At 41.6% G+C, this 72,089-nt stretch overlaps 1 protein-coding gene across 8 annotated transcripts; it reads right to left on the bottom strand.

Moving 5' to 3' along the window:
* Positions 1–13,082: 13,082 nt before the first annotated feature.
* Positions 13,083–70,576, bottom strand: PXYLP1 (2-phosphoxylose phosphatase 1). Of its 8 annotated transcripts, XM_027808919.2 has the most exons (8): positions 69,329–69,373; positions 68,812–68,974; positions 56,096–56,235; positions 53,152–53,283; positions 29,244–29,405; positions 28,230–28,356; positions 17,775–17,914; positions 13,083–15,423 (listed from the first exon to the last, which is right to left on the bottom strand). In XM_027808919.2, exons 4-8 carry the CDS (start codon positions 53,228–53,230, stop codon positions 14,492–14,494), a joined length of 1,440 nt encoding a protein of 479 aa, XP_027664720.1. In that variant the 5' UTR covers positions 53,231–53,283; positions 56,096–56,235; positions 68,812–68,974; positions 69,329–69,373; the 3' UTR covers positions 13,083–14,491. The 8 variants fall into 8 exon arrangements, with proteins under 8 accessions (XP_027664720.1, XP_055579740.1, XP_055579741.1 ...); XM_055723765.1 differs by lacking the exons at positions 56,096–56,235; positions 69,329–69,373 and adding an exon at positions 70,442–70,576; XM_055723766.1 differs by lacking the exons at positions 56,096–56,235; positions 69,329–69,373 and adding an exon at positions 70,442–70,576 and having other exon boundaries at positions 68,824–68,974.
* Between the last annotated feature and the right edge of the window lie 1,513 nt (positions 70,577–72,089).

The raw sequence follows: 72,089 nt of genomic DNA, 5'->3' as shown, positions 1-72,089 counted from the left end.
CAGCACGGATTCTCTATTCAAACAATAAGATCTTTTTGCTGATGCTTTTACAAGAAGAGTTAACCTAAGCTCCAGGATACTGGATGTGTTCATATATTGATCATATGTATAGTGTATTTATGTTTTAAGTTTTAGCAAAACACACAAGAAAGCATAAAAATATAGGCTCCAAAAAAAGTTAACTCATCAACCAGGTTGACAAAAAGTCTCTTTTCAAATAGCATCTCATTTCTGCTCTGTATTTTATCCTGAGGAATCCTGAAGGGGCTTTGAAAAATGCAACAAAGCACTGTATAAATTACATAGATTATATTATCATTTACCTCTCAGATGAACTCTAGCACCAGTCTGACAGTGAGCAGCAAAGCTGCACAGCAGGCTACAGCTTGAAGCAGAACAGCTTTCTATACTAAAACTGCAGGTGGAGTTCAGAGCCGATGTAATTACAGAGTCTGGAATTTCATCAGAATGCTAAGGTTAAAATTCCTTTCACTACTTCTTGTAAAACTCTGTAGGACTTGAATTAATAAAAAGGTTTCCCTCTAGCCACTTGGACTTTGAATTTACATTTCTTCACTCAACTGGCAGTTTCAGTGGTCAGTAAAATCACAGAGGAATCTTATTCTCAGATAGAGCTTCCTGACAGACACTGCGTGTTGGAAGGAGTTCAGGATTTTTCAGTTGGGGTGCAGGTGAGCTTTTCAAAGTTTGGTTCACAGCTCTGAAGGGGCCACGCTCATTTGCCTGGACTGTTAGCATCCATCAGGAGAATGGCATGTATCAATTTTTTAATGCAAATGCCATGCTAACACTTTCAGCAAGATTCATTTGAAATGGCTTCTTCTCTTGACACCAAGAAAGCAGACTTCCATGTCAAAAACATAATTTGGAACTTAGGCACCTGCTCTCCCTACATGCACTCTTCAGAGCAGATCAGCTGTCTGAGACTACAGGCACAGATCTGGAAATGCTCAGTTGCAGTACCTTTACAGACAAATGCCTATTGATAGAGAACAACAAAGAAAAAAAAAGAAGGTTCAGGATTTAAGAAGCCTGGTGTCTGGGCATTTTTATCCCATCTCTGATCAACTTCAGGGCCTTCAGAACATGCTTTAACTTCCCCTACAGACGGAGCAATTGGAGGATCTCTTTCCTCTGCCTGGTCATATACTGTCACAAAATCTGAACTTGGTGACTTCTGCATTCCTGTCAAAAGTTGTTGAAATCAGCCCGGGTTCAAAAGTTACCAAGGGGAGACCTCTCCCCAGACCAGTGCTGGGTGTGATTATAGAAAAGCCCTCCCTTCTGTGTTAAAATGCTAGCAGTAGGCCAGATACAGTCAAGTGCCAGATTAAAGCACCAAAGCTTTATGCTTTTCTCTCTTCCATACATCCAACAAATAGGCGATTTATAGAGCTGGCCTACCAGGCTAACAGCAGCACATTGACATTCCGACAGACCGAGGAAAACTCTTCAACAGAAAAGGCAGCTGCTAAAAGCGTTTGACAAGAGGCACCTAACTCTCCTGTACTGGCAAAAGTCATCTTCTGTTCCTGACATCTCAAGAAGGCAATGACTAGTATCTCTGTCTGGCTTTATATAGATAAACTATACACCTCTGAGTAGGTTTGGTAGGTACTGAATTGATATATGCTGTAACAGCTTGGAAATTTAGATCAATATTTAACAGGACAGACTGTAATCTCCTCTTGCAGGGAAGTGTTCTCATTACAAGATCTACTTTCTCTACAGAGAACATTGCTGGAAAAATCACATAATGAAATTTTTAAAATTCACATTTAGAAGGGCCTGAGGAAAGAGAACAGTACACACAGAGCAAAGTGTACCATTCAAGCCTGATTCTGACTTGACAGATTGGAGAGCCAGAGATAAAGCTTTTTTCCCCCCATGTACTTATTTATGAGAAACCCCTATAAAGATCTGTATTTATATACAGACACACAAATGCACATGAACTCACAAGCACCATTTGGATTCCAGAAAAGCCAAACTTTGCAACAAGTTTAAATAAGAAGTTTAAAAATTTCTTAAAAGAGTGGATCAGGGATTCAATAAGCCCTTCTAAATTCTGTGTCTGGAGAAGAAACCTCCATACACACGCCAATATTTCGAAGTTGCTTGAGCTGTCACTGATTTAACAGAAAAATATTTCAACTTCCTTAGAAAGAGAGAATATGGGGGGGTGGGGGGGTGGGTGAAGGGTGGAGGAAGTAGTGAAAGGTAACCGGTTAAGGAGATACAGATTTCTTCCTTGAAGATGTTTTTGGCAGGAATCTAGGAATGAAATCTACATTTGCACGCTCCAGTGGGAACTGAGAGAAACACCATCCCCGCCAAATTCAGTGCCTTTACTTTGATGGATAAGAAGTCATCATACAGCTAGCTGTACATGACTTGAAGACTTTGAAGAAGTGTACAACTTCCAAATATCCAAACTGATGTGTAGTTTGCCAGGAGACTACCATTAATACATGCCAACAGTATTTTATGTGTTGGATATTAGGAACATATTTCCATAGAATCAAAGAAAAATAAAGGATGAAAGGGACTTGGAAGTCACCTGTTCATCTCCTAGTTGCCAAACAAAGTCAACAAATGCTCCTAGGGAGATGCTTGTACCTCCTGTTCCTAAAGACACTGAAGGCCTGTGACTTTATTGCCCTCTCACCAGTTCATTTCACCATTCCACTAGCCTTATTCCTGCAATTTTTTTCTTAAATATCCAAATTCAGCCTTTTTCACTAAAATTGGTTCTTATCTTAATCATACGAAAGAAGAGTTTATTTCCATCCTTTTCATAGTAACCATATTTGCACTTGATTGAATCCTTCTCCCCTTTCAGTTTTCTCTTCTGGAGTCTACTCTACTCTCAGCCTTTCAACCATATTTTTAAGCATCCTCACTGTTCTTGAGGTTGTGTGTCCAAAAGCGAACATGCCACTTGAGATAAATCCTTCACCGGTTCTGAGAATGTGGAAGGATTACACCATACATTTTGCAGGCCATACTACTTCTCTAGTATCCTTTTCTCCCTTTCACTCTCCCTCACGCAGTCCACACACAGTAACATCACTTGGCTCTGGTTCTCCTTCTCTCATATAACTCTAAGGGTCCTCAAGAACACAGCCCCATCCCCACTCTGCTAAAAAAAAAACCATTCCTTCCAAACTGTCCTTCCTTATCCATTTTATTGCAAAATATTTGTATTTTGCCTTAATTAGTAACATCTGCAGAGCCCTTAGCCTTTGAGTTATCTTTAGAGTTACTTTTAATAAATATAGATGAGAGAAGATTGCACAGTTAACATCTTTTCATACTGATAAAATAATACATTTAAATGTGCTCAAGAGTTTCAAGAGAAAAGGAATTGTGACTGTTTCCATGACAAATTGAAAGCTTAAGAAAATGAGGATGAAACTACAGCCATGTTTCATCCCATCTATATTCATTATTTAAAAGCACACAGGACTGAGAAAACATGACCTGGATTCTGTACTGATGAAACAGAATATCATTTTAAAAAGAAAAAAGAAACTAAACCAATATTACATCTCCTATTCCGGAGCAGTAAGTAAATTGCTCATAGTATATTTAGAGTTGGAGGTATTCATAATGAACCATTTATTAATCCATCATCTTTCCAGCCACAAATTAATCACAATCCAACTTCATATCTTAATTTGAAGTGCATCCAGAAGTATTCAAAAGGGATTCCATAACATATTTCAGTTCTGAGCTTTCATGCCAACTGTTCCCTGCACCTGCTGTTTCCAGTACTTAATATTTGACATTCTGTAGCTTTCTCATCTCATTCACATGCTATTGGTATTTCTGTTCCCTGAGCAGACAGGTTCCAAGTCCTCCATACAACTACCGAAATACCTTGATAATGGACAGAGCTGGATAAAATCCATACCCATATTTATAAGGAAATACACATTTGTACAAGAGCTGATTACTTTCTGTCAAAGCATGCCAGTGCTGGTTTACTCCCTTTATGGATACAGCATAAATACCCTCAAGCAATAAAAAAACATCATTTGAAGCTGGGGTACAACATCAGCACAGGACACAAATTCAACCTATACCCAGATTTTTTGGATGAAGCAAAAGGTTGATTGGGGTAGCATTCAAGTTATTTGGAAATACCTTCTGAGGATTTGTGGTTAGGGAGACGAGATCTTCTCTTTCTAGAGAACCCACTGGCTTGTACATTGCATCACAAATTATGGCTGCCAAGATTTCCCTGCACAGTGAGTAAACGTAAATACTCAGGACTGCAAATACAACTGCAAGGAGCATGCACCTTAGTCCATCATTCACCCACACGATCACATTCCACAGTTTCTTTACTGTCACATCTTAAATGCCAGCAACTTTTTAACGTGCTCCATTAAGACATTACTATGATTTTTATACCAAAAAATTAAACCCTTGTTGACCTTAGCTTTGCTGCTGTTGTGCTTTTCGGCAAAGCTGTGTCAGTCTCTGCAGTGGTACTCCAAGTCCTGTGCCAGTCCCGGAGGTTAAAGCAGGCCTGGGTGATGCTCAGAGCCCTGGAGGAGAGGTGGGAGCTGACCAGGGGTCCCCCAGCCCACCTTCGCCCATGGCGGCTGGCAGAACCGTGAGCCCTCACAGGTCTGCCCGGGCCCAGCTCCCGCTTCACTCTCACAGTTCAGCAACAACGTGCCATGCTCCCCATGGCTTCACCTTTTGTGAGACCATCACCCTATTATTGCACATCCCACAGCCGCAGCAGCAGGAGGGACTACGTTTTATTCTCATATTTACTTTCCCTACGCGTTCTCCACGTGAGGTGATGGCCGCCTGCCCACGGATGAGCCTCCCGGCCACTGGCCATGGCGCCTCAGGTGCCTGAGGAGTGGGGTGCCACCTCCCACCTCCCTCCCCTCCAGCCTCACCTCAGCACTTTCCAGCTGGAACTCGCAAGGGCCAGAGGCACCGGCAGGAGTGACGGCAATGGCGGGGCTGGGTGGGCGCCATGAGGTCCCTGCCCGCCAAGGGCCTGTGCCCTGCCCTGCGCCAGCCGTCCCCGCACGGCGCTGCTGGTGAGGTGGCACCGAGCCCTGTCCCCGGCGGTGGCGGGGCACAGCGTGGAGCCCCGTCACCAACAGCCCTGCAGCTGCCTGGCCTGGCACGGAAAGCCGCGTGGAAGGTGGCAGCAAGGACGAGGTCCATATCTAGCACTTCCCAAGTGCCCACGCAGACATCAGATGACGACAGGAATGAAAAGGAGGACAACCACAGGAAAAGCTGGAGCAAATAAGCCGGGTTTTAACCCTGGCAGCAGGAAGCCAGTGGCGCAGCTGGTGAAGACACAGGGCGAGGTCCCAGCCACCGCTGCACATCACCACTCCGATGGCTGGCAGAGGGCCAGCCCTGTGGCAGGGAAAGCCGCCCTGCCCGGCAGCTATGGAGGGCAGAGAAATGCCGTTTTCCCTCCTGCCACATGCTTCCAGGATTTGCAGCATTTCTTCCATCTAGCGGGCTGCTGGCCCAACAGGCAGAGGTGAAGGTCTGCATCCCAACGGGCTGCTTTACAAAAATTAAGGAGAGCAATCAGTCAGTCCTTCATGAAATGGCAAGATTTGGTCAAATCCTGCAGTTTCTCGTGGCTAGCAGGACACACGGATACTGCTGTGACAATTAACTCCTATTCCATGGCAGCCCGAAGCAGCACAGACACTTAACAAGCCCTTAAGGTTAACGAGATCCTGCCTACCCCTGTGTTTAAACCGGCTGCCTTCCTCCTTAAAACCGCCACTTCAGAGCATGGCTGGCTGGCTCCAGTACCCTATTAAAAGCAAAAATATTTTTATCACTCTTCTACAGTCTGATGCATTTCAGCATTCTTTCTTACCAAAAATCCAATTACCACACTGCAGACTGAAGGAGAAGTTAATTATTAAGAGGTAAAACTTTCAATAAACCTACTTAACTGTGGGTTCACGTCTGAAGGGTTAGGAACACAGCTGAAAGCACAATAATTGCTGACAAATGCCCTCTTACACTAGCTCTATTACATAATAATGGACATCATTTAAACCCCTATGGAAGAGGTTTAAGCAAAAAGATACCTCTCTGGCACTTGAGATAGGAATAAGAACACACTCAAGACATTATTGTTGCCCGCTTGACAGCTAGCAATGTCAGTAGCCACTAATTATCCTTCTGATACCTGAACTGTGCATGTATAAATGTAGCAGAAAAGCACTGTAGCCTGCTGCTTGCAAAGGTTTTGTTTGGTTTGTTTTTTTGGTTTTTTGTTGGTTTTTTTTTTTTTTTTTTTAATGAAAGAGGTACTGAATTGGTCAAAGCCTGTTATAACTAGCATTGTCCAAGCATAGCATTAAGTATGTGACCAGTTCAAGGAGGAGAATGAAATTAGCAACCAGTGGGCCAATATCAGTTTGTCAGAAACTAGGCTTGGTTCCCTCTCTGTTGCTCACTGCTTTTGGGGTGGACAGACTTTTTTTCAGGAAGAAACACAGCTTTATCAGTATTACAGTCATCCCTCCCATCATTTCCATCTGCAGAATCCCCTTTTAGATGACTCTGTTTCTGATAACAAAACTGTTTGGAGCTGCCCAACCCAGCAGCCCTACAGAAGCAAGGCTGCTGCTGCTCTGCCTACCCAGCCCCAGCTGGCAGCCAGACAGCACCGCACCTACCCAGTAGGTGGTCCTGGACCCTTCGGTCTTCCAGTTACCTCACACACTATGTGCACACGCCAGCATTCCCGCGTACACACTATAGGTGCCCCTGTAACTGGCCTTGGGCATTCATTGCATCCCATAGCTGGGCCTGGATCCTCAGTCTCCTGGCCAGTGTGCTTAAAACAGCTGCCTGTTTGTACCTGCTCCAGGGCAGATACATGCAAGAATTTGCAACAGAAGCCACATTTTCTATTTGGGTTACCTATTTTTCTTCTTTTATCTTGTGTAGCCTTAAACAGCAACAACTTCAGCTCATAAACTTTTTCTCCCCACATTATCCAATGACCATTTTTCAATGGCATCTTAAATACCATAAAAACTATTCTTAGAGCAAGATCTGGACTGCTTTACATTTCCAATGCTATTGCTCTTTTTTCACCCTTCTTTTTTACTTTTAATAGAAAAAAAACTTATAAGGATGACTTTTGTCAGGGGATCCTAAAGGAATAGCTTAAGAGTAGTTAGAAATCACTTTTGAAAATGGCTGTCCAGGACTTTCGGAAACAAAGGGCTTAATGGTATTTGTTTTCTGTTTGAAGGAACTTTGCAAAGTTCAGAGCCTGCCATAGCTCATCTACTTGAATAATGACATAGTACACACTTGTGACATGGCTCCTTTCATGTAGAAGAGGGGAAGCCAAACCACAAGACAAGCAAACTATCCGAGACTAAACCAGCAAACTGCCAGAGAAATAAATTATCTGCTTTATAACGCCATATACTATAGGCTTTGCTAACCTCAAAAATTGCTCTGCTGGAAAGCGCAGGACTGAATTTGGTACATAGGACAGCAAAGCTGTAACGACCTGGAGAACACACGTGTGTTTAGCAATGTGAATTACTTCAAACTAACCATCACAGGTGTCATCATTATTCCTACTTCACCCCACAAGATTTTAGGCATCTGCTATAAACAGCCAACCGTTCGTTTGAACCATGGAGAAGGAGGCCTCTTTTTCAGACTGCAAGATAAAATTCACCTACAGCTTACCTGGGTTTAATTCTACTTTTCCACAGTGTTGCAGTTTCAGAGCAAGTGCATAGTCTTCTCCAGTTTAATTCACACAAATCCATTTTCGTACAACAGAAATCCGCTACGAGAGGGCATTCTATTTTTTTTCTTCACATCTCTTACTCTCAGCATTTTCAAGAGAACCTTCTTTCTGTATTACTTGACACCTGAGCATTTTGCATTTAGATGCCTTCTCAGCCACTCCCAAATACAAAAACGGGCTATGACAGCTCAAACTAAGACATTTGGCATTCTTAATGTTCAAGGAGCCTTTGAAACTAACGCTATTCTATCAGAACTGAAACAAATGGCAGTGGGGGAAAGAGACTGCACGTCAGCACTGCACTGAGAAATAAGCTGAATTTTATGAGGAAACACTACACACATTTCACTCACACTACAAATACTCAACATGTTCAAACATCAGTACTGCAGTTCGCACACAAACAAAGCATCCCACTCCTACATCAGTTTCAAGGCAAGAACAAGATCTCAAGCAGCATTCCTTAAAGCAGCAGCTTCTATTTCTGCTCTGTCATTTGATTAAACTGTGCAACTGCACATGTCAACGTTTCCCAGACGGTAGGTCTAATTCATCAATGTATCCTTATAGAAAGAGTATTCATCAATTCCAGGATAAGTAAATTCCCACCAATTCCTCTTTCCATTGTTGAGGCAGTTAAATGTATTACCTTAGTCCAAATATAAATCCACTCACAACTGCAAACTGAATCAAAAATTAGGTCAAACTTTAAAACTCAATAATTAATCAAGTTTGATAATGCAGTTTGTGTATTTTTTCTCCATAGCCAAGTCAGAAGTTTGTCAGAAGGATCTCAGCCCCGCAGCTCACTCTTTTAGCTCTTTCAGTGGCACTGGAGAAGTATGAAGCATTTTGTATCCTCAGAGTATATGGCTTAGAAGAGACAAGCGTATCTTAATGGACTATACATATACAGAAGAATAATTAGCTTTTTGGGTTTTGGGTTTTTTTACCTTAGAGATTTGGTAATGCCTGTCCCACTGACCCTCAGACATACAAGCAAGCAAGTCCTAGCAACATGGCAAGTTAGTTCTTGTTCACACCAGCTGCTGCAGGAAAAAAGGAAAATTACTTATGTTAGCACAAAAATATTAAAAGACAGGAAAAGATACCTTTTGCTAACTGATCTGCATCTTCAGCCATCTAAATGATATGAAGAATCCGACCCTTCTGTACCTTTCCAAATTTTGCTCCGGATACTCCTTAAGAGTCCCCACTCCAGGTTGTTTACCACTGCCCTGGCCAAAGTGGAAGACCACTTTGTCTGAAACAGCTTTCGTACTCTTTATCGTGCCCAGAACAAGAGAGATGGAGCTACTGGAGAGTCCCCGCTGAAGGGCCATCATGATTAAGGAACTGAAGCATCTCTTACGTGAGGGTAGGCTGCGAGAGCTGGGACTGCTTCTCCCAGGGAAGAGGAGGCTCAGGGAGAATCTCATCAATGCATGTATCTAAAGGGAGGATCTTGATAAAGGGAATCTTTTCAGTCAGTGGTGCCCAGTGACAGGAGAAGAGGCTGTGGGCACGAACTGAAACAGAGGAGGTTCCACCTGAAACATAAAGGAAACTTTTTTTTTTTTTTTCCCCTTTTTACTCTGAGGGTGACCGAGTACTGACACAGGTTGCCAAGGGAGGTTGTGGGATCTCTATCCTTGGAGATATTCAAAAGCTGGCTGGACAGCAGACATACTGTAATATGATAAAGGTATTAATTCTTGTGGGAGTTCTGGAGGAGTTTCATTAACAACAATGTATATATATGTTTAAAGTAAGCTAACCATAAGAATACACCAAAATGCTCTGCATTTCCCATAGGAACAAGAAAAGTTACTTACCTGATAATTTTCATGTAACCTTGTTTCTTCTTCAAAGGAGGGACCAAAGCATGCAGGGAGATCAACAACTGGGAACAGTCAAAATAACTCGGGTGCCTTTTCACTACCCTGCAGGCATGCAGTACAAACTTCTACAGCCTGGATGCTACCAGGGAAACTGACAAAGACAAAACATCAACCCCTATTAAGTGCACTCCTCCTTTCACCTTGTTACAGTCTGTTATGGCCACACACCTCTTTTCTTATACTTTTCTCTATGAAAAAGGGTTTCATTCAGCCATTGCTCTTCCATTTATATACTGTATACTGGTTTGTTCTTTCTAAGTGTGGGAAAATTACTTGGGAGGGAGGGATTAGAGAAAACCGGGACCTAACAGAAGCATAATATTACAGAGCTTTTTTAGGGTAAAATCCAGTTATTGTTTTCAGGATGGCTGGCACGCACGAAATCTCCTTTACCACAGCTCGTTACGTGACACACTCTGCCAGCTTGGCACAGGCCGATAGGAATAACGGAGGGTGGGGAGGAGACACCGCGGCCGGGCTCTGCTGTACTCCCTGCAGGAACGGCAACTTGCTGGTACCACAGCTGGGAAGACGAGAAGGTGCCTGCTACTGAGCTACCAAGCGTGGTGAAACTGCTTTCCGTGGATGAGATGATCTCATTGTAACGCTAACACACGCCTCCATCCCAAAGTTACCTGCCTCCAAGGTACCACCACACCTCACTGGGCACGCAATACCAATCCGCAACAAAGATATGTACGACTAATCACTAAAGCTCCACCTAAATGTAACTGCTCTTGGGCCAAAATAACTCCAAAAGGGGGGAATTGCTGTCTGCGCTCCCAAATTACCAAACTCCGATTTAGTGTTTAACTATGTACTAAACATTTTGGTGCACATAGTTTAGGTCAAGCTGATCCAGCCTCTAAAGTCATCGAAACTGATGACTGAAAGGGCTTCTGATCCCAAGGGAGTCAACCTTGGGAAAGCAGATAAATGGTGTTCTTTTCCCCATCTAAATTATGCAGAAAGAAGCCTCCACGTGAGAAAGTTCTGGCCAAGCTGCTAAGGTGGAAGTAGGACAAAGGCAAAAGTGGTGGTGGGAGACTGCAACCTCCGACTCAAACGGCACACGCACACGGCGGCCCCCCAGGGAGGGAAAACCCCGCTCGGAGCCTGTGCAGCGAGCAAAACACATCAGCAGAGCAGTCTGAGGATGTGCACTGGTTTGCGCTAGAAGCGAGAAACTTGTCACCAATCCTGTGCGCGGTGATGAATACGTAACATACCATGAAGTGTAAAAAGTAAGGAAAGGAGGGGAGAAGGCAGGGTGTGGATAACTGACTAGCTGAAAAGGGTCACATAGACATAGTCCAGCTGGCTGGACAAAAATGCACATCGCTCTCAGCTTATCTGAAGTAAAGCAAAATACACTGTCTTTGGCTGTCCTTGTTATACAGTAACAGGAAGATTTCGGTGGGAAAAGAATGTTGCAGGTGGGAACAGAAAACTACAGAAGAGAAACTAGCGGCGGGCTTGGTATTTAGGCAACTAACCAATAATGAGCTTAACTTTTGTAATATGTATGAGCTAATTATAACAAGGCATAAAAGGTGACTGTAAGGTACAATAAACGAAGTCTGCTGATCACTCATATTGAGCGACTGTGTCTTCCCTCCGTCGCGACAGCAGGGGAGACTCCATCCTCACTTCTGGGATCAGTCGACGGGCTGAACCCGTCTTCTCCCCTACAGGGACTCCCGCCGGGCAAGAACTTTGTTCTATGGCCAACCATGCCAGCTGTTACCAGGTGTATTGCTTCAAGCCTGCTTTGCAGTCTCTATTAGCACCGGCAATCTCTGAACCTTATTCTGTCACAAACTTGCATTTTGCATCACAAAGATCTTCAGCTGAAGCTCATTTTGTGTAAGTTGCCAGAGATCCCAGTAGCTGACAGAAGGGACGTGACTCGGTGACACTGTCAGCGGAGGTCCCCGAACAGGTCAGTCAAGTCACCCTCCGATCCAGCGGGCTGCCAAAACGCAGGTAGCGGACGGGCTGGTCTGACACAAGGGTCTCATCTGTCTTGGGAGACTGACAGGCCGATCAAATATAAAGGGTTTGAGGAAACTCCCTTCTTAACGTGACAGTAAGTCATACAGAACCACGCTGACTTTCATGAAGGCTGAGGAAGAGTTAACATAAATGAGGAATTATCCATTCCCATACCTCTCTAAGCATAAGGAGAACTCTGGCTAGACAATAGCAACAATTCATTTTCACCATTACCACTGTTATTAGGGACATCCTTCAACACAGCAGCATTGATTTAGATTAGACATCCAGAAAAGACAAACACTTGACATTCTGCAGCAATCTGAGGAACTGCAGCTATTAATAGAACCTGATGTTTCTGCATCTGTCTCACTTCCTTCTTGATGTATGACAATACAGATGAACATATTTTCTGGCGTCCAACTTAACTGAGTTACCTAGGGGGATTAACCCCGTGGTCTACTTCAGACTTCAAGCATAATGCTTATTAGTTGACCAGCAACCAAAGGTCTATACAATCAGTGTATTTTTGCTGCTCTACGAAATAGTTAAGCTAGAAGTTTGGAAAACAGCTGCAATATCCATTAATATCTGGGACCTCAATGCTTCTTTGAGCCAAATAAATGAGAAATCCATCCAAATTCACATATTCTCCAATTCATGGCTACATTTCAGAACGCCTATAACAGACAAAGATCTTGCACGATCTCAGATCAATGGACAAGGAAATGAAAACACTTCTGTGGTCTGTCTTCAGGACAAAATGCAAGGTTAGATGATATTCTTAGCACAGGCTTTTGAAGACAGAAGACTGGCATTTGCAGAAGCTGTTAAGGGTTCAACGTTTCTAAATAACACACTTGAAACATCAATGATATGCCCGCAATAATGTTTTCTGCACTTCAGCATCATTCCTGCAAATGGTCACCAAACAGCATCGAAGCCCCAACAGGTAACATGCCGAAGAGCTATAGCTGCCTTCTGCTGATAGTTCGACAGCTCTTTGGAGTATCTGGTACCTTAATGGACAAACAGTCCAGTCACATCATTTATACCAAGTGAGCTCAGCTTTCAGATTCTCTCTTCCTGTTTGCCCTCCAGCACACAAACACGTACGATGACTAACAGAGCTAGTCCCTTAAAAAGGAAACGTTTGCAGAAGTTACACATTAGAATGTGGTACAACAGCCCCGGATTTTCTATCATTATTTCTACTTCAGTACTCACAAAATGTTTACCCGCTCCTCCTTAGACTGGGAACCAGAACATATTAAGAGCAGAAGTTACTAATGCAACAAGCTGCTTAACACCACAATACTTGACTTGTTACTGCAAACAGCTAAGGAAATCAGAATAAACGTAACACACAAGTATACAAAGAGTCCCCACAATTTTATTTAAAGAAACATGTCCAAATGCAGCATTGAAAGCAGAGAGAGTGGAATGCCAATAGTCAAAGAACTTATGCTGATTTATGCTTTCTTTGATAAACTAGCACCATTGAATCACAAGTCACAGGCTAAATTATTTCTAGAGGTATAAAAACCCTCCACCATTACAAAATTTCTATCAGTTCTATTAAAAATTGGTTCTAAATTTACTACTCCTAGAGATGAAAACAGTTTGAAGTACAAGTTTTCATATCTACTCATTGTTCAAGTTATCCATAAAAGACAGTTTATTCTTAAGTCTAAACGTCCTGATCAAGGGGAAAAAATGTTTAAAAGTGAGTTTCACAAGTCTTTACAAACTAAACAAGTAAGAAACATCTACTGTGTTATAAATACACACAGTACAATATGTACAAGTCTGATCTTACAAAATAAGATCTTCCTAGTCCATAAAAATACTAACTCAACTACAAAATTTTCTTAGTGTTAGACTCAAGCAGTCACTATATCAAATTCCTAAAACACTGATTTGTTCCACAGCACAGCAGTTTGAACACGTTCACAATGGGAAAGAGCCCAACACTTCACCGTAAGACTGATTTCTAATCCTAATTTCCCACTCAGGTCTAGTGGTAATGTTGGCGTTTGCTATCTATTTTAATGTCACAAGACCTTTACATATTTCTAGACTGTGTTTGAACTATTCAAAGTGCTGAAAGTGCGATCAAATAATAGAGTTTTGTATCCATTTTCCAGTACACCCTGCTCTGGCACTGGCAACAACAGCAAGGTATTTATAGGTCTGTGAGGTCAAAAAGGCACACGCTCATTTGTACATGCTCAGGTAAGTATGTACAGATACACACATGCACTTTGCTTTAAAGACGTGCCTCTAAACATTAAAAGGCTTGTCCTTCAGTAGGGAGCTTCAAGAACTCCTTACAAATGGTTTATAATGCAGATGCCTGGAATTCCTAAAGACCTTGATACAAACCGCTTAAAATGACTGTGAGATGGTGGTGAAAAAAAGAATGGTTTTGGTTTTAAACTTCTCCAAGTATTGCTCTGGAATACAGAGAAACAAAGTCTATGCTCTCTCACTTGTTATCAAGTGACGTCCAGGTGACAGTAGCCCACGTGATTTATCATTATAGTTAACAGAGCATATGTGAGCATACACATACACAAAATGCTTCCACAGTATTTGTTCTTCTATTGGAGACCATCTGCAGTCTGAATGAAAATATAATTATTTGAAGACCGTTTCAAGCAATATCCTTTTGTACTTACACGTATCAATACAAGAAATAACAAAACTGAACCACGCCTCAACCAGAATACAGACTTTCACCGATACGCAAGTACTATTGCTTCCATTTCATTTCCCTTCCCTACAGCGGTCTTCTGCGACATGCATCATAATAACTAGTGCTATTAAAAATTAAGAACATATCCCTCTTAACAAAGTTGACAAATTTTTCTAGTGGGCACATTGGCTTGTTGGAACGCTTATAATAATCCTTGCAAAATGAGGTCTGGAATGTGACATCAGCGCCATTATACAGGATACGGATAAAGTGTTCTTTGGGTCTCTTCCCATCCTGCCACAGCTCAAAAACTAATCTGGCGGCAAATCTAGGAAATCTGGCCTCTGTAATGCCCAAGGCACTAAGAACAGGTGACAACGTGACATCATGTGCCGAGTAAAGAACAAATACTTCTTCTTTCTTGCCTTCTGCAATACGCTGCAGCCGATTAACAGTTTGGTTGAGGAGAGGATGAGTAGCCAATAGTGCATACAAGAAATACAGTTTCTTCTCCTGTCTTTCTCTTTCATCCTCCAGCTGATGTCTTTTGATTACTTTGAAATGTTCCATACCAATGCAGCCAGTTTTGGTACACGGAAAACTGACATTGTGGCAAAAATAGCACAAGAGAGAATCTATTGGGTTAGAAGCTCTCAGCTGCCTGGTGGGAATGCCTACAATCTTTGCCATATCCACATATATTTTCTCCAAATCATTGTTTTTCACCCGTAAACTGTACTGTCTGCGCTGCTCCTCTTCTAGGTAGTGGTTTCGCATAGGACAGTCGCAGCTTCCGGAGCAAAAAATGGTGCTCCACTGATGCCTCATGTTAATTTTCTTCCAGTCAAAATCTGGCAAAAAAGTATAGAGCAGTGCCAGTGCACTCTGCAGGGTTCGACTTTTTCCTGTTGTCTCCAAGTAGAGCTGTTTTGCTGTCCAGTCACTCAGAAGCAGCTTATGTTTGTTTATATAAATTTCTCGTAATAGTTGTCCATTTCGCAAGTGTTGCACAACCCCTGAAATAGATTTTTTTAAGAAATTACAACACATGATTAGAATCTTCTTAGTTCTGCAGAAAAAAAAATACAGCTGGCAGTCTTACTAATAAATGAACAATTAGTTAAAATTGTTATTAACACCAAAACGGAACTTCACTTATGCTTGACTCTTAGAAAAATTGTATGAAATATGAGATACCTGCTATTCTTCAGTACCTCTCAGATTCTAGGAGCTAAACTGAGATACCGATAGAAAGAGCTAGCTCCACAACATTTGTTTAAAACCTTAGTGGTTTAATGTTTGTTCTTTGGACTAGGGACACAGACTGAATGGGTCTCACATGACTATAAAAGTAAGATGGTTATGAAAATGGATCCAGACTGCACCCAAGTCAGGTTTCCAGACAGGCAGCGAATTTGCAAATTTATAGTAGCCAGTAAAACTACCAGCAGTCAGGACATGAATACACAGAGTGTAAACTAGTGTGTAAACTCACAGAACAGAGTGGTGAGGTGTGGCAATCGCATCGAACTTCCTTCTCCATCTTCCTTCAGGCAGTACTCAAACAGCTTGTTAATTCTTACCCTAACGTTCTGCCTTTACCTAGCTGGGAAGCAAGAGGGTGTGCATCCTGCTCACACACCAAAGCCTTTACTCCGGAATCCACCCCGCCTGCGTTATCCTCCCACAGCAGCAAAGCAACAGGCACAAACCGTTTAAGCACTAGAACATCTCTGTAACTTGCTACAGGCAACAGGAGCCTCAGGTACCAACTCGGTTACAAGCTGTGTGCACCGATGAACCCAGTTTCACACACAATGTGCTGCACTGGGAGGAGTTCCACTATGTTACACTCTTTCAGTCATTGGTATTTAAGATAGAAAGAGCAACACAGTTAAAAGCATGGTTTGGGAATAAAGTGGAACAGATCAATGCTTAAATTCGAAATGACACAGGAGAACGGAAAAGTATTACTGATGTGAATTTTCAAATTAAAGTAATGAATGTTGAAGAGAAAAATCCACATGTGACTAACCCTTTTCACAATCGTGTTTCTAGCCAGTTGTGCAACACTATGTTTCCACCTTTGTGGGAAAGCGCTTCTGTATGTTCATTTTTGAGGCACTGTCATGAATTAAGTGCAGCAAACACACACTGGGACTTGGCCAGTTCACCTGGCTATTCCGGCAGAACACAATTCCAAGAGCTGCAGAACCTGTGAAAAATCTGTTTCTTACGAAGGGGCAACTTGTTTCTATACTTCTGTCTTCTTACCTTTTGTTCCCCTCCTATTTTCTATTGCCTGCTGACATCAGTCCCAGACCTCTTCCAAATGGCCCTTTTATCACTGCTCTGATCCAGCGGTACCTCCAGTTCCTCTCTCCAATCCCAAACGCTTTACCTCCTTCTAACATTTGCAATGCCCCCAGCACCACGATACTCCCAGCTCTCCACATACTTTCTTCTACATAGTCAAATCCCTGACTGCAACACTTCCAGTTACCTCCCATCTCCCCTACCCTCTTGGTACACATAAACCAAATAATACGTTCACTACCAGAGTTCAGCAGTCTTTCTCTCAGTGGTAGCATTAATAAAGTGTCAAAGCTTAACTTTTTAAAAAAGTTGGCTGGAATTTAATTGCTGCTAGTTCTACCTTTTCTCCCAAAAACTAGCTCAGCAGAACTGATAGATGACAAAAAATAAGTTTCATTTTCCTGCAGTGAAATTATACACAAATAAATACGCCAGAAAACATGCTCCTGGAACTTCATTATAAAGTTTGGAGCAGGGTGGGGGGAGAAGGAGAAAAGCACCAGACATATAAAGTTTTTCTATTTCCATGATACGAGCAACAAATTTGTCTGTAACATCTGAATCTCTTGCAGGGCACACAGTAGTTACATCGCAGGTAAAAACTGGCAACTAAGCCATTGTTCTTCAGTTCCAGGGCCACTCCGAATTACAAACCCATCAGGAACAGAGGACCAGAACTTCCTCAGGAGAGACTGAGCGATGCTGCTGTTGACAGGGGTGCCAAAGCAATTTTGTGGTGGGGAACAACACCAAGGAGAGGGGCTCAGACTTGTTACAAATAAAAGACAAAAGAGATGCCAAGCGTGATCAATCTGTAACAGAACTGGCAAGCTATAGGATAAAGCATGGTTTCTAGAACTGTTAGCACTTTCACAGTAGAAAGTCTAATACTTTACTCATATCCCAGCTTCATAACCTAGGCTATGACCAACATTATACGTTTCCCATAAAAAAGCATTTGTTTCGATATAAACAAAACCAGAAGATCCCTTTTCAAGCAGACTGTATTTAACACTGCAGAAGTAAAGACGGAGCTGCTACAGAAACTTACCTGTCTGTGTAAGCTCTCCCATTTCGCACAAAGAATGACTCGGGTAGCGAGGCAGGCTGCTCAGGGAACCATCCATTTGGGCTGCAGACCCTCGGGACATGTGTTTAATGAAAGCTTCAAGCTCTGGATGAGAAGGTTTCCTAGAGAGATAAAACAAAATTTGAAAACTTCCAAAAGCATGTGGGAAAACGGCTCAAGAGAGTCAAGTATTCTAAGTATGTCAGCTCTGAAATTTCATGCTCTGAGGTTATTTCCCACTGAGACAACATCTGCTCTTACTCAGGGCTTTTGCAAGTATGCAAAAGAAATCTAACTACTTACTAACTACCAAAGAGCTGTAGGGAAACCGATGTCTCGTTACATTAAAATTACGATACCTTTCCATAAGTAATCTGGAAAGATTTTTTGTTGGGTTGTTTTGGGGTTTTTTTAATGCAGTCACTGATACTGTTGTGAATTTTTTAAAAAAACCAAATAAATTCCTTACCAAAAATACATTGTCTCCAGTTTCTGAAGTACCATTGCACTTTAACACCACAGCCAAAGGCACTAACAATCTAAAGGGGTTCAATTAACCAGTATTTTAAGTAGATGATCTTGAAGGGATTCTCAAGTTTTGTATTGTAGAATGCTGATTACAATCTCAGCCTTTACTTTTAATTACTCCAGGCTTCAAATCAAATAGCACATGTAACCTCAATTAAGTGGTACCTGGAAAGTAGTATCCAGTGGCCCCGTTAAAATTGTAAGTCGTTGTTTTGGCTATTGTACTATTGTACCCAGGAAGAAAGAGTCTAGCACTTAAATGGATCAGATACCCCCACAATGCAAGTAATGGAATACAACGGGAGAAGAGATATACCCAAAAATGTCTGAGTTAACTCACTGAAACAGAATTCAAGTCAGTGAAAAAATGCTTAGATCTCTTAAAATGTCCTGCAAATTTCAAATTCACTATAGACTTGTGCTGAAAACTACATATACAAGAAGTCCACAAACAATGTAATCGAAAGGGATTAAAACCTTAAAAAAAAATAAATAAATCTATGATCACACTTCTAAAGTAGGGATTTCTTCATTAAATGTCACACAGTCATCTCTCTACTTCAGTGCAGAATTAAATCTGAAACTGTTTGGCAACCCAACTCTGCCTCAGGTAGTTCTCATTTTAATAGGACTTTCAGCCTGAATATGGTAAATATTGTATATTGCTCACCAAAAAAAACCCCAAAAAAACCCCTCAAACCCAAACACAAAAAAGAAGACAGACAGATTTTGTCAGAGAACTTTTACTGAAGCCCGGAGGTTGTGTTTATTGTTCATATTTACACTTTGCTAGAATGATAACCTACTTTTGATACAAACACATCACGTCTAAAGAAAAATAATAATAATCTTCCAGAGTTGCAGGAACCACAAGAGGGAGCAATAACACTACTAAAGTATCAATAAGTGTTTGGAATCAAAGTTTACCAGGAGAAAGACGTTCAGGCTCACATAGAAGAGCCAACTAAGAAACTCTCTTAAATGAGAAAGCACCCCTTGCAGAGCTGTGCTCACAGCACGCATACAGGGGGCTCGTGAAAATCACTGCCTCCGTCATTAGAAAGGTAAGCTCATTGTCCTGTCATTTGATAAAATTTGAATTTTCCAGTATATTATTTACCGGGGGGTGTGGGGGGGGAGGAAATCTTGGGAGGAAAATGTTACAGTAAATTATGGTACAACTGCCAGTGAGAAAAAATGCCAAATGAGACAAAAAGCAAAAGGAGATTAAAATATCAAAAGAATTTTTCATTTTTACTTCACACTGAAAGGAAAGCCAGCCAATTTACAACAGTCTAAATCCACAGCTGCTTCTGTACCTTATAATTTTAACAACGCGAATGGAGATTAATATCTGAGAAGCAGAGGCACATCAAAAAGGCTTTGTTCCTTCCTGAAGCAGTGGAGCCTCCCTGTTGCACTAAGCATACATTAGAAAACTTCATCCAGCTCCAGATGTGGATTTCAAACAGTATTTTTTGTACGTTTCACTATTTTCACAGTCCAGCAGTGCAATCTATAAATGCAATCATCAAATTGAGAAAATCAAATTGAAGCCACTAGCAAATAGCTTTTTAAGCTTATTACAGATGTAGCAGGCTGAACTACCAATTTTCTAACCTTTGCACTTTAAGAAACTCTAAATATGAATAAACTGTCAATCACAATTTTCCTTAAATCCTTTTTACTTAATTATAGCAAGTTCTACAAATACACGTGCAGGAAAACGACAAGAACTCCACTCTGTGTCTTTTGCTGCTTTGCTTACAAAAACCTGAATACTAATGGAATCAAACCTATACTGATAAAACTGTCAGCAATCACTTGTGAGAAGGAAGAAAGGAAAGAAGAAAGAAAAATATCAGGTTTTGCAAAAAGATTTATCTACAAAGTGGCAAGCAAGATAAACTAACATCCAAGATGAAATAATAAAAATGCATGATGGTGGATAAAGTTATATTCCAATGTATTAATATACACGCACAGGTGCAAGTTACTTAACTTTGGATTATATTACTTCTTAAATGGGCACAGGTTCAGCACATGCTTGCAGAAGTGAATTATGAAATATGACTGTCAGACATAATGCTGAATTCAAAGCTTACTTCTCGTTAAATATATTGTAGGAATATACTGCAAGAAAAAAAATGAAGATCAAACAATAGAAGTAAGGGCCATTCTGCCTGGAGGGGACAGACATCTTCAGCTGCAATATGCTTTTATCCTGAATGTAATCCTCACGTATGTAACCAAATTCTGAACATACCAGCAATTCTCCTGATTAGCCCCGTACAACTGAGCAAATGAAAAATTCTTTTTCTCAACAGCAAAATTTACAGCACTGCTCAAGCTACTGGAAAACAACTGATTCCCCCTCCCTGCCCCAAGATCTGTCTTTTATTTAGAATATGAATCCCCCTGTTGAATTGGCCAATTTACAGATGCCGCAGGAGATGGAGTATCTAGGCAACACAGCTAAGACTGCTGGGACTGTTTGATCAGGAAGCAAAGAAAATTACTCAGTTGTATAGTTGAAAAGATGGAAATATCCTTAAAATTTTATTTCTATAAAAGTAACCAAGAAAATAAAAATGGGCTAAAGAGATACCCTTCTGTAATTTGCTGCACATTATGAGGGTAAACTACCACATCTGGGAAATGTATTACTATAATAAATATTTCAAATTCTGCCAGAACGTGGAATGTCTTTTCATCCAACACCACTAGTAATAGCCACACTTTTTCCTAATTTTGAACATTCATTTCCCATGTTACTGTCTGTTAATTTGCCTTTTAATGGTTTTATTTTTGTAAAATAAATGTTATCTGTAACAAAACTGAGGATGCTTCTTTTCCCTCAAATAATGAATTCAGCTTACCTTTTTGTTATTTACAAACTAAACACTGGGATAATAGATCCTAGATCTAATACTGTAGTTTTCATGCACTAGCATTAAAACGGACCAACATTTAAATCCTTATTCAACATTTAAATATCTTGTTTGTAAAGATCTTAAAAAGCTTTAATACCAAAATGTCATCTCTTCATTGCTACACTGTAATAAGTGCACACAAAAGAAATCGTACTGTGCAATTACTTGAACAGCATGTGTATTTCTGCCATCAGCTGGGCTGCCATCCAGAGGGAGCCTGACAGGCTGGAGAGGTGGGCTTGTGCAAACCTCATGAGGTTCAGTGCAAGGTCCTGCACACGGGTCGGGGCAATCCCAAGCACAGACACAGGCTGGGCAGAGAACGGACTGAGAGCAGCCCTGAGGACAAGGACGTGGGGGTGCTGGCTGACGAGAAGCTCAGCATGACCTGGCAATGGGCATTCACCGCCCAGAAAGCCAACTGTATCCTGGGCAAGCATCAGGTCGAGGGAGGGTATTCTCCCCCTCTGCTCTGCTCTCGTGAGACCCCCCTGCAGTGCTGCCTTCAGCTCTGGGGCCCCCAACGTAACAAGGACATGGGCCTGTTGGAGCAAGTCCAGAGGAGGCCACGAAGATGGTCAGAGGCTGGAGCAGCTCTCCTAGGAAGACAGGCTGAGAGAGTCGGGGCTGTTCAGCCTGGAGAAGAGAAGGCTCCGGGGAGACCTTATGGCAGCCTCCCAGTGCCTAAAGGGGCCCGCAGGAAAGCTGGGGAGGGACTTCTGACAAGGGCATGGAGTGACGGGACAGGGGGAATGGCTGGAGGCTGGAAGAGGGCAGATTTAGATCAGATATTAGGGAGAAATTCTTTCCTGTGAGGGTGGTGAGACACTGGCCCAGGCTGCCCAGAGCAGCTGTGGGTGCCCCATCCCTGGCAGTGCCCAAGGCCAGGCTGGACGGGGCTGGGAGCAACCTGGTCTGGTGGGAGGTGTCCCTGCCCATGGCAGGGGGGCTGGGAATGGATGATCTTGAAGGTCCCTGCCAACCCAAACCATTCTATGACACTCTTCAATAAAATTTTCCTTTTTCCTTGAAGACTACATGCAACTAGTTACATTTAGTAATTTACATGTTCATAAAAATTTAAGAGTGGCATCAATAATATACCTTCGTCACCACATAAAATTCTACAGACACAAAAATATGTTGGTCAAGGTTATGATTAAAAGAGGGACTGCTATAGAAGAAATACTTTAGTTGCTGAGATCAATTACTGAGAATCATTTATTTAAAAGCTAAAACCGAATAGTTAATCAAGTAGAAAACTAACAGCAGCTTACGGATGCATCACAGAATTAAGGACAGGTATATTTTTTATTCATCTTACCTATGTTGCTGCACAGTGCTGTCCTCTCACAGCACAGTACAGTTCTGCAGGAGATCTATATACTTCAGGAAAGAGCTTGTGGAGGTAGATAATGATACAAATGAGATACTGATTTATTTTTTCCCTTTACAAATGGGATTTACCTATGCAAATGTCACTTATGCTAGTGAATGCAGAACTTGCAAAAGCCAAAAGGACCAAACTTCTCACAAGGAGCTGCAGAACCTTCAGTGTCACTCGGTGAGTAAACGTGACCATGCCAGGCACACACCAAGCTTCTGACAAATTCACGTTACCTTTTTGTAACAATACCAGATTCTGTCTGCTAACTGTGCCTAAAAGCAAGTCCCTTTTCTCTTTATTTAAAATGCAAATGACTATTTTATTACTTCAAGCAAAAATAACGTGTTTTCTGTGAAGTTCAAATAGACCAAAAATGTCTCTGCTCAAAGAACTATACTGTTTCCTTTTTAGCAGGCAGATGAATGGAAAGAGCTACTAAAAACAACAAGAGATTATTGTAGCCTACAAAAGAGATCCCCAAGACAGCATTAGTACTGTTGGGGCTTATTTATTCATAAAGGTCTTACATTCACATTACATTCACAAAGCTCTTACATTTTTATAACAAACTCTGTAGTTATCCAGTCTACCTCACTGCTCTTCTGAGTCTTTACGGAAGGCAGAAGAGGCCTCAGGAGGCCTAATTCACTTGGAACTGCGTTTTCAGTTCACAAATTGTACAAAAATATTTTTGAAGTCATGACAGTTAATTGAGAGTCTGTTCTTCCTGTTTTGTCCCTAAAACTTGCATTTCCAAGTCATTTTACTAGCTATTATTTAGCTGATGAGACGTAAGTCAACACCCAAATCCGTGCATATAGTAAAGATCTCAGATTTTTCTACAATATTGGGTGATGTCAAATTACGTAATATGTGGAACTGTATACATCTAGCTTAAATGTGACTTTAAAATAACATTCCATATAGTGTTTAATATGAATGATTCTTCACCTAATTCTTGTCTGGATCATGCTTTGACCTCGTTCGAAGTCAAACCCACACCTCCTTCAGCTCACAGTATGACACTTGCTTCCCCCACACTTTTCTCTCTCATTTTCCTGGCAGTTTCAAGACATGTGCATATTGAACCTAAAATTCAAGTATTTGTTAGTAAGCTGCTTATGATTAACATCAACACCTCTCAAAATGCCTTAAAGCATATGCTAATTAATTTAGCATACTATCACATTATAGCAGTCTCCTGAAATCATTTTAGCATCTTACAAAAAGCATTTCTTCTCTCTCTCGCATACAAATTCAATGAAGAAACAATGTTGCTTCTTTTTTTTTTTAAAAAAAAAAACTTTTTACACTGTAAATGTAAGATACAAAGGGGAAAAAGAAGTGGGAGATAAATTATTCCCCCCCATAAGCAAACACTACAATGAAAGGATTTCCATAACATCATCCAATTAATTTTCTTGAGGAAAAAAGTACATATTATTCAGTTCCCTTTGGAAATTTGCATCCAGAACAATGAAAATAATAATAATAACATTAATTGAAGTTTTAGATGGAAGAAATCTCCAAAGCATTTAATCCATTTGTTTATATTCATTCCACACTTATATGTCACAATCCATAATTCACAAAACCGAAGCGTGACCACAAGGCTATTCTGCATACCCATTAGAAGTCCATGGGGCTGTAGCATAATCTGCTTAATTAATGAATTCCATCAGCTGAATGCCAAATCAAATAAAGAACAGACTGAATATGAGCAGCATACTTATCTGAAACTCAAGTCCAGAAAGCTTAAACAAGCCAGAGTTTCAATCAGACATCTCAACTTCATTATATAGCATCAAGAAACCTTCAGTCCAAAGGTAGCAATTATATACCTTGTAATACTCTCAATGTAGACATTTACAGTCCAGCACCAAATTTATATCACAGAGAAATATAAGCCTGACAGCCAAATGCAGCAAATAGCTTCCTGATGCTAAAGTAATAAATGTTCCATTCCAAGCTATGGCACACACAGTAGCAATTCTAGGTTTATTTAGAAAGGTCAGCATTAACACATCTGGACAGAATGGTACAGAGCCAGCTCCTCTCATCTTCCTGCTGCCCTTTAAGTCGGCCAGGAGATTCTATTTTACATAACCTTTGTTCTCAAGGACAGAAGGTCTTTTTGGATCTCCACTCATTTTTAGTGGCTGTGAACTGTAAGGGACGTATCAGCTATACATTGATGCTCTAACACTTCATAAACCAGTAACAGGCAAGGGTATTGACACTGCTGGCCTCCTCGCGTCCCGACACTGCCCTCTTAACCGCTTCACTTGGTCGTTCTGTTGGCAGTGGCAAAAAGCTGCACTACTCTCTTGCCTTTTACCGACAGTTTTTGTGACTCCAGGGCCTTCACGTCATATTCCTTGCCTGAAACTGAAGTGGAAATAGCTATAAAACCTTCTCAGACAAACAGAAAACTGAGGCCTCATGTGGTACTGCAACACTGAGAAATACTGCTACTCATCCAACATTGCCACTTGCAGTTAACGTCTTTGCAATAAAGTTTTCTCACATTCATTCTAATGTGACAGATATTGAGCAAGATCAAGAAGATCTGAGCCTTTAAGAACTCCAAAAGGAATCTGGATCATACTTTACTTAGTATTTCATGCTGAATATACTCTCACCCCTTGAAGGCAGGTCATCATAAATGTTATCAGAGCCATTAGCAAATGATTCATTTTTCATCTTGTTAGAGAAATTAATTGCCCACTCAGTTCTACGGTAGAAAGAACTGGAGTTTGGTCTCCTGCCTGCATATCTAACCTCAGAAAGCCCGTCAGCTTACAGCAGGCACAGCACGCTGCTGGGCTTGGGCACCTCTCAAAGAAATCTCACTTCTCGTGGAGGATGTCAGGTAAGACCACTGAACGCCACTTCTTAACAAACCAGCATTTTGGTGGAAGTTGAATTATGACTACAGAAAAGAAGCAGCCCACAGGATAGCAGAGGAAACAATAATAAAAAAAAAAAAATCGGACTATTTAGAAGTTGCCAGATCACTATCACTTGTAAAACTTAGTACAGTCAGAAAAGCGGGTATTTCAGTTTGTACTCACAGAGGCATTCCAAAAGAGTGGTCTCCTTTCAAAAAAAGGAGGATATGGTTTTGCTCAGTTTTGGATTTTGATACCTGTACCAAGCAGCTAAGAAAGGTGTGGGTACATATATACACTCTAAAACCAGTGAAATTTGAAGTTATTTGCATCTTCTACATTCCAATGGCTTTAGCTATAAAAAGCAGATTCCTCGTATCTAGCCTTCCCATTTTCCTCTCGAAAATGTATACATAGGTTTTGGTATGTATACTTCTGTATGTTGTAGACAAAAGTGTACCTACGTGGAATACTGTACTTTTTCCTCTGTTTAGAGGGGAAAAATATTGTAAATTTTCCTCCGTTTAGATATTCATACAAAATGTAGGCAGATAGATAGGGCAGCCTGAATATAACTTAGGAGCTCCTAAGCCTGTTTCCTACGAACAGGCAGACACATGGATGGGCTACAACTGATGATGGTTTCAAACTTTCATAGGATTACTCCCACCACCACAACAGTAGCTTGATTCAGCCATAACATTTACTTTTCAATTACTCACGCCAAATAGCATTACAACACTGGCTACAACTGAAGACACCATTGCACGACTTGCAAGTTTCAGGACTCCTACTAATAACAAGGGCAATTTCTTTTATGCAGCCAGATATCTGAAAATAAAAGCAACCTATTTCAGTTTTCTTCAAAGAAAGATCCAATTCGCTGATCATTTTCTGCCAGCTTTCGTGTCCACTACCGTATCTATCTAGTTAGCAAGCCTCTTTAATCAAGCTTCCCATCACCTTTACAAGTATGAGATGAAGGTACACTTAACTAGTTTCAGGTGTTCTTTCATGTCATTTCAGCGTATTTTAGCAACACTCCTACTGTGTTTGCGTTTTAATATACTTGAGCCAGAAACTGACAAAACTGACACAGGACCAGATATGAAAACTGGTTCGGTTTTTAAATGCAACTGCCCCAGACTAGCTAGCAACAAACCTAAAAAGCACACCATAACCCATCTTCTCCTTCAGAGACGTTATTTTGAGTCAAGCCCACTGAAGAAAAGCTGAAAGCACAGAGAATTTCAGATTTAAAAGATAAAATCATAAATGCTACTGATGACAGGAAGCTACAAAAAAACGTAAGGAACACAGCCCACGAATCCATCAAAAAAGAAATGTGCATTTGATATACCCAAGTCAGAAATATACTTTCAGTGTGCTGTTAGCACTTTCAGCGTAACAAGAGTAAAAAGCCAATTCTGAATAATTCTACACCAGAAACGCAAGAACGTTATTTCTTTAAAGACTGAGGAAATTCCACACTGTTCTGGAAAAAGGTATTTATTGGTGTATCTACCCTGTTTTATATACCAGTAGATCAGAAGACGTACTATGCCTCTTTTCCCAAGTAATTAATGTGCAGGCACACAAAGCAGACACAGCCCCCAGTCCCTGAAATCGCCACATCTGACACTGCAGAGTGGGCAGCAGCATTAAGGCGTAGATTTTTCTAGAGGATTTGCTAACACAACTGATAGAAAATATAAAGAAAAAATTTTAACTGTAAGTATTCAGTAAGTTCACTGGGAAGTACTCAGTAGGAAAGAAAAAATTAAGTAATACCACAAATCCTACTTAACAAGAGAAAAAACATGTGTAATCAAGCAAGCTAGGGTAAAGGTTAGTGATTTACATCATCAGCGATCATTTCTGGTGCTCTGTGCTAGCTCTACACCATAATTCACCTTCAGTGATGAGTAAACTCTAAACAGGAAAGAAAGGCTCTTCCACCAGGAAAAGCAGCAATTCCCACCATGTCTACAGCTCAAACTGGCTCAGGTATGAAGACAAGCATCAGCAAGCTCCAAAGACATGATGTCAGGCAGAAGATCGCTATACTGAAACAGAAAGGTCAATGATGCTTTAATGGCAGTCAGACAGGACTAACTTCTGTGGGAGTTTTGAACGGCGAGTGGTAGCTACAGGAAAATGGTAGTTTTCAAGTAGCAAACAGCACACTTTCTGTTTAACTTGTAATTTAATAGTTAAATGTGCAACCCCCATTTTTTCTCCCAACTTTGAACCAAATCATTAAAGGGAACCTGATAACCTATATTTCTGAAAAGTCAAAGAAAAACAACAGTAACATAACACACAAATATCAATTTTCCTATGGTAATGATGAACGGGGACCTTTCTGCATTCACACAAAAAGGAAGCACGCTTACATTTTGAAAACGTGTAGAAATTTAGACAAGAGGAACAGTAATCTAAACATTTGAGTAAACAGCTTCTGCTTTTTCAAGAAATACCAAGAATTTCTTCTGGTCTGAACTGGTAACAGGTAGTAGTTCCTGTTTCAAAGGAAATACTGTAACCACTGATTTTATTTTTTTTCTTAATCCACGACACCACACAAAGATTGGAAGTCTCAATGTACTTCAAGCAACACAAATTATTTCCTGAAGAGGAAAAAAATAATTATCAAGCAAAACACAGGCTTAATAATGATAAAAGCAAAGAATCTTACCTGCTAGGCAACAACATACAGTCAATGTCAGGTCTCTTTGTCTTGGGAATGGCATATAGTGGATACCTATCACCATGTCGAATCAACACTTGAACTGACACTAGCTTAAAATAATGAGGTGCATGACCTAAAGTGAAGAAAGAAAGAAAACAATAAAAAAAGAAGGAAAAAAAAAAAGTAAAAATTTAAGTAAATTTTACCTAATCCTTCCCCTGCACACGTTTTCTTTAAGAAAAAAAACCAGGTATAATTAGCTTGATAGCTTTGGTATTGCTAGGAAAAAAAAAATCAGAAACCATAAGAAATGGTAACTTACCATCTTAAGAAAGATTTTACTTTACATTCCAAGACAACCTATACAAAGACTCAGGTTCTTAGCACATTCTCCATATTACATCTAAAGTCCAACAAGCATACAAGCCATTACTCAAGCACTGAACTCTGCCAACACAATAAGGTTACCCTACTTTTATGGTGCCTTTCTTCCGGACCCCTATCATAACGGCAGATTTTGAAGCATGCCTAATGTGGAGGTTTTTGATATACTACTTGGTAATTCATTTTATATGCATTAGTGGGATATGCTAATAAGGACATTCATTCAGACTAACTTGCTGCTGTATCCACTACAGGGTGAAGAATGCAAATGCACCTTCTAGCTGACTACATCTAATGGTTTGGAGTCCCAAAATTAATTACTTCTGAGATTTTTATCAGAATTCCAAGTCAACTCCTTGCAATGCAGCTCACTTGTAATAAGAATTACCATTCAAACTCTCTCTCTCCCCCATCCCTTTCAAATAGGCCTCCAGTTGACCACTGACTAGAAACAGAACGACTTCCAAAACTCAGACAACAGCAAGGAAACAAAGAATAGCATATTTTGAATGATTTAACATTATTCAGCAACCAGTTGGTGTTTGCTGTACGTCCTCCAAGCACCAAAGAACTGACAACGCACAGTTATTGTTTCCAACAATCCACTAAACCGTCATTTGCATTCACAGAACTTACCTTCCATGCTGCGTTCAGCAATGGTGGGAATATTGCAGTAAACATGAGCTTCATAAACAGGATCTATTACAGGAGGCTCAGTCAGCAAATCAGGCATTATTCTCTTTCGGCTCTTTGGATTCAACCCATCTTCCCTGACGGGGTTCACTGGGATTAAATGCACTGAAAGATACAAAACATATACCATATACCTTTAGAATTATGGTGGGGGTTTTATTATTTTTTTTTAATTGTGCACAAAGACTATGTTTTTGATGAAAGGATGCCACTCTACAGGATAGATCTCTGTTGCGAATTTTTCATGATTTACATAGTCAAGGAGGCAAAGCCAGAGAGCTCTTTAGCAAAGTCGATGCTTGGCTAAGACTCCAGAAATACATCTGGATGTAGAACAATTCTGTCTTTTGCACTCTTCCTGAAGCTGCTTTGTCTGTCAGCCTCTCATGAAGCTCTAAGAGTGTGAGCAGCAAGAAAAGGGCCATAAGAGGCACAGCTGTCTCTCATCATTTTAATTTAAAAACTGATGTTGAAACACATCAGCCAAAGACAGAGCACAGTTACGATGATAGTACTACATACCACAGGAAACACAAAGTAGTTCAGATTAAAAGGGCTTGACTGTCCATCATTTTCCTTACTAATCCCCACCCTTCCATGGCTACCTTGCCAGCCTTCAATAGTCTGACTTACCCAATAAAAAAAGCACACAGAATATATTCGTTGAAATGGAACCGAGACCACCACAAAAAATGTCAAATACAAAGAAAAGCAGTTAATGCTTACCCACAGCTGGGAAATCAACAGAAATACCACTACTACATCTTCTGACATAGAGAAACATGCTGAAGTATATCTGAATTTAAGGCCAGGGTTGTATTGACAGCGTCTCTTTACCTTGTCTTGATGTGAAAGCACTAGTTAATTTATAAGCCTTACAAGACTACACTTCCATAACAAATGCACATTTTTTTTTCCTATTAGTATTTTCTGGTATTTGGACCAGAGGATTCAGAGATGAAAATGAGGAAGAAAAGTGTTCGTACTTTTACCCCTATTAGTCTTCTGTGGTGAGAAGAAAAAAAGAAAGAAAAGACGAGAACAAATTTCGAAGTAGAATTTTATTAATTCTGCTGGCTCAGTTCCTTGGTTGCATCTTGACTCCCAGTCCTGATTTTAGCAGTGAATTTGTTCCACAATACAGAGTTGTGCGGACAAAGAAAACAAATGAAGACAGCAAACTGAAGTGAAACACAGATTTTAAGAGCATGTAGCCGTTAATGTAACACAGGCTCTTCATTTTTAAACTACAATACACTACGCTTTAAATATTCTTATGTGGTTTCTCTTTGCCTGCCAAAACCAGAATTCAAGCATTCTCCACACCCTTGCTAGTGCTGTTGACATGGGTCATACCCACGAAGTGCAGTGAATTTAAACTTTTCCTTAAACCGTTTCAGATTTTGCATGACTGCCCACAGGCTTGTGCAGAGTGAAAATATTAAACTGTAATTTTGATTTCGGCCACTTAAACTGAAGAGCTCAGCTGCCATTCCAGCACTTAAATTTATCAGTCATTTTTAAGTTCGTTTTGAGGCTAAGACTCACATTATTATGAGACATTGCAAACCACTGACCAAGAAACTCTTGCAGTGACACAAAGCCTCGGCAATTTCTATCAGAGGCTGGTAACTCTGGCTTGAAGGGGGCTTGTACAAATTTGTATTTGGGGTATATACCCCAAACCTAAGAATTTGTTACAACAGTTGCTGGACCCTCCAAATAAACAGCATTACTAAACTACAACCACCCTGTCCACGGTCCAAGTATCTCAGATAGAGACTGGGCTAAAAGATGTTCTAACTTGGAACCCACCTGGGACATAACTGTGTCTCTGGATCTCTGAACATATTTGAGCAACCTGATCTGGTGAAAAAGGTCCCTGCCATGGCAGGGGAATTGGACTAGATGATCTTTAAAAGGTCCCTTCCAACACAAATTATTCTATGATTCGACTGAAATGATTCAAATTGGTTTTAGGCTGGACAACAAAAATTACCAAGGTCAAAAAACTCCAGTCGCCTCAGTAAGCACTGTCACAACAAGTAGTATTTACTTTTAGCACACTTGAAATAACACATATTGGGTGGGGAGGGGGCAAACGTCAAACCCCAAATCAACGAAACTACCAATGCAAATACCTGGGTCTTCTATTTAACTATGTTACATAGAAAAAGAAAAAAAACCCTGTATGATCTCGGCACCAGTCTAGGCAGTGTACTGGAAATTTCCACAGAACGTATGCACGTTGCAAGTATTTGGGGGAAGACACGACACAGGACCAAGGACAGGTGAATTCCAGTTGGAAAGCTGTCTTCTGCTTGCTCATCCTTCCCCGCATGGTGACCCTGAAGAGCTCACCCAGCGAGACTGGTCCTCCCCTCCCCTTGTTACAGCTCCTCACCAGCTGTACCAGCCCTGCAGTTTCAGTGCTCTGGGATGAAGACCCCAAGTGACGCAGCCCCTCTTCGTACTTCTGCCTGGTCCAAACCACGACAGAGGGCTTTTCCATAGCGGCAACCAATGTCTCAGTGGCATTTCAACTGTTTTCTCATCTTCTGCCATTCCCCAGACGTTGTTAGTGCATCACATATTTGTTTTCTCCTTTCTCCCTCCCTTTTCTTTTCAAGCGTTTGGGCTTCACTCCCTGTCTTCATTTATCCCGCTTCCTAGCTGTCATGTCCTCCTTTGCACACCTCATCCACTCCAGCTTTCTACTGCACAGACAGGTCAATTTGTTTCTCCATTTTGGTAACCCTTATACCACACAGAGCAGTTATTTAAAGCCCTTTGAAGAGCTGACTGTCCCTCTGTATCCCAGTGTTTCATTACTGAATGTCCTCCTCTGCACTGACAATCCCACCTCTGTCTCCCAAGAGGGTTCTCTGGTCCATATGCAACCAGCAGACCTACAAATAGTGATGGACACAACACAACTCAGAGACAAACAAAAAGAAGAAACACACACAAACAAAAAGAAACACAAACAAAAAGGAAAAGGAAAAAGTCCCTCATAGGGAGCTGAAATTAATCTTTCTTCCAAACTCTGTTCTGCTCTTTCAGCTGTAAATCATTAGAAGTCCAGAATTCTATTATGTAGTTTTCACATGACTTTTTATAGCTTAGCACTATTTTATATGACTTGCTGTACTAGTTCACAGTAACATGCACTTGCCCAAAACAGAAGTCTGCCAATGTGTATATAGTCATATTTAAATCTTTGATTAAGGGCGTTTTTGAACAGGATTTTTACACTGCTGTGCCCTTCAAAGCTCATGTTTTACTATGACAGGAATACGACAATGTAAAACAGAAACGAAACAGATGATTTTGATGTGCATTTCCTACAGCCAGGGCAGTTAATAAAATATATCTGGAACATATTTGGTGATCTAACTGGAAACTTTGCAAACACTGAAACTATAAAGAATATACATATTATTATAGAGGTAGTTTGACAACAAAAAGGGAAAAGAAAATACATTTTATCTCCCAATATTCATAAACCTATTTTTAAAACCAAAGAAGCTACGTAGAAACTACTTTGAAACATTTGTTTTGAGAAAGTTATACCTAGGAAAAAAAGTAGAAGGCTTACAGAAACAATAAAATGAGAGAGACCTCAATACAACTGTGCTCAGTGTCCTACCAAGTTAAATTGTTTAAAACATGAAGTAAAACTAAACACACAGGCTGGTACCAGACACAAGAAAGACCTGGTCCAACAGCAAACAGCAAGTGCTGTCCTGCGAAAGCTGGGCACTGGTCACACAGGAGAACAGTTAAACTGCTGTAGAATCATTCCTTTTTTGCAGCTCCAAACTGAGAGATGATTTTTTTTTTTTTTTAAGACAACAAAATTCAGAGAAAATAAAATCTGAACTCTGATACTAAGTTTCATTAAACAAAAAAACTCCAGTAATTTTTAAGTCAAACCACAAAAGCTGAAGACCAAATTTTAAAATTAACTGTGTGACTATGAAATGTCTTTATGAACAAAACCAATGGCATCTGAAATACTATGACGTGTGATTTTATTCTCAAGGTACACTAAATGTGGCCTATTTAAAGACCAAGAAGTTAATTTGTCTGACTTCCATACCCCCCGGTTCCTGAATGCCACAAAGTCTACCAAAAAAGACAAATATTAGACAAGTAGTTTCTAAGCAGGAGAGACAATCATTGAGAAGTGCTTTCAGTATTGTAACATTTACTACATAGCAACTAATCCCCTCTGGAAGAATGTCAAGTTTATCAAATCAACTATTGTACTCAGAAGCCCAAGCAGGGAGCCAGGCTGATCTGAATTAGCGCTACAAAACTGACACGAATTTGACAGAATTCAGTACAGCAGAAAAACAAACACAAAGCAAAGTGCAGTTCATGTAGAAGAAACACCAAATTAGATGTTAATCACTCCATTATCAGTTTCCCTCCCTCCTGCAGTCCTAGTTTCAGCTTGAAAAATAAAAGGTATCACCACTGTTTACCAAGGAGAAAAAAGATTTATCCATGAAAAAAAGCACTAACATTTACCTAAAACCAGAAAGACAGGCAATAAAACCATTTTCCAGTTCTGTTTTCTCTTGTAGCTCCAACCAGCCTGAGAAGCTGCTGCACAAGTAGCCACGTTGGTCTCAATTTTCTGACTAAAGAGACCTGAAATTTTCATCTTTCCTAAAACAGAAGGCTCTTTCAGCCCCATGCAAACATACTATTTTAAACAGTCACATGGAAATGAAGCCACACAGCAGAAATGGAAGCAAAACCCAAAAAATCCACCTAACCACCAAAAAAACAAACCACCAAACCAAACCCACTGTAGGTAACCTTATGCTAATGGATTAAGAGAAGCAAATGCGCATGTCAGAGAGCACAAAAAAGTTATTTATACTTCTTCCACCTTCTCCCTTCCCCCACCCCCCTTTCTGCAACTAACAGGGCACTAACAAGGCTGCCCAGCACAGAGGAACACTCAGGATGCTGAAATTCTCATGGTGAATAGAGACTTCTCCCCCAGCTGAGCTCTCTCTGAAAAGAATGGAAGCCAGAAAGGAGAAGCGTAGGGAAGAACCACCAGAAAAAGGCAGGAATGCTTCAAAACAACTGAGATGGGGAGAAGGGGGGAAGGTGAAGATGGGAAGATGTCTGCAGCAAGAAAAACCACCTGGTACGAGACCAGGCGCACGTGGGCTGAAGGGCACGTAGTGCCATGCTGGGGTACCCACCACCGGTGCAGAGGCAAGGCAGCCTGGGCAGCGCATCCCCGGGGTCGCTTCCAGAGCTCTGCTTCGGCTTATAAATGCATATTTGGACATCAATGCAGTTCAAATACGCCTGTGCCACACACAATCCACCCGTCTCATTTTATTCTTTTGTACAGCTAAATAAAGGCTTCGCAAGTCTCGGAGGTAAGATCTGTATTAACAGTGGGGGCCTTCATCCATAATGCACAATGCCACAATCACTCATATGCTGCATTTCAATGCTGAGCAATCACACAAACAAAAAAGGCTTATTAGCCTCACACTGGTCAAACTATCAAATACTATTAAGAAAAAAAACCATGAAAACCTTTAAAAAGGCTTTCTAAGCCTGTGAACATAAACTTCTAAGCTTCAGATATCACATTTATATAAAAATATAAATGGGGCTACTAAATGTTTACGTAAGCTTGTCTTAAATTTTCACTGTCTTTTAATTTATTAAGATTGGCCCATCTAATAAAAAACCCAAAACCCTTAGTCACTTTTATTCTAAATCAAACCACTTGCCCTACAGAACCCAATGACAAATTTCATATTTACATGTAAAATCTGTCCTCAGAGAATTTATGAAGAAGTGACAGCCCTCAGTATCTCTGCAGTCTCTGCTCCTTAACCACCTCCATCTGAACCTACCTCTTTCACCACGTACTTGCTTTCCCTAGCACGTGCCCTTCCACTTTCTCCGCTTCTGCTGTGCCTTCTGCCTGTCCAGGAGCAAGCAGGGCAGGGCTCCCCAAAGCACCACTGTGTTCTCCACAGACAGCTCCCTCTGCCACGGCTGCCCTCTCCTCTGCAGAGCAGGCTCCAAGCGTCAAGGTTTTCTTCCCAGAGCCCTGCCAGCTTCTCTGAGCACCACTCCGAAGTCAAAAAGAGCAAACGGAGCTATGGGGGAGGTGGGTAACAGAAAGAACAGCGTGGGGCCGGAGGGGACACACTGGAATTTAATCTAGAATAGCAACAACAAAATGCTCCACCTTGACACGTCCCTGGCAAGCTAAAGAAGATTCCTCCGAGTGTCATTTCTCCATTATACTTCAACCTAGCAATAGTACGCGTTTCAGGTCACATAGGTACAGCTTTCAGATTGCAACTGTAGCTGGGCCACAGAGGTAAGCACTTCCCTTCTCAGACACTTCAAAATGTTACCAACCCAAAGGTCCAAAAATGAACCACCCAAAGTACAAATTCGCCACAGCCTCACTGCAGAATTGAGCAGGAATTTCCAACCTCACAGTATTCACTGAGCAGTCAAACGGGAGTGAACAGACACTACAGATCCCTTCCTCTGAGTTTCCAAGAATTTGCAAACATTCAGCACTAGTGCCAAGTTACGGACCGAGACGTGCCCGGACACTCACACCTATTTCACATACGTTCAGTTTCTGGATTGCTGCTACAGTTCTCCCTGCTGTAAGAGAGATCACGGTAATCTTCAAGGAGTCTGTTGACTTAAAGCACAATCCTATTGCCAGCACCCTATGTTTCAAGTTCTAAGACAGACTTTAAAATACACTCACGAGAAGTATTTATCAGTGTAGTAACCAAGTAGCAGATACTGCTGAAAAAAAAATTCTTTTCAAGCCAGGCTTCTAATCAAAAGCCCTGAAAAATGCTTGCTATGGCAGCCTTGAATACGTGCATTTCACACTCCAGAACTGCAGATTTTGGCAGTATGCTTCTTTACAGCATATTCTGACACCAGAAGATAAAGCCCACTGGAATAGTTCTTTTGATCCTATCAGGTAAACAGAGACATCTCTCTTCCAACAGCAATAATATCAATTACTTGTGAAGACGAGGCATGCTGCAACAGACTTCTGGAACAGAACATTGTATTTTGAATTCTTACATGTAACCATTAACCTGCCAAGAGAAACTGGCTAAATTCACAAAGTTGGAGGAAAGTTCCATTTTGACGCACTGATCCTTGTAGGGTGATTATGTGGGTCAATATTAGAAAAGTGCTGCTTTAATGTTTGTTCCTTGATGCCGAGCTTGTATTTCCTCATGTTCTTTAAACTACATCTTCTGTTTCAAAGTGACAACAGAGAAGTTGCAGTCCCATTTCCTTCCCAAATTACTGCTTGGTAATGGTAATTACTCTTTTCTTTTCCTCTTGCAGACCCAGACATCACAAAGCCTGAAGATTCAGTTCCTTCACTACCTTCCCTCCACCTGCAGAACTCACTCTTCATCGCCAAACACAGGGGGATGGGAGCAGGGCTGGTGACATGAGGAACCACTCGCTTTACACTGGAAAGATACTCAATGGGAAATTTGAATTAAGGTTTAGCAGAAACAGGTACTGTTTTTTCACCCTACGCACCCTGGGAATGGGAAAACCTAGACAGCAGCTTGCACAGCTCCACGCTGCCCACCGGAGCAAGCGCATCCTTACTGTGCCAATGCTACTCAACATCAGTATTAAGTTACCATCATCAAGCTGACCACTAGAAAACACCAGCCCAAGCCACATTTGCTGTTAATTGCTGTTGCCTTCAAAGTAAAGGCACTTCAGCTATCTATTAAAGACTGTCAAAAATATCATTGAGGAAAAATTGCAACAAGACCTGCAGCTATAGCAACTTGCTATTATTCAGCTCACTGAAAATAAAACAAATGCTCTTTTTGGCTTGCCTGCTACGTTTTCATTTGTAACCCGAGGAAAATCACCTGTTCTTTCTACCGGAATAAACAAAAAAAAAAGACTAAAGAAAAGCTACCTAAAGTTTTCTATTTTCCATTAATTTTTTTTCTAGTTCCTTAAGATTTCTTTTTTTCTTTTTTTTTTTTTTTTTTCAGTAACTTTTCTGTACTACAGGGCAATGTTCCCCTTAGCAGTCTGAGCCACTTTTAATTAAAGTAAATAAAAATCCTGTTTCTCAGTTTAAAAGGTAGGAAAAATAAGTTTTTAGAACCACCCTGTATGTCACAGGTTTACTGGCAGAAAATGGAAACTCCGGAAGGCTAGGAGGCTGCAGATGCACCTCAGCTGATCTACTGCAAGTCAGATCTGATTGCAGGGGAATGAGTATGAGGAGTAAAGTGTTTGGATTTTTAATGTGTGTGTTTTTAAGAAAACCTAACTTATACTAGCCTGGGGGGGGGCGGGGGGGGGGGGGGGCAGGAAGAGAGACTTCACAATGGTCTCCTGCCATGCACAACCTCAAATACAAGATAAGCTAAATTTTAGTTGACCAGAATGGAACTCTATCCATGCACTCCCCAGTATGAGCTTTCACAACACAGCCCCTTCGTTCCCCCCAGAACAATCAGAACGATTGCAGCTGCAACTTGTAAGTGCATCCTAACTTCACCAATCAACATTGACATAATTTTACTGCATGAAATGCAACCACAAGCTTATTATTTGGTCTAACGTTAGCAGAGTTTTCAGCCTTCTGGGTTTTCAGATCCCTAAAGTTTCTCACTGGAGATGCAAATCCCCTTACGGACAACTGAGATCTACGATGAACTGGCTGCTTTTCTTAGCTGTTTCTCACAGCCTTGGACAGAAATAGCCAAATCCCCGACCCCTTTCCAGGAGTGGGTCAAGGCCTATTTGCCTATTTTGTGGATCACAAGTTGGGAACTTCTGTAAAGCTTTTCCTCACCTTGGGTTGATTGCCCCGGGCAGCCTCCCACAGCGGACCAGGCTCAGGCACAAAGGCCAGATCACCTTGGCTGTGTGTTCCAGTTCAAAAAGAAATAGAACAACTACACACGACCACCATGCATGGTAGCCCTACCAGCTTTAAACGGCTCGCGCCAGGGTTCCACAGAAAAGTTTCTTATTTCCAGCTGTATTAGCTGCGTGCTTTGTGATTTATTTTTTTTACAGGGTCCCAATCTGACTTACACAAGGAAAACAAATATGTTAAGAAAATCTTTCTTGCACCAAAGCACAACGTGGCAGGCCTTGTCGTGTTATGTATTTGAGACCAAATTTAATCAGACACGTTAAATTATACAATGGGCGCTTGCATTTATTGAGTCCAGATGTGGCTCTGAAAAGAGCTTTATAGTATTAGGGATTTTCCCCCCCCCTTCCCCAATTGTTTTTCAATTGACAATTCAGAAGGGCATATGGCACTGCTTAAATAGCTTCCAGGATTTTCAGCCTGACAGCAGTAACACAGCAATGCTGACTGCAAATTCGAGCCTTTTCAAGTTCTGGAGAAGACAGTTATTTTCCACTTCCCAAAGTGAAAAATTACTCTCTGTATTTTATTCTGTTTTCCTACTACACTGAAACACTACATTGTTTAACATGGAAAAGATGGATATTTCCATCAATTAAATGCACTCCTTTCTTTAAAAAAAAAAAAAAAAAGCGCCATAATAAAGCTTTCCGTTGCCAGCTTCGTACTAATTACCTTACTGCCTGGCTCTCCAGTCGATTTGACAGGGATGGGGGAGGTTCCTACTGAGCATCCAAACAAGCAGACAAATCTCCTGCTCTATGAACACACTAAGTCAGGTATCACTTGTGCTCCAGCTTATTTACAAGATACATAAAAAAAAACAAAATCCCCACCACTGCTTATGGTGAAGCAGTTATGTTGATCCCTTGCCTCCCACGGGCTCATCAGGATTCACAAATGAGATGTGTTACATCAACTGCACCGCAATGCTATAAATGAAGCCATTCCTATAGACGTACCTGCAATAGCTGCCACATCTCATCTGGCTGCGAGATGGCTTTGACTGTCTCAAATCAGTGTCCTGAGGGCCACCAAACAAGGCTTAAGTATACAAAGACTAAGTAGGAGTTTTTTTATGGCCTGAAAGCATGCTTTTAAAAAATAACAGTAGATCCAGCCATTGTTACTTATCTAACAAGATTCATGAGCACTACAATAAGATTTTAAGGCTCCGTCCTGCTTCTCAGGCTTTTTTTTTTTTTTTTTTTTTTTTTTTTAAGGCTCAGTCCTACAGAACTCAGCAACTGGTAAATGAACTAATCCAGCTGAATTGTCCTGGAACAGATTTTCAAAACAGCTTTTATCAGCTGCGTTCAGGAACTGTTGGCAACTCTTCCTATTTCCATAGTACTGTCTCAAAATGAAGGTCAACATAAAAAGGTAGCTGCAGGACACAATATACTGAATGCCACTGCCACAGTTTGCCTGTGGGTGGTGACCTTTGTTAGTTTCTTTTTATCCTGTATATTTTTTGGATGTGATAAATACTAGAGTGGGAAGCTGTGCAGCAGTGATCACATCATGACTGAAAGAAAGGCGCTTGGCAGATTTCACATGTGAACCAAACACAAACATAGAGGCTGGCTACACCGAGTGTTCAGCACAGCAGAAGAAAACACGGCAAAAAGTATTTTCTCAGGAACGTGGACTGCAAATCCTCTGGCTTCAGTGATGTTTTCATCTACAGCAGCTGAGAATGATACAAAAATATGTTCCATATAGTAGAGTTCAAGATAGTTCAACAGTCACTCCTGTTCTGTTATCTAGCAAGCTGTCGCTAACACTACAAGTCTTTGACACGGGCTCTCTGCTGCTGAAACATTCGTGCTCCCCTGCACGTATTCTTTAACAAATTCACTAACTCCTGCTCCTAAGCTCTTGCTCCTCAAGTGGATATAAAGAGCAAGTGTGCACAACTGTTTTCTATCATCCTAGATAAAACGGGTGTGTCCCCCCCTTTAAAAGACTGGACGATAGGAGCATATAGTCATCTAGAGCTTCAAGGGCATGTCATTGCCTCTTCGCCTTAGGCCTCTCCTTAGAGAGCATCCCAAAATACTCTGAATGGCTTTTTAGATTCAAGTCAACTTTTATTAGGGTGTGTACCAGAACATCAGGCTATTGAAACAGAAATCACAAAATAAACAAGTAAAACTAAAGAAACAAAACAACTTAAACACACACCTTCGCACTCTGCCCACTAGACCTTTACAAGTAGTGTTGCTCCGCTGGTGTCATGACACCAAGTCAGCAGCTTTTCGGGCTGCAACAAATTCTGTACATCTGCTCACTAGTAACATCATCTTTCTGTCACCTCTCAACACCAACAAAGCCGCTTTCTGCACCTCTCAGCAGTATCTGTGTCTGCACACCTGGGCCTGACAGAGTAATCCCTCTTCCTCTCAAAGGGCTGCCACCCAAAAGGCAGGAAAACCCACCATGTCCACAGTTCACCAGTAGCCTCTGCAAAGGCGCAGGACACAAACTCTTTAATATGTTAATGTCATCAGCCAAATACAATCCACAGACATCTGGCACTTCTCTACATCAGTGTCCTTCCAAGATAAAAAGCCTTACAAATTCAAATCAATATTTTAACTACTGCATTGAATTAGCACCTTTCTGTTTCACATCTAATCCCAACTGTTTTCTGTCCACAAACTGACCTGCTCGGGGAAGTGATCTCAACACCATATGCCACTGCTTACCCAAGCCAAGCCAGCTCGCTTGTCTGTCCTTGTCAACACCAGGGCACAGAAAGCTGCCACGGATTTGCTAGCAGCAAACCCCACAACAACTTATTTAATACAGTACAGCCTGACAGATTTTTGTGCTGGGGAAGCCTGTAATGACAGACGTAGTCATTAATCTCAGAAATGCAGAACAGTGTTCTCTAGATCAGAGAATTATTTGTATCTTTAGGACACTTGCCTTAAACCATCTTCGAGGAAGAAGGCGAGTCTTATTTCTTGATTTCAGTATTTATATGCAGTTAGTAAACCCAAAATTACACCACATACCTTGGGATTCCAGCTCTTTTAATCCAACCATCTCACAAAAATCATAAAGGGCTTCCGAAGACTTCATATTTCACTGCAGTAAGTCCACAAAAGCCTCAGTCTCTTAAATAAAAAGTACTTAGACCCTACCTCATTAACAGATAAACCACAATACCATTTAGTATGTGCAAGCACTGCTTTTGCCTCAGTGAGTGAGCTTTGAAAATCTAAAAGGGAAGTAACTTCTGGAACAAAGATCAACCTTTTTTTTAAAAAAGCGATAAAAAACTGCTTGCAGGCTTTAAAATCTTCGAAATCAGTACAGCATAAGAAACCTTATTGATCACAGAAAATACACAAGCCCAAGAACACGTAATATTTTTTTTCAAAAATCTTTACAGTGAAGTGACAAGACACTTTGGATTGAGCAAGTCACTGTATCGTTTCAGCCATAAAAGCACAGTAAAAGCACAGATAAAAGAAAAAAACTGCCCAGAAGATAAATTGTAAGAGGAAAATTAAGAGGACTAGGAAGAAACACGAACAATAACTATTCAAAGAATATTAGGTATTTCAGAAACAAATACATACAGGAGAACTAGCACATCCATAAAACCTGTGGTCTTCCACCCAAATTTGCAGCAGCACAGTGGTGATTAAGGCAGGCACAAAGCACCGTGCAAAAGAACAACCCTATCATCAAATCTAAAGTTTAAGTAGTCATCCCTGCTTTTCTGAAGACTGCACATGGCCTATAAACAGGGGGAACAGGACTGCATTGTACCCACTGACGTTAAGATGGTTTTCCTGGCACTCTCCAGTTGAGACTGTGTCTGCAGCCTGAAGCAGGAGAGGAGGCAGATTTGGGTCAGAACACTCCTCTGATGCAGATGCAGAACACAGATCTCAAACAAAGGGCAACAATTAACATAGGAGGAATCCATCTGCAATTAACAGATAGCATTGTCCTAAAAGCCCTGATAAAAGTAAAAGAGGGATAAAGCTCATACAGCATGAATTGATTGTGAATTCTCAGAAAACAGGTCTGACATCAGAGTAGTCAGCAAAGGATTAACAAAGGGCTTGTACTAAAACAAAGCAGGGTGACAAGGCTGGCTGTACCTTCTTCTTAGTTTAAGACACCCAGGTTTTGTTTCGATGCCATCATCTCTGTAACAAAACATGAAAAAACCAAAGGAAGGCAGCCCACAGCAAGGAAAGGAGCAGCTGAGAAATTGCACATGGAAAAGAAAAAACCTTCAGGGATGAGAAGCACTTCCCACTGCCCAGCCAGCTGGACCAGGACAGCTTGGCAGGGAGAACCAAAGGGAGCCACAAAGTCAGACCCAGGCAATCCCTGCCCTCGCCTACAGGCCAGCAGAGCCCAAAGCTCCCCAGAGCACGTCTCCCTGGCAGCTGCGAGGGCTGGATCCACACAGCTGCCACCACAGTGCTGCAACTTGTCACCCCAAAAATCCCAAGCATGAGCTAGACTGTGAACCCCATGCAGGGGGGCTGTATTCCTGGGAGAACCGAGGGCTTACGTTGTGCAGACTCCACCTGCTGCAACTAACCCTCGATCACCAAACCAAATTCAACATTTCTGAAGAACGTAACAGCTGCATGTTAGAAACAAAACTAACCCTCTTTACCATTTCAACAAACAAAATAAGGTGAATTTCAGGGTTTAAAAAGCAATGTTAGAAGTGTTAAAATAGGGTTCGGGTCTGTATACAACTAACCTGTGGAAAAATCCTAAGAATAAGTTTTTTGAGCTTTAAAAGACAGGCACGCCAATCCAAAACACATCTGCAGCTACCTGTAAGGCAGCCTGACTCAGCATGACAGAGCTATGAAAAAGGAACAGCAGAGAACTGGATTAACGAGGTCCTGTTGAGCTGATAAGAGTAACACTCCTGAAATACCAAAAAACAAAAAAAGAATTTGCTAATAATAATAATAAAAAGAAGACACCTGATCTTCTGCCACACAATAAACTAATCATTTAGGCTTGGAAGGGACCTCTGCAGGTCATCTGCTCCAGCCCAGCCTCAAAGCAGGTCTAACTCAAATCAGGTTGCTCAAGGCATTGTTCAGTCAATTATAAATGGTTTGAAAGTCACACATGTTGGTTAAAACCATCTACAGCTTAGAATGATAGTAGACAGACTAAAGCTTGGGTATGACTAAGCAACTCTTAAAAGAAAAAAATAAATAAAAGTCCAAATTTCTTCACTGTCCTTAATGACAAACTGAAATTGGCCATCACCAAACTGATACACGCTGAAGTACAAGATACTCAATTGACATAAAGAGGCAAGCAACTACTGGCTCACAGAAGGACAAAAAGGAGGGAGAAAAAGTGGAACAGGATCAAGAGGCATACTCCCTATCAAAAAAAAAAACAAAAACCCCAGCACTCTTTTAAAGCTCTACAGAAAATCTGGGCTACTTACTCTATGCAGTATATCTCAAATTCTCTGCAAGTGCAATGCCAGACAGTCCCAAGCAACGGTTCCAAAAAAAATCCCTATTGAATTCGTAATAGAATAACACAACATAAACTCACAGGACTGTCAGATGAACGCAGTATCTGAAGAGGTAGGAAAAAAACTATAAAAAACCCCCTGTGAGTCACCAGAAGAAAACACGGTGCCATCATCTTCTATCAGCTCCCCCAAAAGTCTATCACATGCCCACAGACCTTCATGCAAGGAAACTGGCCGCGCACGTGGCTGCAAGGGTTCAACGGCACTGGAGCTCCTGGCAGTTACACCAGCACAACATTGATTTGCAAGAACCTGAGCAGTGCAGGTCACTAAGGAATAACCCACTCCTCGAGGAACCACCTGGTCTAGAGATAATTCCACCTTTTGGGCCTCCACAAGAACAAGACACAAGAGGGCCATGGCCTGAAGAGGAGCTTTAGGAGAAGCAAAGGCCTGACACACACCTTCACAGAAGAAACCAACAGGTCTCTCTCACAGTCACAATGAACACAATTTATATCCTTCCTCATGTCATATTTCACCCTCATTTACTTTTACAACCCCATTCTGGTGATAAACCCAAGTATCTCAAGACAGCTCCATAATAAATAGAATGACAGAGGTATTACCCACCTCCTTGAAAGAAAGGTAGGTCAAATTCACTTAAATAACATACAACTACATATAACATACAAGTCATCTTTCGGTGGATCCTATTTGTATCGATATCTGCAATCAGTGCAAGAGTCCAGTGTGGCTGGAAGCACGAACAGGAAGGATTTAACTACAGCACAGGTATGCCAAAGGTATCTTAACCATTAGCAACAAAACTGAGCTCACTCCCAGGTTAAATATACAGAGCGGGAATTAAAATCAATGCATTGGTCTCTGTAAAGACTGAGAGAAATATTAATAACTGTAAGCATAACATTTTCTCCTACTAGGACTATGCATTTTCCTTGGTTGTTTACTATCCATTCAAAACTCAAACAATTAAGGACAGGTACGTACCTACAAGACTGCCCCTATAACAAGTTGATGACTTTTCATATGTTTAAAATAATTGCAGCATGTATCACTGTAATTATTAAAGGACTGGAGCACAAACTTCAACACTTTCAAACTTCCTTGCAGGTTTGAGGACCAAGATGTGTGATGGATTTTGAGAGAAATTATGTTAAAATGCTTATTACGTCCCAGTCTTGCTTCATTCCCTCTAGGATTTAACTCAATACTGTGGTAAGGATTTGCAGACACCTAACTAATAACTCGCTGTTAGTTTTTCTGAAGTATTGGGCTTTTTTTACAGTAGCCTTCAACCATGTGTTTTAACAGCTCATATTAATCTCTGCTTAAATGCAGTTCACCTAACCATTATGGATGAAGCAGAATTGCATATTTAAAGGCGATTTATGAAGTTCAGTAGCCTGCCAAGTAACTTCTACTGGTCAAATCCTGTCCGAAGCAACTTAACCTGACCTACATTTAAAGCAAATATTTTAAAAAGATTGCTCTATTTTTGTGGGAGAAAATAAGAATGTCCCATAATATAGTTCTCAAGTATTCTTCACGTGTCCCACTTCAAGGCTTAATTTCTGGACTGGTACATTGCACTACCACTTTCAAGAATAATAAAAAAAATATTTAAATCTCCAGTTACAACAGAGCAAGCGTCTTTAACAAAAATCTGTATATTTACCATTACTTTTCTTCATTCACTACTCAAATGTACACAGCCTTGGATGTATTATTTGTGGGTTGTTTTTCCCTTTAATCTTAAATTCAGATTAAATTAGTACTTTCAAAAACCCAGAGAGACTTCTCACTAGTGGAAAATCTGCCATGCTTGTGAGCTTGAAGGCAAAATTCAGGAAGGGAGATATCTGGTCTGCTTTTAATCTCCTATGCTGGTAACACATGACAAAAACAAGTTCTCTGCACCAAAAATTCTACAGTTGTGGCTTTTCAAATACAGTTAGTTGTATAAATCAGCAAAATGCAACAGTTTAATATTTTTTTTCTTTTACTGAAGAAACTATATTCTTAAAATCCAAACCATGAGGAGTTACTGTTTGTTGGTAAAGAACTGTAAGAGATGGTGCGGAATTCACCTGAGAGAGATGATATGTATTCTGTCCAGAAACAGCCAGAAGCTTAAATTCCCTTTTTATTTAATGCCCTGGGGGTTTCTCCCCACTTCTCCTTCAGAAATTAAGTTCTGGAAAAACCCTGCTCACCTACTCTTTTTCCACAGACTTTGCATATCCCAGCTCCTCCCAGTGCCCCACAGGCAGTCTCTGGGCAAGGGGCTGTGGGTGCAGCTCGCACCCCCGTTCTGGGTCGGGGTGAAGATCAGGAGCTGGTGGCAGCTCTGCAGTGCCACAGCCACAGCATCCCAAGTTGAGGAAGCCCATCCTGCTTTGCAAATGGCAAGGCTGAACAGGGATGCAACACCCCCTCGGCTTCCACCTCTGTTCCCACCTGCAAGCCCCGGCTGAGCGTTCGGCACGGGCTCACGCTCCCCAGGACCCCAGATCCAGACCCCCAGACCCCCCCAGCACCCACTGTCCCGCAGCTTCTCCTGCAGCAGGAGCTCAAGCGAACAGCGGGGAGGATATGGAGCTAAGCCCCAAACGCCTCAGCGTTGCTCTTGTACAGCTGTGCTGGGCCACCAAGCAGGGGTGCAAACAGCAGCAACCACACCAGGGGGGCTGGCATTTAAAAATAAACAGGCTTCCAAAAGGACCTGTGCAGCAACACAGCAATTCCCTCCTAAAGGCAACACCCGGGGGGGCTGCATACGGTGCCCACAGAGTCCTCATAAAATACAAGCAGCCCGCAGCACTCAAGTCGATAAAATAAAACTCTACTGCTATGCCTTGTGGAGAATCCTGATTTCTGTTTCCTATGACTCATCTGTAAACCCAAAACCTCCAGTTCAAAACCAGATGACAGATAGCAGAGGGAAATTATTACTCGAAAAGTAAAATGTCATCTCCAGACATGCTAAAACACCAAACACCCAAGCCCGAGCCATCAAGGCAGAGAAAGTATTTAAAAGAAAAAAAACTCCCCACACTTCACACAGGAACCAGCACCCTGCCAGGGCTGCAGATGACATCCTAAAAGTAGTGGCAGAAACCAAAATGCATTCAATTAAAAAATTGAAATCCACAGTCACTGCCAAGTAAACTTTACAGTGATTACATATGTCACCTTAACAGCTAGCTTTTACATTTCCTTTCAGTTTGGTTTATTCAAGGTAATTCAAAGATAAATAGTTGAAACATCCTAAAAGGACCCACCTTCAGGCTTCCACACTGTCAGTCACAGCTGTTCTAATAGCTTGGAAGGTCTGTGCTTGCCCAAGGATTGAGTTCTCATGCACTACACCAGTCTTCCAAGGAAAAAAGAAAGCAGCTCTTCAGGCATACTTGCAACCTCCTGCTCCTGAGCTGACCTATGGGCTAACCAATGTAATTAACATTGACCGGGTCCTGAATTATGCCTTTTTCCCTCAGTGTGAGGCTGCAGGGCCACAGCTGGAATCTGACACATCCCTTACACCACACTTGAATCCAGCTGCACTGCCATCCGCCATCTGTACTACAGCAGCTCTCCCAACCACCGCACTTACTCTGGGCATTTTATACAGCACACAGGAAGAAGAAAGACCTCAACCACTGCAACCCTTTCCTCTGGCAAAAAAGAAAAAAGTACCTCAACATGCATTCACTCTGCACAGAAGCAAACTGCCCAGTTTGTCAACAGCATTACAGATAATACCGACAGAGACAAAAACACAGCCCACAATCTAGCACAGGTTATTTTTCCATTCTGCATATTATTATTTTTTTGACAAAGCAAAACTCTGAAGTCCTTTAAAAGAAGAACAATGTACTTCCATTTTAGAACAGTTTAACTGAAAAGTCTATTAAAACCAGTTCTCCCTTTTGTCTCTAGTACTGAAGTTTTAAATTGTTTTAGAACCATGACCATTTACATAAACAAAGAGGGGAAAAATAAAAACATGTATGGAGTGATAAATACTATAAGGAAAATACATCACCACTCCTTTCCATCTGACCTCAAACATAAAACAAGAGGGAAACAATGACTAGCCCCAATAAAACTTTAAGCTGCCAGTCATATTTGGTTTGGAAGTCAACCAGTCGCCCTACCCAATGGGTTTCCCAAACAAAAACTCTCACCGCTATAAATTATCCAATGGAGACATCACAGCATGCTTTCAGCAAGCAGTGGAAAAGTTTAGGAGTTTCAGCTTTTTACACTGTCATTTTTCTATACTATTTGAAAATTAAAACTTATGAAATTCCGGGGCATTTGCCACTCAAAGAAAGCTTCCCTCTGTTGCTGATCCAGTCCATGTTTCACACTGTACAATTAATTAATAGCCAAACTGAATTCGAGAACACACCCAGCTCCCAGTTTTTTGCTTCAAAGTCCAGGCCACACAATTATATAAAGGATGCTTAAAACCTTTAAGACTTGTATGTTTTCATCCAGCTTAAACTTTTTATAAAAAGTGTTCTATGTGCCTACTAGAAAAGGTAAAGAACCCTGGCAAAACTATGAATACATTTTGAGATATTCCAAAAAGTTTTCAAACTTGTTTCAAGTCTCATTCTCCTGCCATCCACCAGATATGTTCAGAAATAAAATGTGAGGCATTATTTATGTAAATAAATGCCCACAGCTTGAAAACAGTAGGACTTCCTGAAGAATGTTCCCTTACCCTACTGCTCCAAGTGAAATACCCAGGGAGCCAGCTAGGACCTCAGGCGGACAAGCCTGGCAGTGGGAAGCAGCGTACGAAAAGACCACGCTCAGACCCCGTGCCCCTTGCTCCTGTGCAAGGGCACAAAGAGCAGAACTGGTCGAGTCCCCCATTGCCCAAAACCTATGTGACAGGAGGTAGGAAGGAAAGCAGCAGGAAGGAAAGTATCATATGGGATCCACAGCAACTGCATCATCTTTGAAGAATGACTATTACAGTTTAAAAAAAAAAAAAAAAAAAAGTCCTTTCTCCAACTGTTTGGCAAAGTGCAGTCTGCTTATGTCTCCCTCTTCTCAGGATAAGGAAATGAAGAAGATTCAGCTGGCATTTGATCCAGAAAGCCAGTCCAGCACACAATGTTTGACAAAACGTGAACCGACTGCTCCACAGAGCTGCCTCCTGTACCTCTGGTACCGTGGCACTGCAGATGCAAGGCAGAGGGTAGCTTCTGCTCTGGTTTAAGCGATCCTTGCCAACTGGTCCACGTCCGTCCACTGCAACTGCTGGTGGGACAGAATATTTTTAGCATTCGGAGCTGTTATTTGCTGTCAAAGAGAGACTGGGGGGGAAACTTTCTCAATGATTTACCCTGTAAGTTAAAGAGTGCTAGTATCCATGTAAAGCACCAGCCTTGGGGCAGAAAACAACACAGGAAAGCAGACTGGAACTCATGAACCACAACAGAAGAGAAAGGGACCAAGAACAAACATCAAAACAGGACAGTTTTCTGTCGATCCTGGGTCCATCCCCAGCCTACCAACACTAAAGACTCTGAAGTCCAACAGTGGTGGTTTCCCCCAGCATTTCTCTCCTTATGTCTAAACCCACGATGTGACAACTGCTAGCTCTGAAACAGCTGCCTTGGGAGTTTGTCTTAATGGAAGGACAGACTTACATTAGGACTGCTGACACGACACCCACCACCTCCACTTCGCCGTGGCTGCAGCAATCACTGCTCATAAAGCAGTTCCAGACTCTTCACAGCATAGTCTGTTAAAGTAAACCAGCATCGATTTCTGCCTGACTAAGCAGCAAACTGCTGCAAGCAATTCCTGAACCCTCACAGCTCAAGCGTGGGACAGACTGATCTGGTCAGCCACCCCAGTGTGGGCTGTTTGCAATACTGAGTCAGAGCCTATGGAAAACCAGCTGAACTTGGCCTTGACTACTCCCTTTGCCTCAGAGTCAGCTACAGCTCACACGTCTGGCTTCAAATCACCACAGTTCCATTTGTGGACTAGCAGGGATTAAATATCAGGCATTTACAGGAGTGATGCTCTGCCCTCAAACAGGCGTTAAAAAAAGGAAGATACGTACCATTATACATACGGATAATTATGCATTTAATGTTACAGCTTCACTTTTCTAAACAAATTTAGCACAGAAAGGAAGAGACATTTTCAACATTCACTGCTCAGAAAAGCAGTTTAGAATTACTAGCCCTCCTCCACAAAGCTGTGCACTGCTTGCTAACTGGGAATCACAATCTCACAACAGCGTAAAACACCCACTTTATTCCAAATGCTTCAGGAGGTAACCCCCTTCCAACAAAACAAAACAGAAAACAAAACCAAACCAAAACCAAACATCAGTGGCTTGGGCATTTTGCCGAAGTCTAAATGTATAAACTCTCATTATCATTCCATGACCTGATAGAAATTATAGAATCATAGAATCATTTAAGTTGGAAAAGACCTTGAAGACCATCAAGTCCAACCGTTACCCCAGCACTGCCAAGCCCACCACTAAACCCTGTCCCTAAGCACCGTGTCTACACGTCTTTTAAACACCTCCAGGCATGGTGACTCCACCGCTTCCCTGGGCAGCCTGCTCCAACCCCAACCAAAGCTCAACAATGCTCTTGGTGAAGAAATTTTTCCCAATATCCAATCTAAAACCTCCCCCGCTGCAACCTAAGGCAGTTTCCTCTTGTCCCATCACTTGTTACTTGGGAGAAGAGACTGAGCCCCCCATGCCTACAGTCTCCTGTCAGGGAGCTGCAGAGAGCAATAAGGTCCCCCCCGAGCATCCTTTTCTCCAGGATAAGCAGCCCCAGTTCCCTCAGATGTTCCTCATGACACTTGTTCTCCAGACCCTCCACCAGCTCCATTGTCCATCTCCAGACACACTCCAGCACCTCAGCATCTTTCTTGTAGTGAGGGGCCCAAAACTCAGGACAGTATTTCATTATTGTAAAGCAGCATAACCAAGCTTTTTTCTCCAGGCATATCAGAAGGGATCAAAATTCGGAAACCAAATTTTACAGTCTGAAGAAAAAGAAAAGCAGCATCCTGCTCTCAGGAAAAAGCTTTATACATAAAACAAGACTACAGTGCAACAGTGAAAATCAAATTGCAAGGGATGCATGCCTCTGAACTGTCACGTGTTAAGAGGAACAGATTCACTGCAAGGAAGGACCTTCAACATGGCAATAGGAAACAAATTGTAAATACAGATCTGCTAAGTACGTAATGTCTATGTCCCATGGAGCTGGACACTCAAATTTTCTGTCCTTCAATGCTCTATTGCAGTAAAGTGCTCTGTATCATGCAATATCAGAGGGGCTGACAGATGTTTTCTGAAAGATATTCTGAAATTTCAGAAGGCGGGGGTTAATGCCTTATTGAGTCAGCTTGTGGGTCACCATGTGCTAGTCCTTGGCCCACTTTTACCAAAACAGCTTTTTTATGTATTTATATTATCATGGACATTGACTAAACACTCTGCTCTAAGACAGTACTAAAACTACGCTTCCATTAACATCACATTGCAAGTATTCCCTTAAATATTTGCATGCCCATTGCATTAAAAGCTCAAGTTCAGAATCAAATGTTTTCTTATTTAATGTTAAACTAGTCAGGAACTATAATTTGGAGAAGACTAAAAATTTACAGCTAGTTTAATTTGAAAGCAGCTCATCAAGCACTTGTAGATGCTAATGTAATTTCGCAGGTGGTGGATTGTTTTGCAGTTGAAGAGTAAAAATTGGTTTTGGCTTTAAGACTTCAGTTTTTAAATTCTCCAGACTCCAGCTGGTTTCCATAATTGTTTTATACGATGACAGAAGAGAGTTTTGTCTCTGTCTTGGAGATGGTCTTCCAAGTTTTGAACTAATTGCTCTACAAGCTGAGGCTGGTAGAAATTAAAATATCGGGCTACCTGTATGTCTTGAACTACTTGGTTTGTGCTACACTGTATTGCAGTTCACATTATGTAAAAACATCTATATGCATTTTGGTATTGGCACTAAGCATCACGGTGGCTGCTTGCTGTAGCTTAAGTGCTTTTTAAAGCACCCCTCAAATATCTTTATCTCCTGGAATTCCTCTTGCACAAATGTTATCTCTTAATTAAGTGGAAAATACTTCCTCTTTTGATGAAATGCGACTTACTCCTATATGCCTACCTCCTCATCTCCAAATAAAGCTCATTTTTTTTAACAACTCAGTTTCGTATTTCAGCTGAAGTTCCTCTACAACCTTCACCCTATAGACAATCCACAACCAACCCTATAACATCAAGGGCAGAGCCACAAAGAGCCTAATGGGTTCTTTGCCTAAAGGGCAAAACCAGCTGCAATCAGACCCACTGGCATGTACCCACAGCAGGCTGGGAAAGCAGTTCAGAGCCACAGGTCCCAGTATTACACGATGAGTTCAAACACACACAAAACAATAACATAAAACCACAAAGTTTCTTTCCGCTTCACTCCCCTCTTTTTTTGTTGTTGTTGTTGTCCACCATATGCAAAAGACATATTCTAAATCCTCTGGCTTGGGGATTTTTTTAACACTATGCAAAAATAGACGAGAGGGACCACACTCTTACATTAAAACATGATGCAAGACAAGAACAACACAGAATGTTATCCTATAATATGGATATGCATTTTTCCTTGCCTTCTAAGAGCAATTAATTCCATCAGTGTGTATTAGTATGTATTAGATTTACACAAAACATCTCTTTACCTAGCAAACATTACTATTCCTGAGCTAGGTGATAAGCAGTCATGTGGCACAATGCTCCTTGCATTCAGCACCACCTTCCTGCTTAGTCATCACCAAGTGAGGGCCCTCTGGACTGACCTACAATTACTTGATCTGAAGCACAAAATAATTTATCTTTTCTTAAACAAACCGGCCACTTGTGATGAGCCAATTCAACTGTTCACAGTTTCCTAATGTGAGGGTATAAATAAGAAGTTCCAACACTCAACCCTCACAGCAGTTTTCTCAATCCCAGCTGGTCTGATGCAATGTAAAATAGGAATTGCAGCAGCTTTTACCCATACCAAGTGTGTTTTGGCTACTTTCATGGAAGGATTCAATCACATTCAATTACTTAAGTGCACTACAAAATTAAGATTTTTTTCTGAGATAACCTGATTTGAAAAGTGTCTAGATTGTATAGATCCCTATATGGCACACTCAACTATTGTTCTTACATTCATTTTCCTACTTTTTGAGGAAAAAAAAACCCAAAAAACAAATCCAACAAATATTTAAATACAGAAAGAATGTTTAAACAACATGTACGCACAGTCCACACACCTATAGACTACTATATATATAAAACAAAAGGGAAGGACACTTACAGAATTGTAGACTGAGGCTCAAAAAGGCTAGTAAGGCTGCCAAAGCCAGCAAGAACAGAAAACGATTTCGGAAAAGCATTATTATTCGTTCTGCTTTCTCTTCATGGTTTCATCTTCATATATCAACGGTTCCTGCAAACAACAAAACATTGGCATATGTATTTCAGCTGTGGAAGCATCAGCTACAGCAAAGAAAATTCAAATACCCTTCTGACAGTGTCAAGTTATTTCTTAAAGGAAAGCACATGAGGCAATTCAAATTGGCAACAACAGTATCAATAAGTTATCTTCACCCCAGTTACGAGAATAACTATATTTCCACAAGATAGAGCTGTCAAGTAAATTTAAAAAAAAAGTCACCATTTCCCATAACATTTTATCCTGATAACACAGGGTTAATGCTTACGTCACAACACTGTCAGCAGTTCTTTAACAAAAGTCTCTTGCCCCTATGCAAAACAAATCACAAGAATATTATTACTTAAGGGCTCTCAAGAGCAATGCGGTAAATCATCCCCAGAAACAAAATAATCCCATAACATGTTAAAAAGGTACACACACACATGCTTTTAAATAAAAGTTAAAAAATAGTTTCTCTAACTGGGAGCTCTTTTACTGACATGAAGTTCATAATTCTTACTCAAGAGAATAAAGAGTAAGAAAAACTACCAATACCACTACAGAGAAAATGGAAAAGTATATTGATTTAGGATTAACACCTGGAATAATTCTGTGTAATTATTTTTAAACAACTGTTTTGACAAGAATCAGGATAATACATTTCAAATCAAGAGTATTTAATAAAACTTCAGAACTCAAATAACTCAATACAAAAGTTTAAAAAGGATAAAAAAAACCCAGCGCTCTCCTGAAAATACCCAAACAAGAGGCAAGCACCGTTAGTAGAGAACACACTTTTCCTTGCAAAATGACATCCCGAAGTGCACAGAATTTGCTGAGTGCCCTGTTTTTACAGATGTCCTTTCTCCATTGGAAAGTGGCTCTATATAATGGGGGTGTGTGTGTGTTCTTTATCACTACACACTATTTGTTTTTTTTAAACCAACCAGCTGCTCTTGGGTGCAAAAGATGCCTTTTCCTAGCACTGACAGCACGTTGCAGGAAATTAGTTAAGTCTTGAAAGAAATCTGAGATTCCCAGATCCTTTGAACTGAGCTCTGTTTATGCCAGCACATTCAAACATTTTGACAGAAAATAACTTTTTTTCCCTACCACTGTTTCTTTTTGCCCCAGCACTTATTTGCTTACAGAAAGAGATCCCTCAGGCTTCTTTCCTGCTTTTGAGAATGAAAGGCTTACATATACATGTAATAAATACATACTTGCTTATCAAAACTCTTCTTTGTTAGTTTATCAAAAAATATCTTAGCAAGATTTTAACCTCTGTCTCTGACCACTGATAAACCATGTAAAAGCACAATCTCGAAATTCAGATTTTTTTCCCAGCCATTAATTTTCTCATTGGTATTTGAAAATGTCTCATGAATCACTGAGCTTATTTTACCTATTGGGGTTAGTCTTAAGAAAAGTTCTGGGATCTACAAGTTGTCCCCAGGTGACTTGTATATTAAGAAGCAACGGGACCCAGAGCATAAGTGGTGATCGTCCAGAAATAAAGGCAGTGGGACTTGCCATAAGTGAAATGTATTATACATGGACATTTTGCAGGATTGAGGTCGTTCCATTTCATTTTACTTGGAGAACTACCTTTACAACTTTTGGAATTTGTGGAAAAATGGAAAGAACTAGAGATTCTGGGAAGCAAGAAACCAGAGCTATTACAGTATTTTTCCAAAATGCCAACAGCACCATAAATGGCATGTGCAAGCAGTCATAAAAACAAAGTTTTAAAAAGAGAGAGAGAGAGAGAAGGAACTATTTTAACAGTCTCAGTTTCACAAAATCATAGCTCATCCTGGAACATCTTCGTGAAAGTATGCTGAAACTAAACTGAAATTAAACAAAGCTGCACAGGGGAGAAGGTATAAGGATTAATGTATATAAAACACCAGGAGAGAATAAAGCAGTTAAACAGATGGCAGAACAGAAGGGGAACCACAGGAAAAAGCAAAGTTAGACTTAGCAGGGAGGAGAAGGTAAAATCTATTAAAAAGCTCTCAGGAACAAGAGGTCTTGTGCACAGTCTACATTCATTAATACTGTTGTTGCATTAAAAAAAAAGTTGCCACAGAAAAGGAAAATTTACAAGACTGGAAAAAGGCAGATCATACACACCTCATATTAGCAAAACACTTTAAAGAAAAAAATTAAATCGGCTTCCAGCCCTATTTGCAAGATCAGAAGCTTTAAAACATTCAGTTTTAAATGCAACACTCAAGAAATTATAAACCAGGTGGAAATATTTTTCTTTTAAATATACTTTGGCCTGTTAACAAATTCAGAGCTGCTGTGTTAGAAGTTTTGAGGCATAGGAACAGCTCCCGTGGAGCAGCTGCTAAAGAAAAGCCTGTTGATAGTTTGTCATCAGCTCCGACTTGAGGCCAAACTGCTGGGAATCAGGTGAACGTACGTAAGACCAAGCACTGAAGCCTCTGCTCCTCAGCGCTGGCACATAAGGTTCTCCCAGGGCACATAAGGTTCTCCCAGGGAAAAACAGCACTTAGCCAGCACGTATTAAGTGAAGGCAGTACAATAAGCATTGTAAGCACTCACTGAAGTGAGCACTTCTAAGCTGGAAAAGATAAAATTGAGCCGGGGGAAGTGTGGATAAAAAGCTAACCAACCTTATCTCCCCACAAAGCTATTTTTACATGCAGACGGAACAAAAAAAAAAACAAACCACCACCAAACCACACAACAAAATGCATATTGGGTCTCCAGAATGTACTACCACCTAGCAAGAGGCTGCAGAGCATCTGCCGCTAACGTGGCATTTAGAGCACATCGATCTTCACCCACTTACTCTGCGCAGGGGCCAGGCGCAGGCGGTGCCCCCAGCCGCGCCAGCTCCGTGCCCGTAAGCTCTCGGTCCTCAGAGATCAATTCTATCAACTACTGACAACGCCGCCTCACTCGTCTCCAGAGATGGGCCTCGGCGCTTTGCTTCAGAGAGAAATAATGTAGTTACTGCTTTTAAAGGTGAGTAAGCACCGAACCGCTGCAGAAGAGGAGCAACTCAGCCCTGAGAGCAGCAGCGTTCTGGCAGCAGCATCTGACGCCTGTCAGAAGGAAAGTGATTTATACTCATCCCTGAGAACAGGTCTTCTGCTTAAGACCAAAACGGCCTCAAGTTGTGCCAGGAGAGGTTTAGATTGGATATTAGGAAAAATTTCTTCACTGACAGGGTTGTTGAGCATTGGAACAGGCTGCCCAGGTGGTGGAGTCACCATCCCTGGAGGTGTTGAAAAAACACATAGATGTGGTGCTTAGGGACATGGTTTGGTGATGGACTTGGCAGCACTAGGTTGATGGTTGGACTCAATCTTCAAGGTCTTTTCCAGCCTAAATGATTCTATGAATCTATGTTTCTATGAATGCAGGACTTGATAAAGACCATCTACAGAACCCCAAAATTATTTTGGTAACACTAATTATAAGCGTGGCACACACAAGCAGTCCAGACATCCTGAAGGACAGTTATTAATAAAGCATCCTATATATAAAATGCAGATAAACAAAAGGCTACTTCTGAGCTACCTATTGCAGCATACCTACCTACGCACAGAATTTATCTTTTTCTTTTAAACCTGATCCAAAAGTCTCAACTCATCAAAACATGCCAGAATGACTCACAGCATTTAGAGCACCTTCAGCTCCTACCTGATCTCACAAGACAGTGCCGACACGTGCTAGGGTGAGCTGCTAGGCTATTGCGGCTCACGCAAGGGTAACCACAGCCTTACAACTGAAGGCCAAGCCAGGGAATCAGGAAGGCAGCCAAGCCTCTGCTAGGCTCTTGGAAAAATTTGGTCAAGTCACATTCTCCGTTTCAGGCCATTTCACCGGAAGAGTTAGTAGCTACCTGGAAATGCTGGGACACATCTGCTAAGAGCCCAGGCTAGGCACCCCGCTCCCAGCAGCCCAGCTGCCACGACTAACCTACTTCTTGCCCAGCTAGCTGGGTATTGCTAGCTAGTGCTCCCCAGGGACCCTGCCCCCAGGAAGCCCTCCGCCTGTGTAAAATACAAAGATGATGGTTTTTGCAGGGCTGGCTAGCTAAGCTGTTTCTTCTGACTATTTTAAGTCAGGTCCTGCAAATAAATTGACATCGATGCTTCCAAAGCACTTGTGACGTTAGACATGACACTAAACCACCACTGCCAAACTTCTGCGCCAACTGACTGATACTGTTCCATCCTCCAAATCACGCGCATCCATCTAGAATACAAACCCACTGTCTAGCATGAAGCGTAAGCACATTATTACACTGACTCACCATGACAGCTTAAATGAATTTACTTGATTAAAATAGCATGTCTCCATAAATAATCAATAGTACTCTTCAAAGTCTGCCTCAATAAAATTACTGTATTTATCTGATGTGGTACATCAAAATGACATTGTCTACTGAAAACACAAGCAAGAAAAAGTGGTTGCAAAGGAACAGGAAAGAGAAATGGTGACTTTGCCCAAAAAGGAAGGTAGCATTAAGTCTGTACCTAACTATATGCCAAAGGCAGACAGAGGTATATTTTCTAGCAAGTTTACAGACCCTAGGAGGGAGAGCAAAAAGCCTACAGACAACATAAGGTTTGGTTTGGAGTAACATTCACAGATAATTTTAGAAAAAGTCACGTAAGAACACTGGGACCCACTTACTCGTCTGAGGTCTCTAGATTGCAGAAGACAGTTTTTAATTGTAATTGCTGTTTGATGCATCTTTTATCTTTCATCTACAAGCTTATTTTCTGAAAAAATCTGAAGACATCTGAAATGAAGGTGACAGCTCCTGATACAATTACAATGAAGACTTCTGCCTTTACTTTTTAACTCATGATGCTCTATCAATTATTTCCCAGACATTTGGCAGCAGACTACTGGGCAGTACATTTTTAATCTACTAAAACCCACAAGTCCAGCCGTCTGAGAATGTCTGGATGCTGAAGCACTTCATACTCTTGAATTGGAAATTGCAGAAAATAGTTGTGTCAGCAAGTGGCACAAGCCAAACCTTTTCTTTGGTGCTTCAAAGAATTTGCTTTTTTTCCTGCAGAAATGAAAAATAGTGGCTAGGATTTTGTGGTTTGGAACAAACTGACCAGTGCTACAGTGATCTATGGCAAGCACCAGAACAGAGAGGAGACAGAAAAACTCGGCAGAACCAATTCTCCAGTCAGCACGACCTGCTTAGTTACTCATGCTTGTAATCATCACATTAAGGAAACCCTCACAAAACCCCTGCAGATGACTGAAATGTCAGCAATTTGAACTGGACATATGATTTCTGCAACACCGAAGTTGCATTTTGAATAGCATCAGAAAGTAAAAAGCTAGCCTCTGCAATATCGTTAATCATAATTCTTCATTTTTCTATCAGAAAGAAACAAACATTCCCCTTTTTTAAAAAAGCATTTATGAAAAATAGGTCACTTGGCATTTTTGAAAGAAGTAAAACCAGCTCATCATCAAAAAAATTAAATAAAACCTGCTCAGTACTGTAACTTATGTTAACCCACCCCAAGACTTAAACTGGAAGTTAGCAACCACAGGAAACACGGAACTTAACTGACAGTACAAACAGGTCAGCAGCCTCATATAACACACAAAAAAAAAAAAAAAAAAAAAAAAAGAGAAGGAAAGCCATGGTAACAGAAGTTGACACGTACCACCCCATGAAGGAACAGCAGGAAGCAACACCTATCCAATAGAGCATATCTACATGTTGGTATGTAAAAACTAACAGCTACTTATAATTTTATTTTCAAAGTACTTAAAATTTTAGCAGCAAGCATCCAATTAAAAAAAAACACTTTTAGTATTTAGAACATTAAAATAGTTACAGCTACATTTCTTTTCTCTCCTGTTCCAAGTTTCTTCCTTATCTAGGCAGTTCTAAAATCCTCATACTAGCACATCTGGTCTGGAGATGTGCAAAAGCTATTGAAAATGGCACAGCTGTATTGCCCTGTCTGTCAAAGCAACCAACACAAGCTCTCACTTCATAAAGCTAAGGGATGAAACAGAGCTCTTGCTCGAACAGTTTTGTCCCTCTCTACAGCACTCATTATTTTCACTGTGCAGCAAACCTACCACTGGATTTAATAAGGGGAAGAGTTGCTTGGCGTTCAGAAGTGATGAAGGGACCATTAGCCATACCAAAATTTGACCACACCTTGAAGATAACCCACTCTTCTCAAAATAAATGGTCTGCTTGCCTCTCTTAGCTTTTAAATCTCAAGGTGTGCAGGCAGATAACATAGTGAACATTCTGAGCAACTTTCTCCTAACCAGCTCTCAGGTTTGAGCAGGACTGCCATACAGTTTTACGCTGGAAATTCTGGGACAGCAGCCTTCAGCTTACAACTTCAGCCTACATCCTTCAAGGGACGTTCTCCAGCTTTTCAAGTCCTACTCAAATCGCCGTTATGAGTTGCCTTCTTTCAGAGATCGGCAGCTAAAAGACACAAGCAGACCAAGTTTTTACATAGTTTAGGCTTGCATTTGATTTTTGTCAGTCCAAGTCTTTAAAATATAATTCTTTTATTTAAATTAGAACCTACAAGTCTATGAATCTCTTTACACTGGGCAATAAACACAGTCATGCAGAGACATAAATATTCAAGTTGTGTTTAGTACATTAATGTTGTAGTTAATGTAATGTAACTTTATAACATTACAACTACACTTTATGGGTTTCCCAGCATTAGAAGTCGACTTATTTTTCAGACAGAGATCTCCCGGTTTCTGGAGTCTCCTTCGACATATCAATTTTCTGATGAAATTATGCCCATGGTTTCTTGAACAAAGATAACTGGGGGAGGGGACGGGACTGTTAAAAAGCACGAAAAGCTCATGAAGTGTTTGATTCTTTTATCTTTTCACACTTCTGCAGAGCACCGTTTAGGTGCACCAGCTTACCTCCCCTGTACTACGACCGCTAACCACCTTGCAAGGAATCACTTCTAAAAGCAAATGCTTCTGACAATTCAAACAAGAATTTTTGGAAGAAATACCGTAATTGTGACCCGTAAACATCCTTTTTGTACAGAAACATTTCAAAATCACACTTAAATACACTTGAACACCAAAGCTATTTTTTTTAAGACTAAGCACAGTAATTTTTGGTGTGTAGTCACTAAAGGGCATCAGTACTGCAGTTCTTTCTACATAATCAATAGTTTCTAGGCCAATTAATAAGGAAAAAAAAAAATGCATGAACCAACAGAGATTATAGAGACAAAATATAAAGTACTATAAATACATGACTCCTTTGTGATAATGCCATTGCCTTAGACCCCTATTTTGCTTCTCCAGCCTCTCTGCTATTCCTAAAATTATCAGTATACAGCTGCAATTCAAATATAATTTCCACGTCCTGCACATCCTTCCCATAAAAATAAATAAATAACTAGAAACATTTTAAATTTAGTCTCCCCCTCTTCGCAGAACACTTAACCTTTAGAGATTCAGCCTGGAGACAGTTCACTGCCTTCGTGCCCAGGCTCTGGCAGCATTCTGACAGCAAAGGCATTTTTCCTCCTACCAGCTTCCCTAGTTTGTTTATAAAGAACATGAAGTGTTCCCATCAGCCAGGACACAGAGATGACATTTCCCTGCCTGGAGGAACTTACAAGAGTCTAAATTAGCTCTGACTGTAAACAAAGAGGAAAAGTAGGATTGCACATAGAAACAATTACGGACCATTCATTGCAACCTGTCTGTAATCTCCCTGATGTTCTACTTTGTGCCAGATTTCGAGATCTGCTCAGATCAGAGGACAACAGGATGGTCAGCATCAAAATTCATGCTTGCCAGCTCATGCATTCTCTCTCTTTTGATTAGTGCTTTTAGTCATACTCGTTAGTCACTGATGCTCTGCTGTATCACTTCACCCCAGGGGGCTCAGAGCTGAGACAAGCACCCCTTCTGCTGAATTCTGCTTCACGTCAAGGGGAACACGCAGGTAAAGCTCCACACTGTACTCCCAGGAACCTGTGAACTCCAGCCCTTCAGCAGAGACCTACACTGGTGATGACTGACTACTGACTTTGGGGTTCCACATGACAGGTATGCGGATCCTGCTTTCCACCAGCTGTAGAGAAGTATTCCTTTACTTTAGTAAGTGCCACACGGTTCTTCCCCTCCTTGCTAACTCTGTCATCTATCACTGCAAACCATCTCCACCCTTTAACCTGGTCCCTTTTACAGTCTGTACCTCCACATATTTTCAAGTCCCCAACTGATTACTGTCTCCTCACCCTTCCTAGTAGGTTTTGGATAATCTCAATTCTGTCAGTACCTATATATTAAAAGAAAACGTCAAACCCACACCAAAAAAACACAACAACAAAACCTACATACAACATGTACCTATGCCAAAGGTACATATAACACACAATATTTCTCTTTCCTTGGTTATTCACCAAAATTGCTGTAAGTGTACAAGTTGGAAAGAAATCTTAATCTCTTTTGGTCAGCATTTTTTTTTTTTATTTAAGTCTGTATTTATGTCACTGCCTGCAAATACTAAATATGACCCAAGCTTTAATTTTGCCATTGTTGGTTGCATCCAGCACAGGACGCACAGGACTGCATTTGTAGGATGCATCCAGGAAAGACCTGGTGACGGATGCTGCGATGCCACACGATGTATCTGGGTTACCTTGCTGGGCTTGCCTCTAAAGCAGCATGCTGCCGAGCAAGCCATCAAAACATAGGGACAAAAACACACAAGCACAGGTTTCCATTGGCTTTTCCTGCTTCAGAGTTTACAGAGATCAGGTGCTAACCCCAAATACGCCGCCGCTACAGCTTGTTACAGTCAACTTACACTGCTGCAGTTGTTTTTTAAGTTGCAATGGACATATAATCAATTTCTACAAACATCAGAGCAAATTACAGGCCTTCACACATCCTTGGGTTTCACACCTCTACATTTTAATAGAAACAAAACTCTGAAGTCAATATGCAGTATCTTTCAGTTTTCCTAATGATGAATACGTAATTAAGATGTCTTGAACTCCTACTAGGTAAAAAGCCTACAAAGTAACAGGAAAAAAGCATCACTGAAAGTTCATTAGCAGCATCTCCTCCTGTAGGAAGTAAAAACAAACTGGAAACCAATTGGAGTATTTTGAACAAATATTTTTGTTTTCTGCCTGACAATACAGAGAACCTGCATGTAAATACAAAACTTTATAGTTTCTAGGTTACACACTAGTCTGCCTTTGACCACTGCTTTGAGGACAGGGTTTATACAGAAACATATTTGCTGCAGATTGATTCTCTGATATAGATAAAAGATTTTAGAATGTGCCCTTGCACCTCACTAAAATAAGAAAAAGAGCCCCATGAAAGTTCTACTACTAACAGCATCAAAAACAAGCACATGCTGCTGCCATGTGCATTTTTGTTACACTTCAGAGTTTCTCTTGCTGTTGCCTTCCCAAACCTCCTTTCCCTCATCTCTGCCTATCAGGACTACTCATTTTATGCTACACCTGCTACCAACCTGCTCAAATGAATCGAAAAGCTAAAAAAAATAAAAAAATAAAAAAAAATAAAAAAAGTCCCCAGCCCTAACGAACTTACACTTACACATTTTAGATTAGCAAAATGAAGACTGAGAAAGACCACTTCATTCAACAGGAAGAAACCCGCAGTTCTACCACTGCTGTAAGGTCTCTCCAAGCGCAGCAGATCCTCTGAAGATGGATGTGGTTTTGAATTTGAAGCTGCATTTTGAAGAGAACATGCTATAGCATGTGCTACTTCTTGTCAAACCACCGAGAAGCTTCACCGCTGTGTTAAGCCTATCAATAAAATCCAGTCTATAATAAAATCTGTCCAATTACAAAGATCTAAAAAGTCTTTACATAACTTTGGAACACAAACTGTTCCCCTTTTTAAAAAGTCAGACTTCATGGCATTCCCAAATCATAAGTACTATGAAGACTACTGCGATTCCTTTGCTAGCTGAATACCTCCTCTCTCATTTTCACATTCCTTCTAGGAATTTTTGAAAGTTCCCACGCTTTGGGCTTTGGTTTTCCAACTATGGTGATTTTATAGGTCTCATTTGGTTTACTTGTTTGAACAGCAAATGTATGAGAGCACGAAGTATTTCAAGGAGTAGGTGTCCTTAGCCTCAGTTTCTTTTGGTCCATTTAAACCCTTAGTTCAAGAGATCCTTCCATTCAGACCAGCTTCTCAGTCAGCGCTTTGATCTGGCCTTGACCACCTCTTTTTGGTCGGACATAAGGTCAGTGTCCTACAACTATATACATTACTCTCTAGAAAACTGAGAAAAGTCAAAGTCAGTAACAACCCACCAGTCCAGCACATCACTTTGAAGGCCCTGTGGAAACAAAATTTTACTCTCCAGGAAAATCTGTCACAAGCCCAACTCTTTCGTCATCCACTTCAGGATATTCCTCCTCGTTTTCCTATGCAATAGTAGGTCATACATGTCTCTGAACTGCAGGGAAAGTAAAAAAAAAAACCCAATAAAGGAAGTGCTTTTACTTCCTTTAAGGAAACTGAGCAACCCTTTTTAAACATTACTATGAAACTTGAAAGAAACCTTATGAATTTGATGGCTCCAGGCCAGAACTGAATCTTAATTGGCAGCAAAATCATTTCAGAACATACAATTAAATAATTCTTAAAAAACAGCAGCAGAATGTAATTATTTTAAACTTACAATTTTAAAACAGTGTACCATATGCTCGTAATTGTATAAGCATAGATCCTAATCGCACACAGATCACAGCCAGTGGCTGATCAGATAACATCACAGTTCCAAAAAGCATGCAAAGGCAAAGCAGTTAACATATTTGAATAGTTTCACTTTTTTTTTTCTTTTTTTAGTTAAACAGTATAAATTGTTAGAACTCCTCTCTCTCCTACTCTAAAACTCCACACACCCCCCCGCATGCATTTCCAATACAGCCCTTTGAACACATCTCTGAACAGGAACCGGCTTCCCCCTGCCCGGGTCAGGGGTGTATTCTGCTGCAGATACCTTCTTCTGGCACCAGCTATGAAAGGAGACATTGCAGGGATGCACTCAAAACCAGTGATCAACCAGTGAAGTCCAGCTGACTATATGGATCAATGAAAAAAGCTCATAAACGTAGGAAAATGTTTCTTTTCCCACACCAGGTCAAATTTATCCCATCCAGCATTCGAGATTACGTTAGTATGAAGGACAATATTTTCCTCTGCATCTCTGCCCTTCCACTCAGGTTAGACTGATTTGAGAATAACACCTGAGCTCCCAAATCTGCTCTTATTCTTTTAATTCCAGATGATCTTACACTGGGTCTGTTTATAAACTGTCTGCACACGTATAGATTCTAACGCTGAAAGGCTGCACGCCCACAGTTCTCAGGGCTTCACACAAGTTGGTTTTCTCGCAGTATGTATATCGAATGGGTTTGGGGAGATTCTAGTTAAGTCACAAGAGCTTGCTGATTTAATTACTCCAAGCTCTTCAGCCTACTCGCCATCCCGTCGTGATCCCCTCTTCAACTGGTTCTTTATCCCTCACGCTCTGGAAAACTGGTAAAATCTGAACCCACCAAGTTCCCCTGGCAACTCACCCATGGCTTCACCTGTAACCAATAACTAGTCATGCCTTCGGCTTATCTAAAGCCACAGTGTTTTACATCTGGTGATGTGGCCATTATTGAAAGCTTTCCATGAAGTAAAACACAATTGTACTAAATTATCTAAATTATACACGTGAAAAATGGCAGTGCAACAACCTGATATTAGAAGCATTTGTGCAAGAGCCATGGAAGGACTGACATTTATTTCCTTACTGACTACATTTCTATTCTAACCTTGTGATCAAGCCACATTTTGGCCCTCATCTCAAAATATTTTTTCTCCTGACTGTGGCCCTGCTATGAGATCTGTTCCATCCTATCATCATATGCCAGGTCACCCAACACTTCCATATTCAACCACCTCTACGCAGTCACAAGGATTCACAATTACAGGGTTGATACACGCTTCTGTTTCCTGTCTTCCAAATGGAAAACTTGTGTTTCTCTCCGCAGGCGATACCATTACCCGCTGCAACACCAACAGCTGGCCGCTCATACTGGAGAGGAAGGGGGGGGGGGGGGGGGGGGGGGGGGAGGGGAAAAAAAAAAAAGGAAAATAAAAGACTGAACAGACTTTATTCAGCACTTTTGCCATCTTCCTGCAATCTAACCCCAGAACGGTGATTACACAGATGCATTAGCAGACAGTCAGCATTTTCCGCTGCCCTTTCTTTCCTGCAACACTTCGTACAACTGCCAACTTGCCTGGCTGCTGGAAAGCTGAATGGGGAATAACACAGGCAACACACTGGGAAAACTGCAGTGCTGCTAGTGAAAGGGCATGCCTGCTTTTTTCCTTGATCCTCATGGCAGCACCACAAGCTAACCTCTAGAAATATGCCACCTTACAGTTAAAGGTGGCTTGAACACAAAGGTACGAGCAGACAACTTATTTCTTCAAGGGGAAAAATAAAAATACGTTTAAGTAAATGGAGCTAGCATTAAACATGGTATCATTTGAAAGGCTCTTTGCCCACATTTGTGTTGCTTAGCTCCACAAAGTTGTGTTCACGGTGTACTGGCCCAACAGAAGTTCCTCATGAAGGTATCTATGAAGTCCTCGCGGACAGAAATGTAAGCCTGTGTTCAGGCTTCTACTTCAGAGGCAGTTGGTAACCCAACAGCATAGCCACAGATGTGAGGAAGATGAACAAAGCACAAAAAATATGGCAATGTACAAGATCCAGTGTCAGCACTGCTTTGTCCTTTTGAAATAATCATTAACAACAGGGTGTACCAGGTATTCACACGGCCTCCCTTTTTATCGCCAGAAACTATCAGCATTAGGAAAACACTATACGGTATCTTCCATTGTGTAAGTAATTGTGGAATTTATCACAGCAATCAGTTAAAGTTATGATGTCTATTTTTTTTACTCACAAAGGAAGCCATGAATCACGTGACAACTTTCCAGGGGAATGGGACTTCATTCCTGGTACATGAAATAATTTAAGGTGGCTGTAGGAACTGAATCAATGTCTGGAAAGGAGTCACTGGCTAGTATTTCCAAACAGCATTTCTGAACAATGTCTTTACCACGTGGCACAAATAGGTAAGTCTAATTATTTCCGCTTTAAAAAATCAGTTACTTGTAAGACATCTACCAGCTATCTGTCTTTTCAATGTCCAGTTTACCTCTCTAATCAATACGAAAGAACCTGTCAATCTTGCTCTGAATCCTTAGCCTGTCATCAGAACCACTCAGCGCATAAGCACACGTTTACCATCCACCTTTGTAGCCCTCCTGGCAAATGTTCCTATTATCACCTTTCACAATAAAAAAAATGCTTGTTTGCTGCTTAGAAGAAATAATTACATTTATGAATCAGGCATTACCTAAACCCTGGAAAATGACATTATCTGATTTTTTAAAAGGAATCATAAACACTGATTGTCACAGCACACTTTCCCACTCTATTTCTTCACTGAGCAAGAACATGTCACCCAGCTGTAATCAAGAGATCATCTAGTAATTTCATGACAAACACAAACATTACTTTTGAATTCTAACCTAAACCCAATGCCACAAAGCAAGTCATGTGGGCAAAGCTCACGTGCCCCTGTGCAGACATAAGTCAAGACTCATGTGTCCTCCACTACCATTTTTTGACAATAAAATTTCCAAAACTTTCTGCCCTAAATGGTTTGCAAAGCCAAATACTAGCTTAAGGGGATTCCATTTGGGTTTCACCAAAGTGCAGCCTGATTTTAACAGAACATGAAGCATGTCATGGTCTGCATGACACTTCTACTATCTTTCTGGAAAGCTGCTACACAAACCATCAGTCATCATCATCCTGTATGTAAGCTTTATGATCAACTGTTTCCAATTCAATTTCTGTGTAATTTATACCATACATCAGCACGCAATCATTATGGAAAGCATTTCAAAGGAGGAAAAAAAAAAAAAAGAGATGTATTTTAAAGCACAATCTTTTGATCGGTACTGCAATGTTTTAGTACAATTCCAGTAAAATTACCACGACACTAAAACCCATGCAAGTAAAAATCTTGCATTAAATCTACATTTAAAGCCTCCTCCCAGGCATTTGGCATTTCTTCCCTTTTTGCTACACAATTTAAGTTTTCATTTTTATATATAATTTACCACCCGAGCTAGAGTATTTTTAAATACAACCTTCTGAATGTGAATCAACGCACAGCTCATTTATTGACTCCCTCCCCCAGTGAGTCAAGATTAAAGGCTACCTTTGAACTCTTCCCAAATGTGACGCACCACTTGAACAGTGGTTTTGACCCAAATCACACTGTTTGTCCAACATCTGGACCATCAATGCTCTTTTTAGGCAATTCTTTCCTCACCCTTGAGGCTGCTGTCTAGCAGTATTTATGTGTGCTGGTAAGTAGCTGCCGGCACAGCTGAGCTGCCATGCTGTCTTTGCATGCATCTTACCAGTAACTACCTTGTGCATCTACCAGTAACTCCCAAAACCTTCCTGTATTACCTGTAACAAACTTCATGTTCTTTAATCTTCTCATACTTCCTTCACTAAATGATTTCTTTAGCACCTAAAGCAATAGCTGTATGTCTTCCGTGTGCTTCCCAATGCTCCTTGAGAGGGCACCTTCATCATTTTGGTAGACACAGATGTGAAGACTCCACCCTCTCAAGCTATTAAGGTACCACCATCTCCTTTGTAGTATCCATCATAAACCACAAATCTAATCATATCTAAATCATAAAGCATATGTTAGTAGGTGGCTTAACATTTAATTCCTACATTCACTTGATGTATGTTTGTGAGCAGCACGCATCTCAATGGTGGTTTTTTGCATATTAATTGCCAATATTTTCTATTAGTTAAAAGAGAGTAAAAACCTTTGGGAGAGGAAGAGAATATACAACTAGAACTGACCATAAATCCAGATAAAAGCCACAGTTAGGACCACATGAATTCATCATTCCTCTTTCAGGCAATAATATGCAGGTACACTTAAGATACAAGCCTTTTTTAACTAAGCAAAATTAAACTAAAATAAAAACTAAAAAAATAATCTGCAACTTCAGCAGAAAAAGGACGCAGAAAAATTCAGCCGAAGTCTAGTTTCAAAGGTCTCCTATGAGATTATGAAAACGAACAAAGACCTACATAAGAAACCTCACATGACAGTCAAGGTTTCTTTCATCTAAGGAGTTTGTGAGGGAAGATAAATATGTAAAAATATACATCTCATTGTGCAACCACTGGAGAAAGCAAACTTCACATGAGATAGTAGTTTTGCTAAGCCTGGAGCATTGCTTTTTGCGTGCATTCATTCCACAAGGCCTGCTTTTCAAACAAAAAAAAAAAAAAAAAAAAGCCCAAAAGACAAATGAAGGCAGTTAGACACAAGCAAATTCACAATTACGAAACTGAAAGAGTGTAACCAAGGGCCTGAAGCCTACCCGACGGCACACCTCTGTGCAGGGACGTGGGGACACACGTCGGTTTAGTTACAGCAACCTGGGTTTATGGCTCTGTTGTGGTCAGACCTTCACATCAGACCTTGCTGTTCTCCAGCACCTCCTTTTCTGCAGAACGGGGAGCTCATTCAGTATGTGTCGAAACCTGCAAAAATTAATGTTTCGCCACTACTGAGTTTACATAAAATATTTAAGAGACTATAAATAAAAGCCATTAGAGAGACGAGCGCCTGTGTTTTAACCATGCACACTACTTTTAGTTACCTTTTTGAGAAGATTAAAATAAAGCAGCTTTTGCTTTTCATCCCACTCACACCCTCCCACTACAAATTCTGTCTGAGCTAATCCTCCTTCTACAGACGTCAAAATAGGGCGTAAGTATTACAGCTACTTACTGCCAAAATGTGTTGGTTTAATATCCCATTACCATTGTAATACTGGCACAATAACTTATTATATGCGACAGCTTTTGCAGTTAGTCAAGGATAGAGCCACTTACTCTGTAGTTTTTTCATCCACGTGAAACTATCCTCGTAAAATTTGTAAAAGAGAAAATTTAAGGTCTGAATTAGATGCTTAGCTCAGACTATAATGCCAGACAAAATAAAAGGCTTATAAGGTCCTCAAGCACACTCCTCCCACCCTGTCATTTCCACTGTCCCAGCCTTTGTGTAAAGTGATTTGTCCAGAAATTCTGGTTTCAGTATTTACAAACACATTGCTTAACCCCTTGCTTCCCAGCATTTTAAAAAATACTTTCACTGATTTTTTTATATATATAATTAATTTTTTTTTAGTGCAACTTTCTGCACAAAGGCCAAGACAGTCACCAGGTCAGAACATGCTTCCGATGAAGACTCAAGTGTTTGTCAAAAGGTTCAGGATAATCCTTCAGGAACCTGCAGCACAGAAATACGCAGAAGAAACAGACAGCAGCCTGTTCAAGGCTTTAAAAATATGTAGGTTAAAGTGCACGTAATGACACGGGCCGCTATCAGATACACTGAAGTCAACGGGCATCCAAAAGAATGGTAAATTCAAGTAAGTTCCTCCACTCCAGCGACAGCAGATCGGCCAACAGCAGAGGACGGGGTTCCAGGGGACGCCCCGCAGCCCCGCCACGGCGCTGCTTCCCCAGCGCTGCCGCCCGGGGCCGGGGCACACCGGCCGGGGGAGGCGGGACGGGGGCGGCCAGCGCGCTGCAGGCTCCCGCCCGGCACGGGGCGGCCCCGCCGGCAGACCGAGAGCCCCGCCGGCAGACCGGCAACACGGCAGCCCGCCCGCGGGCACCGTCCCGGGGCAAAGTTTGTGCCCGCCGAGGCCTGGCGGAGGCGGCCGGGCTCCGTGCGGGGGCACCGCCCGCCGCCGGCCGAGCTGCCCTCCTCCCTGCGCCCGCCGGGCCGCTCCGGCCAGCCCGGCCGAGGCACTTCTGCTGCCCCCGCTCCCCGCCGCGCCCCCACTCCGCCCCGGCCGGCCGGAGCCGCCGGGTGTTTAACGGGGGGAGAGCAGCCCCGCGGATACAGCCGGCTCGTAGAGGGGCGCCAGCCCCAGCGCTCCCCGGCAGCGCTCCCAAGGCACCGTCCCACCTGCCCCCGCCCGCCGCGCCCCATACCTGCCCCGCCGCGCTCAGCGCCTCCTCCCGGGGCCGGGGCCGGGGCTGGAGCTGGAGCCGCTGCCCGCCGCCACGCCACGGCTCCGGCACGGCAGCCCGCCGAGCGCCCCGGCCCCTGCGAGCGCCGCCCCCGCGCCGCCCGCCAGCGCCCCCTGCCGCCCGCCGCCCCGCAGCGGGGGTCCCCGCCCGCCGGCTCCCGGCACCGCTGGCACGGCGGCACAGCTGGCACGGCGGCACGGCCGGGCGTGGGGAGGGAACGGGGCGCCCGTGGCGGTCCCCGGGCCGGTCCCCGCCCACCGAGCGCCCCTTTCGGGACCGCGGCTGCACCGGAGCCCCGGCTTTCAACTTGGTGCAGCCTCCAGCGCCGGAGCAGCCGGCCGGCGGCTCCCTGGGAAGCCAGCACAAACAGCGGGCGCCGCGCAGGGAAACGGTCGCTGCCGAGGACTCGTCTGGCAAATCCCTCCCATACTGCACTAACCGAGACGTACAGCTGGAGTTGACGCGGCCCTTTGTAAGAAATGCCAGTTTCAAGTTCTGGTCAAAGGAGAATTCCACGAATGTGGATCAAAAGATAAAACATAATCCCGTATATAGCTGATGCAAGTGAAGTCATTTCGTAACTCACAAAGTACTCACTAGTTTTATTGCCAGCACAGCAGCTCCCAGTTAATCAGCATTTCCCCTCGCAGGAGCCGATTCTGCTCTACCAGCAGGAGCACTTCTTTGATCCCACAAGCTGATCATCTTCCGGATGACACCAATTTTTCATGTATCCCCAAAGTAGATACTAAAACCAATTCTGCAGGTTTGGGGAATGCCTTAAATCCCTTTACACACCTACTTCGACATGTCTGTGCAGAACCTATGCAAATACTGGGCAATCAAAGCAGACCTGCTGACGGTAAACATTTGGCAGCAGTGTCTATGGCAAATGGCTGTAAGGTTGGTCTTGTGGCAGTCAGGAGTCACCTCGAAGAGCATATGTTCACGTATTCCTGTGGTTCCACTTGCAATCCTGGATACTTCTGCCAGTTTCCAGCTGCATTGTCACGCTGCTCTACCAGCCAAGCTACTTATCTGCATGGCCTCTACTCTTGGGTCATGGTGACTGGTGGTCGCTGCCCCACAAACAGCAGCTTGGAGCCAAATTTTCTCTCTTTGATATTGCACATCCACAGAGCCAATGTACGTGGCAAAAAGATTGAGCTTGTTTTTCTAGGTAGATTAGTACTTTGGCCTGACTAGTATGATTTCACCTGGAAATATGCTGAGGTTCTCCATCTTTCCATTTGGGGTAAGAAGTAGGAATTATTCTAGTTTTAACCAACAGACTGCACAGCGGTGTGCCGAGGGGTCGCCCAGCTGCAGATCAGAGGACTGGAGCCTTTGCCAGCTGCTGTTCTTTAAAAACCATACCCAGAGATGCTCAGCAGCATGGTGGCTGGCCCGCCAACTAACTGCTGCACATCTAACACACAGACACTGCTGTTCTTCCCTGCTACCAGCATCATATCACATCAGATTGACCACAAAGGTGCTCTTATTTTTTTAGAAAACCAGTGCTGACCATCTGAAAAAGAAGTTTGCAGGAGAGTGGAAGACAAACTATGGGACCCTAGGTGTGGAACGCTGAGACTTCTGCCTGCCT

This window comes from Falco cherrug, chromosome 11 (genome assembly GCF_023634085.1).
Source record: "Falco cherrug isolate bFalChe1 chromosome 11, bFalChe1.pri, whole genome shotgun sequence".
In the NCBI taxonomy this organism is placed as follows: domain Eukaryota; kingdom Metazoa; phylum Chordata; class Aves; order Falconiformes; family Falconidae; genus Falco; species Falco cherrug.
This window is presented reverse-complemented; position numbering and strand designations above follow the sequence as displayed.

Coding starts and splice junctions, on each gene's coding strand:
- PXYLP1 (XM_055723764.1), bottom strand. CDS start 34,005: ATGGGGCTGAAAGAGCCTTCTGTTTTAGGAAAGATGAAAATTTCAGGT. Junction 29,406..33,836: donor GCCTGTCTTTCTGGTTTTAG/GTAAATGTTAGT, acceptor TGTATCTTTCAG/TGCATTTAATCCCAGTGAAC. Junction 15,424..17,774: donor GGGAGAGCTTACACAGACAG/GTAAGTTTCTGT, acceptor AATCTATTTCAG/GGGTTGTGCAACACTTGCGA.